Consider the following 60,948-nt stretch of genomic DNA (forward strand, 5'->3'; position numbering starts at 1 on the left):
GTTTTAATGACAACTAAATCCACCAAATCTCACTCTGTCTTCTAAGAATACTTCCTTAACAATCTTTCCTTGTTCAGTTCATTGTACTGGCTTAGATTTCCATTATTCCCTAACATTACTCTGGAAAGGTCACCCATCCTCTCCACATGCCCTGAATATTCTCCCTGGAAATAGAGATGGCCTGTGATGGTTGGGATGGTTAAGGACTGCCTGAACAATAAACCTACTTTCAAATGTACTTGAACCCACAAGTGTAGTTGCTTATTAAGTGGTAAACTGTGAAGAGAACTCAGGTCTGCAGACATCACTGAAACAAGGAAGAGGAACATCAAGCTGTCCCTTTCATTGGTTGGAGCTCCATTATCTTTAGTTTGCCCTCAGCTCTATCATCAGAAGCAGCGTCCTGCTCCTCCCTCAGCTCTCTCCACAAGAAAGGGTAGGTGGAGAAACGTGGACATTTCTATTGACTTAAGTACCTCAAGGTCAGAGATCTGTATCTGTTTTGCTCACTAATATGCCCCAAATGCCTAGAAATGTGCCTAGGACATGGTAGGCAGTTAGTATATATTTGATAATTTCATATAATGTTAATCATTAGAACCTGATGGCTACGTCATATTGGCTCAACTGGGAATAAAACACAGATCGATGACACAAGTAATGAAGGATTTTTTGCATTCAGTAATCTCTGATCAATACATAGGAAGTTCTTACTTTTGATTTGCCTTAGTCCGTTTGGGCTACTATAACAAAATACCATAGACTGGGTAACTTATAGACAACAGAAATTTATTTCTCACAGTTCTGGAGGCTCAAAGTCCAAGATCAGTGTGCCATCATGGGTGGGCAAGGGCCTTCGTCCAGGATTGCAGACTGCAACTTCTCACTGGGTTCTCCTATGGTTGAGTGTAGAGGAATCAGAGGAATCTCTGTGGGGTCTCTTTGTAAGAACACTAATCTCATTCATGAAGGCCCCACCTTCATGACCTAAGCACCTCCCAAACGCTCCACCTTGCAATACCATCATCTTGGGAGGTTAGAATTTCAATGTATGAATTTGAAGGTGTGATAAACATTCAGATGTAACAATTTTGTAACATGGTACTTACTATCCATAAACCTACAAATGTATATTTGATCTGTTTTAGCCATCTCCCTCAGACACTTGCAACAACAATAACAAAAGACCTGTCCTTTCTTCACATTAGAGTACATGTCTCCAAAGATCTGGATTTTTCTGCCTGTCAGATCCCTTGTTTTCCTCATTTGAACAGTAAAAGATGAAAATGTTAAATTTCTGTTTTTGATTCTTTTGATAGAATCCATGGATATTCTGCCTTAACATTGTTTAATAGTTTAAAAAGCAACTATTTTCCAGATGTGCCTTTAGGAAGATAATATTCCAGTCATTGTAATTGAATTCAATTATTTCTAAGTCTTTTGAGCAGTGCATTGCCACATAATTTCTTACTTTAAAGCCCTTAGTACGATTGTAGTGGCTTTGTTCTAGTATAATCATTTTTTTATGCTTGTCTCCTCTTCTGGGATGTAAGCTCCATGAGAGACGGGAGTATCTGTCTTGTTCAATGCTATTGTCCTGAGACCTTTTGTGTTGTCTAGAACCTGGGAAGCACCAAGTCAAGCTATCATTGCAAATGCTTAGACAATACTTTTATATGTCTGTGCGTGTGTTTTTGGGCATATTTGAACTTTTGGAAAAAAATTTTTTTTAATGATCTTATCACAAAATTCCAAGGGACCTTTAAAATTAGTCTTACCTAACGATGATGTAGTAAAATATGCTGGATATGAGTTCAAAATAATCGCAATAATAATAACAATTACTATTTATTGAGTGCATATTATGTGATTAGAACAGTTCTAAGCTCTTTAAATCTAATTTTCACTACAATATTTTGAGGGCAATACTATAAATAATAACATTTTGCAGACAAAAAACTAAGAGATGGGGAAATTAAATAATTTTCAAAAGTAACACAACTAGTTGATAATTGAGGTGAAATTTGAACCCAGACTGTCTGACTGTCTATTTTGTGCTTTTAACAGCTATGCTTCTCTGAGCATTCATTCAGTCTTTCTCTGCTGCATGCTAATAGTGTGAATCTCAGTTAAGACTTCAATCTATTTTTCTCAAATTGAATTTATAATAGTTATCTCAGACTTGTGGAGAGAATTTGGTGATATAATTTATGAATCTTTTGGAAAATGCAAGATGATGTCCATGTATACAGAATGGCCTATGATAATTATTCATTTGAAAATGAATTTAAAAATAAGGACTAAATCCTTAACTATACTGGAAAAGAGAAAGAATGTCATTAGAAAACTAGAAATGTTTATATATGTCTAAAAGATAGAAATCTGACAAGATTGAATTGAGGAAGGGAATTTGGTGCAAAGATAGACACCAGACAAGATGGCTGATAAGGATGAGATTAGTTCTTAAGACTCTTCTAACTCATAAGTAATAAAAATAAAGGGGAATAGAGAGCCAACGACAATCATTAGGGTGACAGTCTAGAGATTGAATGTAAAGCTGTCAGGCAAGTTGGCCCTGCTTCCACACCTCCTACACAAACACAAATATTCTCTCTCTCTCACACACACACACGCACACCTACACAGAGTCCAGCAGTAAACAGCTCAGCATCGGCTTCCAGACTGGAGCAGTTAGCATAACTAACTGGGTCACAGAGGCGATACAGTGTTCCAGGTTGCTGCTAACACCCAAAAGGAGTGCATGGACTTAACACACTGCTCATCAAGCCATGCTGAGGCAGCGTCCCATGCAGAAGAACTAGAAGGATGTACAACTAGGATATACAAGTATGTACTGGGGCTTTGGGGAGAAAAGAAAACAACAATAAAAAAATGAATACACAAATAAAAGGCACAGATACTGAAAAGAAAGCGAGGAAAGAGTCAATAACTATAGGTAATATAATTGCCTTTATTGAAAATTCAAGAGAAGTCAAGTGACAGACTATTCAAGCTAATAAACAAGTTCACCAAGTAAAAGATTACTAAAAGATTTAAAATAATGCCTAGCACATAGTAAGTACTATGTAAGTCTTAGCTAATTATACAACAGTGACCAATAGAAAAAGCAAGTTAAAAAAAGGTTTACATAAACACACTCTTACCATCTGATCTAGCAATCAACTTGTAGGTATTATCCACACAAAAACCTGCACATGAATGTTTATAACAACTTTATTCACAATTACAAGAACTGGAAGCAATCAAGATGTACCTCACTCGGTGAATGGATAAACAAACTGTGGTACAGTGATACAATGGAATATTATTCTGAGATAAAAGGAAGTGGGCTTAAAGCCACAAAAAGGGATGGAGCTTAAATACATATTGCTAAATGAAAGAAGCCAATATGAAAAGATTATACGATTCCAACAATTTGACATTCTGGAAAAGGCAAAACTATAGAGGCAGTAAAAAGGTCAGTAGTTACCAGGGGTTGGGAGGTTCATCCATTCTAACAAGTGTCCCAAACCAAGGCAAGATGTTAGTAACAGGAGAAACTGTATGTTGGAGGCGGAGGGAGGGGATGGAGGGGAGATGTATGGAAACTCTCTGGACTTTTTTGTGCAGTTTTTCTTTGACCTAAAATAGTTCTAAGAAAATAAATTCGATTAAAAAAAAAGTTTACAAAACCTCAGAGTAAGAGCTTTAAAAGAAAAACACAAACCTTACTAAAGGATATAATTAAGATGTAAATAAATGGAATGATAAACCATGTTTAAGAATGAGAAGAATAAGTATTGTAATGACATTGTCTTCCTGAGTTCTTCTGTTAATTCAGTGAAATCCCAATCCAAAATCATAACACGATCATTCTGTGAAAGTTGCAAACTGATACTGAAATGGATCTAAGAGATTAAGTAAGTGATCATTGACCACATCAAGAACAACCACCTCAATTCAAAGAACAGAATTTGGGGCTGGCCCTGCGGCCGAGTGGTTAAGTTTGCGTGCTCTTTGATGGCTCAAGGTTTCACTGGTTCAGGTCCTGGGCACGGACCTAGCACCCCTCATCAAGCCATGCTGAGGCGGGCATCCTATATAGCACAACTGGAAGGACCTACAACTGAATATACAACTATGTACTGGGGGACTTTGGGGAGAAAGGATAAAAGAGAAGAAAGAAGATTGGCAACAGATTGTTAGCTCAGGTGCCAATCTTTAAGAAAAAAAAAAAGAACTGAGAATTCTAGATATAATTGAAAAAAATCTTTTTCTGTGCATGGCTGAGCTAACAAAAATCAAAGGAAATGCTCAGAGATTTAACAAAATAAAGTAAAAGCAAAAATCCAAGGAGAGAAGTAAAGCCTGAAATTGAGACCTGAGCTAAGATCATCTGCCTAACCAGCGTAATCTAGAGCATCCATTTTATAGCCTATGAGGAAAAAGGACAATCACAAAACCTGCACTCACTCAAGCTCACTAGTGAAAAATCACTATCAAGTTGGAGACTAATTAATAGAAACTATCCCCCACCCATACATACACACACAAACACACACACCTGGAATACTGGAAGGCTATTCTCTTATTGTCATTGTCACGGTGAACTACAAACAAACAAATTTTTTAAAAACCTTTCTTCCTCAGAAAAGGGAACAACAAATTTTCTATAGGTTTCAGTCTTGGAAATGAGGGAAGAGAGAAAAAAGAATCTCCACTGAGAATTCATGACCACAAATCAGCCTTCAAACATGTTTACAGCATTTAGTCAAAACCTCAAACCAAGAATTTGATTTAAAGTGATATCGTCAGTGGCCTCAAAGAAGCAAAAAAGAAACTTTAGTGGAGGAAAACAACTTGAACACAGATCCCAAAGAATACCATAAATAAATTGCTTGGAACGGGGAGTAATGGGGGAAATCACACACTCAGTATGCGTGCATATGCCCAAATTAGGAACCTGGTTGCCACAAGCCAAAACCAGTAGAAACAAAAAGCAATTATCTGCTACCCCTTAAATAGACCATATTTTTTTTCTGTTGGCTTGGAAAGATGGAAACGTAATAGAAAAGGGAAACAAAAGCAGGAACACCCACAACAGATCAAGAAATAAGTATTAATTATGTTATGTTGAATTCAAGGGCTCTGGTAATACAATTATGACAGAGTCTTTGCTTTCAAAGAGATCATAGTCTAGCTAAAGAAATATTAATATACACATTAAATAACTTAACACTGTCAGTGATAGGAGCCCCAAGACAGGTAGCATGAGCCAATGTGGCCTGAAAGGTTCAGAAGAAGTAGGCGGAACTTGGATTGTGCTAGGATTTGCATAGCATCGGAGAAGTGGAGAAGTATTTCAGGAAGTAGGAGGAATACACAAAGGTGGAAATTCGCAAGGAATCTTCAGCCACATAGGACAGGTTCTTGAACTATGGCTCAATACTTCCACAAAAAAGAATCACAAGAAAATGCTTCTAAAGGAAGAAAATTGGCAACATCTAAGAAACAGACTAGAAAAGAGCAGCACCACATGTAAATATAGTGCCAGGAGACAAATTAATTGATTTATTAACTGCTGCCTATAAAATAAGTCAAGGATGAAAAATAACCATCAGCTAATTATACATACAAGCATCTATTATCCTATTGTGTAAGTGGGAAGTATGTCCAATTGGAAATCAGGAGACCTAAGATTCTCTTCCTAGATACACTACTGGCCAGCCTTGAAATTCAAATTATTTGGGATTCTGCTTTTATTTTTGAAAACTGGGGGAGGTCTACAGAGGAGAGTGGATTAATTAATGGTCTCACTCATGCACGAAGCACTACTTTCAACTTTACAAACCCAAATGGAATGACGAGTGTGCTCATTCCTCCAAAGCTCAGAAGAGGGCGCTCACAATGACAATGGAGAGTCACTAAAGTAGCCATAATCCCCCTTTCAGTTTCTCAGACTGAGTTTCATTACCCAAGAAATCCACAGGATGGCAATAACACTGCACTAGAAGTAAATTTAGAGTGGAATTCTAAGAACCAGGCTTCTTCATGGCTAATGTTTACAGATTTCCTTTCCCCTGCTTTTATGATGTCACTGAGGCCAGAGAAGCTGGGAGAACAAAGGCTGTACACACAGCAGGACAGCAACAATGACTCCCACCAGACAACCAATCATGATCTAGACTCTGCAATCCTCACAGTCATGCAAAGGAGACTTTACCATCCTCATCCTCCTTTTTACGGAAGAACTAGGAGGAGAGAAATCATGTAAATTATTTAAGGTAACAGAGAAAGCAAGTCATCTAGCCGGAATTCAAACCGTAGTGTCTCTGGTCAAGGTGGATGGTCCTTTCACCATAGCTCGCTGAGAGCTCTGAAGAAAATCCATGTGACTAACACAAAGTGACTTTCCTTCCTGACTATGCTTCTCATTGATATAAAAAAGGAGACCTTTTCTTTATAACTTGGGGAAGCTTAAAAGATTTGATTCATTTTAGCACATAACTTTCCCAGACACTAAATAGTGGCTTGATCATTAGTCTGTGATTTTCTTGGCATGTCTGGGCCATTGTCTCTTTCTAATAACTGGCTTTCTCTTCTTCTCTAGACCCCACAGCTCCTGAATTCACACAGCATCAGCTCCAGTGACCAGCAGAGACTGGCCCATCTTTGAACCCAGATTCCTAACATCTGAGAGAAAGAATCCAACATGGTCTGGCAATGGCTATAGAGTAACTAAGCACAAACAAGGGTGATGATTATCAACGAAGAATGTTCTGAGCCAGGCAGACACCCCAGAAAATGCATCTTACAACTGGCTAAATTGCTTTCTCGAAAATTAGAAAGCACATGAGGATGAAATTCTAAACCATTTGGCATGTCCTAATTTCTCTTAATGCCAATGGTGATACATATGAAACCATAAATTGGGACAGAGATTTTGACAATTTTTCAGAATATTTAAAATTAGAGCCAGAATTAGAAATTTCTGAGTTTATACTTATAACATCTATACCTCAGCCTGCCTATTTTAAAATGAATTGTGAAAATAAAAATGTGCCTTAATGACAGATTAGGTAGAAATACACTTAAAATCACAAAAGATTAATTTAAATTTGACATGCGGAAAGACTCCTGACTAAAGTTGGAGTCACTGAAATAGATTGGCATTTGTAGAGATCACTTCTTTCCTAGAAAATGACCCTTGAGTAATAACGTAGATCTAGCAAGAATGTTTAATATCTTGATTAGAACAAGGTCAGTGAAATTTTTTTTTTAAGTGACATCCTTAAGTTGTTTACAACCAACATTTATTCTGTTTAGCAAAAGAGAAATGTAAAAGTTACAAATATCTTACAAATGTAAGCTAATATCAAAAGCTAAATTTCAGGGGCCGGCTCCGTGGCCGAGTGGTTAAGTTCGCGCGCTCCGCTGCGGCGGCCCAGGGTTCAGATCCTGGGCGCAGACATGGCACTGCTCATCAGGCCACGTTGAGGTGGTGTCCCACATCCCACAGCTAGAAGGACGTGCAACTAAGTTATACAACTGTGTACGGGGCGGGGGGGGGGGGGTTGGGGAGATAAAGCAGGAAAAAAAAAAAAAAAGATTGCCAACAGTTGTTAGCCCAGGTGCCAATCTTTGAAAAAAAAGCTAAATTACAAGTGGCCTGTACCCTAAATCACTGACTTTCAAACTATAGTGCACTTCAGAATTGCCCCAAGGTCTTGTTAAAACACAAATTGCCACCTGCCTCACGACCACCCTCCCCCTCCAGTTTCTGATTCTTTAGGTCTGGCTAAGGTTTAATGATTTCTAATTTGCATTTCTAACAAGTTCCCAGATGGCTCTGCTGCTCCTGGTCCAGGGATTGTACTTTGAGATTCACTCTAAACTCAGGACAAAGGAACTCTTCTTTCCTTCATCCCTTCCTTCCCCTCTTCTTTCCTTCCTTCTTTCTTCCTTGCTTCCTCCTCTCTCTCTCTTTGTCTGTCTTTCTACTATTATGGTCCTTTTCCACGTTCACTTTACAAAGTTCAGTGGTGTGATGTGTCAAGTGTCAATCCTGCTCAAACAGCATGGTTTAGGGGGCTTGGTTAGTTACAAAGGGCAAAGGAGGCATTTTCCTTGCGGATGCATTTATGTTTTAGCTATCAGAGGGTCTAGAAAGCTTGTGTGGGAATCTGGAATTTAATGTAAGTCTGCATTTTAGCGTCTCAACTGGTGATCATCTTACTGCTCTCTTACAGTTTGTGGTGTGGTTCCCCTCACCACATTCACACTTTGTACAAAATGCCTGCATAATGCAAAGTGTGGTTTAAAATGTGTGAAACTTCATCCAGATCCTTGGAGCTTGCCCATTTGTCTTTTTTGTTTTTTAAACTTTATTGTGGCATAATTGACAAATAAAATTGTAAGATATTTCAAGTATGTACGTCACGATGATTTGACATTGTGAAAGATTCCTCTCATCTAGTTAATTAACATATCCATCACCTCACATATCATGTTTTTTTTTGGCGGGGGAGGGGTGAGAACATTTAAATTTTACTTTTCTACCAAATTTAAATTATACAATATAGTGTTATTACTATAGTCACCATGTTACAGATTAGATCCTGAGACCTTACTCATTTTTGGCTGAAAGTTTTCACCCTTTACCAACATTTTCCTATTTCCTCTACCCCTCAGCCCCTGGTAACCCTTTTCTACCCTCTGTTTTTTCCCATTCCAGAGGTTGCCTTTTCATTTTGTTGATGGTTTCCTTTGCTTCGCAGTAGTTTTTAGTTTGATGTAGTCTCACTTGTTTATTTTTGCCTTTGCTTTTGGTGTCAAATCCAAAGAAATCATTGCCAAGACTGATGTGAAGGAGCTCTGAGAACTTTAAGAACCCCTGCTCTAAGCTCAGGACAGAGGAATCATCTCTAACTGACATTTTTCCGGATTCAGACAGAGTGGTACCAAACACAACCAAATGCACCAAAAAACATAAGCAAACAAACAAACAGCAAAACATTTCACTGGCTTACTTCTCAGGGTCCTGGTTTATCCAAATTGGAGATGAGGATAATGGTGATTGGGAGAGTTAAATATGCATAGATATAGTCACAAATGACATCCCATATCCTCTCAAAGATTAATGAATGCTCAAAAGCTGGAGTCAAGGCTAGTACTACAAAATGAAAGGCAAAGAAATATGTGTTCAGATTGTCACTTGTTTGTGAAGGATCGTGGTATAATGGAATCGTCACAGATTTTGTGGTCAGACCATGCAGAATTTAAAGCCTAGGTCTGCCATTTCCCAGGTATGCAATTGTATATTGGTTTTCATAATACCTATTAAAAGTGATACTGAGAACACCATCAGAAAACATATATTAAAATGTCTAGCACATAGTAGGCATTCAAAATAATAACCACCATATGTTAGAGTCCTATTTATGTATAAGACACTGAACTAGGGGCATTAGCTTGTTTAATCCTCACAAGAGCTGCTTGAATTATCATCATCATAACAATCACCATTCCCATTTTGCAAACAAGAAAACAGAATCCCACTTAAGCAAAAATTCAAAGTCAAATCCCCAACAGTTTGAGGTCAAGTGCTTGCTTTTCCACAAAGATGAGTTTTTGTATCCCCCTTGCCATTCTCATCCCAAGTTCCCTGGCTAGTTATGAGCTAGAGGCTCTCATTGCAGATTGACCCCCTCAGTTGGTGGATTTCCATGCCTCGCCCTTAGCTCTCCTCGCTCTGAGTAATGTTCACTACTTTTATATCTTCATCTATCAAGATCTTGTTGACAGAACTATTTAGGCAAAAATTAGATGCGGGAAAAATTTACTTTTCATAATCTAGTGTCCATTTTCTCCTACATTGCTCCAATAATCCTTTAGTCTTTCTGCTATTAGATTCTGTTCCCAGGAGAAAAAAAATCTGACCCTGAACTTCCACAGCACAGCTGTTCTTCCTGACTATTCAAAACAAAAGTGTCTGTTTTATAGCATAAACTAGTCTGTATTGTATTGTCAGTGATATAAATGATAAAAACGCCTTTGGAGGGCATTTTCATCCTGCCTTACTCCTCCTTCATGAAGAGGTAGATACTTGTCCGATGACAGCTGCCACCTCTCCCAGCCAATTATCTGTTTGTCAAGGTGTCACTCAGCTATCATTTCCTTCATGATTCTTTGCCTTATTCTCAGATTTTTCTTGGCCTCCAAATCCCACAATACTTTGTCACTTTTTTTTTTCTTCTTTTTGGGCTCAACTTTCTATGTTAAATACTACTTGTTTTCTGTTATCCCCACTAGACTGTGATTTTTCTTGACTGTGAACATTTACTTACTCATTGTTCTTTTGCTGACTGCTTTTAGTCAGACGCTCTGCTGGGTATGCAGAGGCTGTATGGTGAGGAAGACAAAGAACCAGATTTCCCGAGGTTCACCATCTCGTGATCTCAGAAGGTGCTTGGAGAAGCCAGGGAAGGCTTCCTAGAGAAAGCAAAGTTTGACCAAAATCTTGAAGGAATAATGAAAGCTCTCAGATGTACAGAAGGAGAAAAAGGTATTCCAGATATGAAACAATCTATAAAAATGCATGGAGACGTGACTGCACATAAATAAAAGAGGGTTTCTAGAGGAGGCAATACATTTACCTAGACTGGCAGATTTGACCCACTGTCCAACCATACTAGACATCATTAGTTCATGACAGATCTTCATACTAAACTCAGATGTGTCTTTACCTCAGAGTCATTCCTAACAAGGCAGTCCAGGGAGCCGTTACCAGTCAACTGAAGTTTGCACGGAATATGAAATCTATTTGCCAAAACTTCCCTAACTGAAATGTATGAGTTTCTATTTTGTAGAATTTCAATCTAGTGGGGCAGATATCTTATAGTAGGGGAAGCTTTTGGTGCAAGTAAATTAATTTTCACTGATGACAGCCTTCGATCTGTATGTCAAATAAGAGTAAGGAGATGCTAGTGCTGCTGAAGGCGGACCAGAGAGAGGCTGAGAGAGGGGAAGAGGCATTAAAGGAGAAGGAATGGGCATGGTGAGTCAAACTCTGGGAATTCTGATACATTGTTTCGTCCTCTTACCTTTGAGGTGAGTGATGAAAGACTGCTAACTGGCGAGGTAGGTAAGCACCTGAAATAACCCTCCTGGGCTATTTGAGTGTCTACATTTTGGTAACTGTTTTAAAATTTTGTTTGATTATTTCATTTGATTCTGCTTAGGTACATTGTGCATTACTCCAGGAATTATGTCCCCAAATAGTAAGAGTAACTTACATCTTTAGTGTCACAAAGTTCACGTGCACTGTTACATAAAGCTCTTTACTCCCTCCAGCAGGCGGTAGGTTGGTTTTCACAACTCCTCCTCACTCCACCCTTCATAATCAGAGGCTACAGTGCTTACCGGGCAGAGATGCCGGTCATTTTTAACTTAGTTTTATGAGGCACTCCTAAGTTATTGAAGTCTTTTACGCTTTTTACAAGCTACTTCTCAGAGCAATACTGAGAAATGGGTCAGCATTGTTATGGCTCTTTACAGATAGGAAAAAGAGGCCTCAGTTTAGCAGGCTATTTTCTGAAGAGCTGACAATCAAGAGTAGAGTCTTTCTTATAACTAAGATCTCTTCTGCCATTTGCTCATGAGCACTGTAATTGACCAATAGGAATTAATAAAATGCTATTTTCTTAGTTATTTGGGAATTTTATTAAATCTCCACAATATGTTATATGCTGCACAGATTACAAATCTGACCTATGTTAAGATGAATAAGGGACACAATATGTCACATGTATAATGGCCCATATTTATTAGATGTAATGTGTTGTATAGTTTAATTTGAGTGCTTAGACACGGTAAGATACTCACACTATGTTCTCGTCTTCATCACTCTCATTACGCTCCCTTCCTCACCCTGCCAGGTGACCATACCAATCATAATCAATTATAAAGATGCCATACTGTCTGCTTCTAGGCCTTCTACTTCTAAGAACTACTCACTCCTCTTCAGTGCCCAGCTCTGTGGTTTTATCATAGCTAAAATAAAAAATCATGTTTTAAAAATTGTTTTTTTGTTTAAAGATGGACACCTGAGCTAACAACTGTTGCCAATCTTCTTTTTTTTCTTTTTCTGCTTTTTCTGCCCAAATCTCCCCAATACATAGTTGTGTATTTTAGTTGTGGGTCCTTCTAGTTGTGTTATGTGGGACGCTGCCTCAGAGTGGCCTGACAAGCAGTGCCATGTCCGCGCCCAGGATCTGAAACAGCGAAACCCTGGACGGCCAAAGCAGAGTACATGAACTTAATCACTGGGCCACGGGGACGGCCCTAAACATTGTTTCAACTTTTTATTAGTAAATTATTTCAAACACACAGAAAAGCTGCAACTATAAAAAATAGCACAAAAATAATCCACATTTTTTTTTAAAGATTTTTTTTTAATTTTTTCCTTTTTCTCCCCAAAGCCCCCCCAGTACATAGTTGTATATTCTTCGTTGTGGGTCCTTCTAGTTGTGGTATGTGGGACACTACCTCAGCGTGGTTTGATGAGCAGTGCCATGTCCGCGCCCAGGATTCGAACCAACCAAACACTGGGCTGCCTGCAGTGGAGAGCGTGAACTTAACCATTCGGCCACCGGGCCAGCCCCAATCCCCATATATTTTACCTAGATTCACTTATTAACATTTTACCCCATTTGCCTTTTCATTCTCTCTCTTTTTGCCTGAACCATTTTAGAGTAACTTATAAAACTCGTGGCCTTTTATCCCTAAACTTTCAGTGTGTGTTTCCTAAGAATCACCATAATCGCTTATATAACCACAGTACAGTTATTAACTTCAGTACAATTAACATTGACAGAATACTTTTATCTAAGCTACTGTCTCAGTTCCAATTTTGTGAATTAAATCAACAATGTCTTTTATAGTGGTTTTTTTTCTCCTCCAGCACACAGACCCAATCTAGTACTGCATTATCTTATCTCTTCAGTCTCCTTGAATCTGGAATATTTCCACAGCTTTTCTTTGTCTTTTATAACATTGTCATTTTTGAAGAATATAGTGCCCCCTCTTTTTAAAATAACATTTCTCATTTTGGATTTGCCTGATATCTCCTCATTGTCAGATTCAGATTATGCATCTGTAGCTGAAAGACTATGTAGGTGATGTGTCCTTCAGAGGACGCCTCAGCTAGAGACACAAGGTGTCTATCTGCCCCTCATTGGTGGTATTAATTCTGATCACCTAGTCAAGATTCTGTTCAATTTCTCCACTGTATCATTACCACTTTTTCTCTTCCAACTAATAAGCAATCTGTAGGAAGATACTTTAAACCCATGGAAATGTCCTGCTCCTCATCAACAGTTCCTCCTCATGTAGTGTCCATTGATGGATCTTACCTGATACAATCAGTACTATTATGATTGCAAAATGCTAATTTACAGCTCCAGCACACCCTCCACAATCACCAATCAGCACTTAGCATTTCATTATTAAACAAGAGCCCTCCCTTCTCGCCCTTTATTTACTTTTAAGAGTATGGCCAATGAACTCATTTTTTTTTTTTTAAAGATTTTATTTTTTCCTTTTTCTCCCCAAAGCCCCCCAGTACATAGTTGTATATTCTTCGTTGTGGGTCCTTCTAGTTGTGGCATGTGGGACGCCGCCTCAGCGTCGTCTGATGAGCAGTGCCATGTCCGCGCCCAGGATTCGAACCAACGAAACACTGGGCCGCCTGCAGCAGAGCGCGCGAACTTAACCACTCGGCCACGGGGCCAGCCCCCAAATGAACTCATTTTTTCAGTGGTCTATAATTCATCACTGTACTTAATTATGCAAAACAAATTTATAATAGTCGTCATCTCTGGTGAGTGGGATATAGAGAAAGAGGCTCTAAAAGGGAAATTTTAACTTTTTACTCTTTACTGTTTAAACTTTTTAACGTAAGAAGTATGCATCCATTCCTCTTTTTTTTGTTTGTTTGTTTGAACAAATGAAAAAATAAAAAAGTAAGTTGTGAAAGAGAAAATTTCCTTAGGGCACTCTAGAGGCAGTATGCCACCGCCTTGACAAGATGGAGATTTCTAATGCTGTTCGTTAAATAAGTATAAGAAGCTACCATAAGAAAGGAACATTTTGGGAATTATATTTCCAGTAGTAGTAATTAATTTGCACTGATGATTCATGGCCTCTAAACTAATCTTGTGGTCAACTGGTTGGGTGTACAAATTAACTAGTTAGAATTAGTTCTACAGTGTACAACTTAAGAAATGATGGAAGCTAAACTAACTGTTATAGAGATCTCTCTACCTATTAGAGAACTTGCTATGGTTTCAAGAAGGTTTTGAGGAAATAATAATATGAGGACATGAACTTTCACATACTCAGATATTAAGAATTGTCTTAAATAATCACTTCATTTTCTTTAAATACAATTAAATCAAATCCAACCAGACTGGCAAAAATACATATAATTTTATATTGTATTTTAATACATTGTTCTGCCCCATTCCTACTATTAATCCTTACATTTCTGTAAAGAAAATTTATGCTAATCTATCATCCTCTTCACCTCAAATTCATGTGCCTGATGTACAGCAAGCCAAACACTGAGACATCCATGCTTGGAGAGGGAGAAAGGCCCCATTCGACATGGCCAAGACAAAAAGGTGGGATCATGGGTTAGATCAAACCCACCTTAACCAGAGCAAAAAGGAGGAGAGTTTTACAGGGCTAAGGGGCTTGGCAGAAGGAGCTTCGAAGAAACAAACAGGTCACTCCCCATAAGTCTCTTGGCAGTCTGCAAATGCTGCTGGAGGCCAGCCATCAGGTGATCGCAACCTCCCTGAAGCATTCTCTTTCTTCTGCAAAACGAACTAACAAATTCTCAAGACCCAGCTCATAAATCCTCAAGACCTGGGTAACTCCTCAAGTTAAACAAGAAAACAGCAAATTGACAAGATTCATAACAAGGTCCAAAGGCAATCACGTTCTTATTGAATATCTACAGTAACCATCAGGTACCTGGCTTCACTCTTCACAGCATTAAAAAAAAAAAAAAAATTTCACCCCGAGTGAGAGGTGTTTCAAAGACAGAAACTGTCTGAAAAATCAATTGTATGGACAATTGTACAGAAAAAAAACTCCTCCTGTTTTCTGTCTACTCACAGAATACTTCACTTCTGACACCAGATGTTTAGGTTTTCCACACATCAAGCAATTCTTCAACACCAGCTGCGTGTTCTACAATTTAACTCAATTCTGACACTATCTACCTGGAGATAGCATCAGATCTCACAGATTATAAGAGTTCGCTCCCACAAGACTGCCCCCCCAGATACACACAACACACTTCAGATGCCAATCACCTGTCCAAGTTGTTACCTGTGCTTCTGACCTATCAGCTACAGAGCTGAGGTTCACATGATCCCCTCCTTGGGCATGATTAATTTGCTAGAGTGGCTTACAGAACTCATGAAAACAGTTTCTTACTAGTAGATTACAAATTTATTACAAAGGATGTTAAAAGATATGAGCGAACAGACAGATGAAGAGGTACATAGGGCGAAGTCCAGAAGAATCCCGAGCACAGAAGCATCTGTCTCCTTGGACGTTGGGGTGCACCACTTTCCCAGCATTCCTGTCCAGCAAACCAGGAGCTCTCCAAACCCCATCCTTTTGGTTTTTATGGAGACTTCATTACATAGGCATGACTGATTAAATCATTAGCCATTGGCAATTGAACTCAGTCCCCAGCCCCAGTCCCTTCCTGTAGGTCAGGAGATGTGGCTGAAAGTTTCAAACCTTTAATCACTTAGTTGATTCTCTTGGCAACCAGTACCCTCTTCTTAACAGCTTTCCAAAAGTCATCTCATTAACATAAGGTCAGGTGTGGTTGAAAGGGGCATGTTATGAATAACAAAAGTCATCTTTATGGGTCTTATCCTTTAGGAAGTTGCAAGGGTTTTAGGATCTCTGTGCCAGAAATGGGGAGGAAAACAAAATATGTATGTATGGTAAATCACAATATCACAGCAATATTTTCCCCAAGAGCTGAATATGTACGTTGAGCACAGGGGACACTTCCTGCCAATCCCTTTCAGGAACTGTGTCCTCTTGAAAAAAATCTCTTTCTCCCAGAACAACCCCCAATCTACCCACTGACAGAGCTGGTTTAGAGTCTGTATTAGCCTCTGACGAACTTGGAGTCTCAGATAATAGAGCAGCTGTGTGGGGTGTCAAAAGATAAACTGAGGCATATTAAATATTTTAAGAGTTTATTTGAGCAAAAATCGATTTGAATCAGGCAGAGCCAAACCAGAAGGAGTTAGGACCTCCCCGCTGACAGGAGTTAGGGGAAAGACTTTTATAGAAAAGACCTGGAAGCAAAGCCAGGAAATTGATTGACTACAGCTTAAGCAGTTGCATCATTTGGGAAAGCCTAGTTGGCTGGGTTTTTTTTGTGATGGGTTGTCCTTAGGTTTTAATTTCTTAACCTTGAAGCATTACAGACTTGGGTTTTAGTTTACTTACATAGACTAATTGGTATTAAAATCACATCAGTCTAATGGCCTCCTTGTTTAACTAACTTAACAATTCCCCCCTTTCAGTCATCCTCTCACATAAGATAGCTTGACCAGAAATTTGGTATTAGCAACACTCTCAGTCACCATAGGGTTAAGTTGTTCTTGTCTCATCATGAAACTTGTAGGATATGATGTCAGGTCCGTGGAAGAATTGTTTTTGCTATTCATCCTGTTTCTGTTTCTCCAAGTGCAGTGAGACCATCTGATGCACTGCTGATGACTGTGAACATGCATTTAAGACCCTTAAAGGAACACAGCACAACAGGGAGACTATAATGATGACTATCAGGAGTATAATTCCAAGAGACTGAAGTATGCTCTTTAGTCAGGGCCCAAACCAAACGAGTTGGTATCAAATAAATCAAAGAATATGCCTAAAGAGGCATCTACCTGTTTTAGCCAAGTGGCTTGTTTGTTAATTTCCTTTATTTGTTGCAGTAGCAGAGGAGTGGATCCAGCTACAGCAAAAGCTATTTGCTATAGCACAGATTCCTCCTTGTTCAGCCAATAAGTAATCTAAAGCAATTCTCTTGTCTAAAACCACTTTAGCAAGAAAGCCTGGGGCTTTTGTTATGCAGCTATGGCCTTAAGGGTAGATTCAGGGATGGTTGCCAGAGTTAAGGAGCATTGTCTTCCCGTGCATTAACAGAGAGAAAAAGCAAGTAGAGAAAAAGGCAAAAGGAATAAAGGATTTTATACTGGAGATGAAGATCTTGATCTGTGATCTTTGGAGAACTGTCTACCTCAAGATTGTTGGCTTCTGTGGAGGAACCTTCCTAGTCAATTTTAATTTTAGCTCTTCAGCTGGTGTGCAATTCTAAGAGTCTAGAGGAACCTTTTTTAATTGGGAGATGTGGACCCAAGTTTCAAGGCCCTGAAGTTTGGCTGCCAACTAGTCATAATGACCTGGTATGGTCCCTTCCAAAGAGGCTCAAGAGCAGTCTTTGTTCTTAATGATCCAAGATGAGAGAGAATTGGAAATCTTAGCTTGGAGAGATGTACCCAGATACTTAATGAAACTAGAAGAATTCAGGATCCTGTCCAGTTTACAGGTAAGTAACAAAACCTCAAAGACAATGAATGAGACCAAAATTTAATACCCACAAGGTTATGATACATTTTTCCACTGAAATATAATTTTTCTCTTTACAGTCATTCCCATTTCTATCGAAGATAATCCAAATTCTTGAGGGATCAGGTATGGAGAAAAAGTAAATATTTCAATTCTGTGTACAAAGCTATACTTTACCAAGTCATAGATAGCTTAAGAGAAAAGGGTTTTCTTAAACCTGGAAAGCAAAACATTGAAGAGTCAGCAATGTTTCAAACATAAAGTCATTAAAAATTATAGCTATCCACATCAGTTCACTCAATCCAATGTTATTAATTCTTCTTTTGCTTGAATTCAATTTTTCCATTAGAGTTCTGAAAATTCTTAACCAAATTCAGTGGTATGATCTTAAAATATTGGAAACCTGTATTCTAGAGTACTTGTTGGAGTATTTTCCGCGAATCTCTCTGAAGATGAAGCACTTTTGCAAAAGCATCAATGTAAAACAATAACTATCTATAAACGACAAAAAGACTTTTTAAATGGCCACAGTTAAAGATCTGATGAGAATTCATTTGATAAGGAAATTTAGTTATTTCTGTGGCATACAACAATTTAAGACAATATTTGGGCAATGAGGGTATTGACAAATTTTTAAGCACTTCGATTTCTAGAATACCTATATTAGTAACATAAATCCATACATATATAACCTAAGAAGGTTTATCATCACTTCCTATTTGACAATGCTTCCCATGTAATTTAACATGCCAAATAAACCTAATTAGCTTAACCAGCCTCCTTTACAAGGTGAAACACAAATCCTTTGAGATTTTCCAGGGACCCTCTGGAAAACCTCAAAGTTAGTTTGAGGTCAAAAAGACTCCATTTTAGATTTTATTTGGAGAAGCTGTAAAAAAAACTGTCAAAAGGTTTGAACGTTTGATTCAATAGGATCACAGGTCATTATGAAATAATAATTATTTAATGAAAGTGACAATAGAAGATTGTAAAGGCAAATACAGAAGGTTACACAGTTGTGAGCAAAACTTAGCTCTTTGAATATTGAGAGGATTCAGTTCTTCCCAGTAATCAAAGACTTGATAAAAACAACATGAAGCACAGGAAATTATTTTGGTAAGATACACATCTTTGCTTTCTAGGCAGATTACCCAAAAGGAAAAGAAAAACTTCTCAGAGAGTCTTATCAAGAGCAGACTAATATTCCAAGAAAATTACCATTTTAACTGAGAGAAAACCAAGTTCTAGTTTTGTACCAGAGTACTTTTGATATTAAGGCTCATTCTTTAAAAATGTAAGTAAACCCAGGGACAGCCCCATGGCTGTGTGGTTAAGTTTGCATGCTCCGCTTCGGCAAACTGGGGTTTCGCTGGTTCAGATTCTGGGCGCGGACATGGCACCACTCATTGGGCCACACTGAGGTGGCATCCCACATGCCACAACTAGAAGGACCCACCTAAAAATATACAACTATGTACTGGGGGGCTTTGGGGAGAAAAAAGGAAAAATTTAAAAGACAATAATAAATACTTTTTTAAAATGTAAATAAATCCATTCCAATCACAGTCAATTTGACCATGCATAAAATTTCTTTCCCAGAATTCCTTTTCACAGACCTTCAAAAATGTTTTTGTATCCATTCAGGTTTTGTCCTATATTCTTCCTTTCTTATTCTGGAACAGCCAGTCATTCTACTTTAGGACAAAATTACTCTCTTTTTCTCTTAACGAAAGTATGTCTTTCATAACTCTCCTTATCTTAAAAACACATTCCATTTTATTTATTTATTTTCTTAAAGATTTTATTTTTCTTTTTTTCCCAAAGCCCCCTGATACATAGTTGTGTATTTTTAGTTCTGAGTCGTTCTAGTTGTGCCATGTGGGATGCTGCCTCAGCATGGCCTGATGAGCAGTGCCATGTCCACACCCAGGATTCGAGCTAACGAAACCCTGGGCTGCCAAAGCAGATTGTGCGAACTTAACCACTCAGCCATGGGGCTGGCCCCACATTCTATTTTCTTTACTTACCTGCCATATACAGTTGTTTCCTTTCATCCCTATTATTTCTAGAATTTTTTATTACATTTATTGATTAGAATTCTTAACCTTTAGAAATCATAATTTCTAGTAAAACTAAGAAGTAAGCAATTATGTACTGTCTGTTACACTAGCATTCTGTGGATTGGCAAATTTATAAATGCTTTTTATAATTTCTAGAAGTACAGTCTTCATCATAGTAATTTTTTCAATGTGGCACAAGATATGTTTACAAATAGACCCCAAAATCTTTAATTCCTCTGTAATAAGAAACCAAAAGTAAATAAACCTATGTTCAGGAGTTAATGTTTCAATATTTTACCTTATTTGGAAATGATCTAGATATTCAATTAATATCCACTGTTTAACTTAATTAGTATAACTATAAGATTCCAAATTACCAAAAAGATTTCAGAACTATTTTTATTCTTATTTATTTATTTTGAGGATGATTAGCCCTGAGCTAACATCTGCTGCCAATCCTCCTCTTTTTGCTGAGGAAGACTGGCCCTGAGCTAACATCTGTGCACATCTTCCTCTCTTTATATGTGGGATGCCTGCCATAGCATGTCTTGCCAAGCAGTGCCATGTCTGCACCCGGATCTGAACCAGTGAACCACAGACCGCCAAAGCGGAATGTGTGCACTTAACTGCTGTACCACTGGGCCAGCCCACTATTTTTAAATAATTATTTTTAGATTACTCATAAAACTTTCACAAGACATTAAACAACTACCCATCTTCTTAAGTTATTTTTCTTGCAGAAAAATTCTGTTAACAGAGATAACATGAACTTGTTTGACTTTTGATAAATCTAAGTAGGATAAAAGTTGTATACCTGCATTGTATTTAACGTTGATAATCCTAAAGACGTGCCTGTTTTAGCCAAACCAACAAAAGTTAAAGTAGCTTTCATTTTTTGAAGATTATCCTACATTGTTTGAATTTGAAAATCTTTTGGGTTAGTTTCTATATCTCTGAGAGAATACTTGTTTGATATAAGCACTTATTTTTCTTCAAGCTAATTAAATAGAACTCTTTTACAAATTAATTTTGGCACTACCATCTGGAACTAGAAAAATCACATGTCTATACATGCATGTATAGACATACACAAACATACATACAGACATAGAAATTTTATAGCTTTCATGGGCTATTATTTTAGCCATGAGACAGGTTCAGTAATACAAAATTCATTCATTTATAAAAGAATAGTTGGACCCAAATTGTGTTTCTGGCAGATGGAATAAGTTAAGTTTACCTGCTCATTTCACTTAAGCTTTTTACTAATATTTATGAAGAAGACTTTTAAGATTTTTTTTCATTGGCCTAGTTTCCAAATAGCTTCTTTTTTACCCCTTCTGATAGGAGTTATCTCCCTGAAGATTGCATTTCAAAGAGATGGCTCTGGGTTCCTAGAGAATACCATGTCAAAAATTTACATCTCAAAGGCACGGAGAAAGGATGTGAGTTTTCTCCAAGAAGGAGTTTTGTTTCCAACGTCCTGGTCTTTTACAATATCTGCAAGACTTTTGAGATGAATAGGGAAGGTTTGAGGATTGTTAAAAAGGACTGATGGGCTTTGAATTGCTTCTAGTGCTTCATCTCTGTTAGTGTCAAAACAAATACAGTTGTTTTTAATTCCTCAAAGAATTGGGTTGCAACCTGAAAGTTCTCACGGGGCTGACTCATCCATCCAACTTGTTTCTTTACATCAAGGCGAAGACTTCCAACTAAAATGGAAATCAAAAGATTCCTATGTTCTAGATTAAGAGCTGTGTGTCTTTGGAATGTTTTAGCAAATCCTTCCATAGTGGCTTCAGGATGTTTTCTTTCCTCTGAGTATATTGTTCCCTTTTAGCTTAGGAGAAAACGCCTTTTTTAAAAGTTCCTATCAGGCTCTGAATATCAACTTTCAATTTGGCCAACTTTTGACCGTAGAGCTCATTTGAAAAAGTCCTTTCAAATATCTTATCAGGTTTCAGCCAGGGCAAAAAGTAAATATTCCTGGCTGTATTGAACTCCTTTTTAAAATTATTATTATTATTTCCTTTTCTTTTAAACCAAAGACACATCTATCAAGTGACTCAAAACCAAAACCAGTAAGCCTTTTATGGCATAACCATGGACACAAGAGGCATCCCCAAAGAGAGGTGCAAAATATGTAGCCCTCCCAAAATCCAGAACCACTCCCAAAGAAAACCAAAAGAAAGAAAGTCTTAGACAATTCCCATGAAAGCTGACAACAGTCAGTAGGGAGGTAGCTGTAAATGCAGTGCTACTCATGTTTCTATCTAGCCACGTTCTTGGGGCCCCAAACCTGATGGTTGAGCTGCCTGCACATACAAGAACCAACAACCTGCATGCCCCAACAGGAGGAAAGGCAAACTAAGTTCTCAGGACACAAAACAAGACAAACAAGAAAGCAATAGCAATTCCTGGGAGGAAAAGAATGGATATCCAATGGGTACTCCAAAACCAAATTCACAGGAGTCTGAATTTGGAAAGGAAGGGAAAACATGAAATTTTACCTTCCTCTCTCAGCCAGGCACTACAGATAGAGATCTGGAAAGTTAACTTTGGTAAGAATTCTTGCCCTTTGCTGGCTTCTGCCAGTTTTCCCAGGATCCCATCTGCAGGCTCTGGAGTGAGAGAGGTGTCCCAGCAGATCCCATCTGGATCACCAGAAACTGCTGGGCAAAGAAATAATCTTCCCTCTACCCTTCTGAGCTCTTAGCTGAGATTTCTTTTTCTCTAAGGCACCTCATAAATGGATACCATTTCTAGGTGAAAATTTTCCTACTGTGGCCACTGTAATTCAAGATTATCTTTCAAAAGGTTAACCTAATTGTTTTGACAAACATGAGTTCTGAGCTCATAATTTTTATACATATAGTTAGCTGGAGTCCCAGATGTAAGAGTCTCAGACTCTTTGGACTTAAAGGAACCCATTTTCTCTTTTTTTTTCCTTAAACAAAAATTTTATTTACTTGAGACCTCACACTGGACCCATTCCAGTATAAGTTGGACCCAGTCCAATTCTGGACCCAGTCTGGTTTAAGTCAGACATGAGTCTAGTAAAAGAAATGCTCAAATAAAGTCTGAGAGCTCATAATGCAAAAGCTGTGGAGTATGCATGTCTGAGAGGGCCTTACCTACAATCTCCAGATGCAGCAAGAAAGCAGGAAGCACAATGGGCTCAGCAGGTACCAATCCTGCTCATTGCTCATTGCTCTCAAGGGCCATTCAGGGTCTCCTTTAGATCCTACTACTGACACCAGAACTGTTAAAAGATAAACTGTGGCATATTAAAAATTTTAAGAGTTTATTTGAGCAAAAATAAATTTGAATCTGGCAGTGCCAAACCAGAAGAGATTGAGTGCTCCACCAACAGGAGCTAGGGTAAAGACTTTTATAGAGAAGATACGGAAGCAAAACAAGGAAATTGATTGACTACAGTTTAAGCAGTTGCATTATTTGAAAAAGACTAGTTGGCTGTTTGTGATTGGTCATTCTTAGGTTTTAATTTCTTAACCCTGAGTCATTACAGGCTTAGGTTTTGGTTTGCTTACATGTGCTACTAAGGCATTAAAGCCACTTCAGCTTAGTGGCCTCCTTATTTAATCTAACAGGGGCTTAAGTCAGAAACATAAGGTCTATTAGTGGCAAGCAATGTGAATTACTCACCAAGTCAAATCTTCAGCCAAGCTTCTTCATCATCAGAGGCATCAATATTCATCCTTAAGGGCACCACCTCCTTCCTTTTCCACTCACCTCCTGGGTCATAGGCACCTGCTCACATCCATCCTTATTTGGGGGAAGAATGAGAAGGTGGTATAGCCCTACTCGCCCTTTATCCACCCTTGACCTTCATCCATTACCTGATAAGGGTTTAGACTGTACCTTCCTCCCTTTTCAAATTCCAGTTTATTTGTTACTTCCAAAAACCTTCCCCAAATAAAGCACAGAGAATTCTTTAGTAGAGAGAAATTACCTGGTAACAACTAATGACCCATTTTCTAAGCAGGCTCTGTAGAGCTAATGCTAACTATTTGATTCATAGGCACATAAAGTAGATCATAAGAAGGTTGAGTTAAGGGGCTGTGAGTCAAGCAAAAGAAATGCCATGGAATGTGGCCTCTACTGGGTTGAGAGTGGCCCCACTGTTGCTCCCTTGGGAACTTCAAAGCACACCTTAGCTTTTTCATCACAAGCGTTCATTGCATGGTTAATCGTGGAATACTGATCTTCCTCAAAAACAAAATTAAAGAAGCGTGATTGTACACACTAATCACTAAACAACTATCTTATAAGTGTGTGCCTTCTGATGATGAGGAGGAAGACAGACAAACATTTACTGAATACTTTCCATATGACAGATATTATTCTAAGATTTTTATATAAATTATCTCATTTAGTCATCTCAACAGCCTTATAAAAGAAATACTATTATTATCCCAATTTTACAGATAAGGAAACTGAAGTAAAGAGATGTGAACTTTCCCAAGGTTGCACAGCTTATAAGATTGAAACCCCAGGAAATATGGCTTCAGACCTCCATTCTTAACTCTAGAGATACTAGTCAGTGACAGTCTCGCTATGGGGTCCAGTCTTTTTCAAGTCATAGGCTCTCTGCAGGTGCCTCTGGCCACCATACTAATGGTAGGGTAAAGCCTCTGACAATTTGGTGGGAGTACCAGGCTTCACTCATCATGGAAGCTGGTTCTCAGGGAGAACTGGAGAAGGGTATCCACCCTTATTTACCTAAAATTTTGAAAAGTCATTGGCATTCAGAGACTTTAATGGCTGTGTTAACTCCTCATCTACTCTTTCACAGGGTTTGGGCCAATAGACTGAAAAGGACCTGTCTGTCTGAACCCCACCTCTCTGCTGTGGAAGGAAACAGTTTCTTCTTTTTCTTCTTTCACCAGCTTCACTAGTTGGGAGAAGTTTGGAAAGGGGTTGAGTTCAGTCAGGTTAAGTTTTGTTCAGGGAAAGATGCTTATCTTCACTCCTGCCTGCACCTGTGCTAAGCGGGTCACCTCCACTCTTCCCCAGGCTCTGAGGACCGGTTCGACTGTAATGAAGTCTCTAACCTTACTATGAATATAGTCAGCTTTCCCTAACTTTCTGGCAACACTTAGGAGGTTTGCCTACTATATTCTCTGGACTTAAGCCACCAGAACCAGTTCTCAAGTACCTTCAACCACAGCCACCAAAACATTTTACTTGAGAGTATTAGTGGCCTCTTCAAGTTGACCTCCTCAGGCATTCCACAGGTCATGTTCTTTTTCTCAGCTCCCTGCCATCTCAATATGAGCCTTATCCAAAATAGAACTGTCTTCTCTCTTGAGACAGAAATTGCATCTCCTAAAAACACTCTCAGTTTCTGGTAATTATTTCCATCACAAGCTAGATAGCCTTTTCCTAGCTCTATCATCTTTCCAACACGCTAAGCCATGCCTCAGATGGCATGTCCGGGTTTGAAGAATAATTTGCACCTTGTACCCAGGATTCTAACAACATTACTCCTCCACCTTTAAGAAGTGATTTAATTTTTAACATTTTCTTCTGATATAAGGGTCTTACATCCATGCTCCACTAAAAAGTATTCTTCAAACCATTGTTAAGCAGGGTTGTCTTTACCCTAATTTCCTTCATCTCCTTCTGGACAATATTATGCAGAATTTTGTACTAATTTTCAAACTCTGTCTCATCATAGTCCACTAGACATACATCACTGATGACTTCTGAATGCACACCCATTTCTACACCAGAGTCATAACTAGACTAATGAACTATCTGATTTGCCTGGATTGAGGCAGTTCCCAGGATGTGGGACCCTCAGTGCTAAAATCTCAAAATGATTTGGCTTCAGTGCTAGGAGTGGTAATCTACCCATGGCTCTGATATGGACTGCACAAGGACTTTTGGTAATTCCAGAAAAAAATGGCACATATAAGGGTTATGAGTACACATACTCAGGTGTGGAAAAAAAAAACCCCACATAATGCATTAGTCAGGATCCTGGCAGGAAAAAGATGGCATGGTAAAAGGTAATTAATTGAGGAAGATTTAAAAAAGAAACTACTTTAAAAGGTATAGATAGGATTAAGGGAAATCAACTAGGAATAGTGCAGTACCCCCATCTTTTCCCCACCCCTACCCTGGGCTAGCAACAATGATGAAGCTTCTAAAGATCTTAGGTTCGAGAGGGCAAGGAGCAGGAACAGTTACCAGAACCCAGTCCAACTCAGAGAGAGTAACTATATGGGAAGGCCACCAGACAGGATCTGCTGCCTTCAGTAAAGGGACCCAGTCAACCCATAGGGAGGGATCCTTGGGAATAAATAGCCCGATTCATTTTCCTCTCTTCCTCTGATCTCCTGCCAGTGCCTCGCCATAATGACACAACTGAAATCCAGAGTGCAAAGAAGTCTGTAGAAGCCATCCACAAAGTTTAGCTCCCTGGGACACGGAGTAGGGGGGAAAAGTTGGAGAATGGATCTAAGGGAAAAATAAAAATATTCAGCCTACATTATTTTCTTTAACCTAAAAGTAACCTTATTTAGGGAACATATCCTACCAAAGTGGTAAGAAATTCAAACAGTCATTAATGGGGTTCTGCTTCCCCTTCCCATCCATGTACATCCCATCTAAGACCCTTAGTATGTAGAGCAAACTTCAGTATACACTATATTCATGCTTGCTGCTGAGGTGAGCATTGTCAGGGCTTGAAAGAATGCCCAAGTCCGCTGGCCCTGTGGCTCTGCACCACAATGTTCAGGGGAGTCTTCACCAGAGTTGAGAACCCCAAGGATCAAGGTGATACCCAAATGTGGCCACCAGGCAGATATCCCCCATACTATGAAGTCCTTTCAGGAGGCACTAAAGGGAGAAGGCCACAGTCCCAGTTACCGGTAGTAACCTATTGTCTCTTTCCCAGGCTTGCGAATCTTCTTGCCTTGGCTTCTGTTTTTTCACAGCTCATTTCAAAGGCACTAACTCTTCTCCCCTCTCACTAGAAACACTCTAGCATATTATCTTCACTGGGTTTAGATTTTCACAATATAAAGAGAAGTCTTCCTGAATCCGGTTTTGCTTTCAGTCCTTCAAACTTCTCACTGCCAAAATCTTGGTTTCTTTTTGGAGTAAGGAAAAAGAAAATCACAGAACCACACCCAATTAGTCAGAATTCTCTCTGATTCTTCTATTGCAATGTAAATAATATGCAACTTAATTTACATAAGTCAAATTAAAAATTTAAATAGCTTAGGGGTACTATTACAGAAGCGGAAACTGAGATTAATCCTAGCATGTAAGATAGAAACAAAAAATATATATATAAAAAAGAAAATCTATGTATAAAAAGACAATCTTTTTAGTGATAAGGCTTAATTAACAATTTTCAAACAAACTTGCCTCTCTGAATGAGTGCTAGATTACTTTCTAGAGCTGGTAGCATCACGTAATCTGTATGGATAAGAGCTGGAGGAAGCATCAGTGTAGAGTTGGAGAGAGAGTCTTGGCTTTGGACCTTGACAGACCTGAGTTTGAATCTCTGTTCTATGATCTACTAGCTCTATGACCTTGGGCAAGTCACATAACCACTCTGAGTTTTGTTTTCCTTATCTGTAAAATTAGGATAATGATAGCAATCTTGCAGTACTAGTGTAAGGATTAGAAATGATAAAGATGAGGCCCCTATTTAGTACCCAGACTGTGATAGATATCAGATAACGCCTTCTATTGATATTCAAGTAATTGTGCCACCCTCACTACTATAGAAAACAGCAAATGCAAGAAAGATCTGAGAATTTGATGGATTCAAATATGAGCTGGATTTGAGTTAAGGACAATTGAAATGATAAGAATGGCAAATGGAAAGGGTCAATTGAAGAGAATAAAAATTCTACACCTAGGAAATATTTTTGTCTTTTCCTTCCAGTTTTTGTTTGAGAGGGAGACGGGGGGGATCCTCTGATTACAAAACTTACTCTCAATATGAGTTTGGTCCCAGTCTGGAGGAAAAGGCATCAATAATCTCAATCTAGCATTTTCTTGACAGACCTATTTCGAACAAGATGGTGGCCTACTTTTGTAGGTATATAAAGCTTGCTTAGAGTTTCAGCCATAATACAGGGCAGAAAAGTGTCAGCTAATCTTGAAGGACCAGAAAATACTGAGATCAGAAACTAAGGCTAAGGTGTGTTCAGTTATACCTGTTGAGCAGCCGTAGTGAATCTTATTTCCTAAGCTATGAAGAAGAGTTGAATGCTGGAGTGAAGTAGGTATCACCTTCCAGAGCAGACTCCTGCTCCTGTCAAGTCTGGGTAAAATACCAATAAGCACATCCCTATGGGCTTTTCACAGTAAGTCAAGACTTTATCTAACCTCCAACCAACTTCCTGCCCATAAAATTGTCTTCAGTACCTTTCCAAATAGGGAAAAGTCATTTTGGCACATGATTGACTTTCTCACCATCTCACAGTTAGATGCTATTAAACTGATATTCTTGGTACAACTTTACTTTTGTTGTTCTGGTTTACTCTTATTAGAGATAATGAAATAGTTGGCTCGCATTATTATACATTAGTGAAATTCAAATAAAATGGCAGTCTTCTACTTTCTTGGGTCCCAATATGCCTTCTGGGTCCCTTTAAATGTCAGGTTCCATACTCTAGCTTTAGGGCAATATTTCATTTCATTATAGTTATAGATTCTGAACTTTGAATTCATAGAAACTCATGAAATTGAGATACAAGAGAATAGGAGTAGCCACAGCCAAACAATGTAAGATGTCTTTACTATAACATACTTCATTGTGTTGTCCATCATCTTGAAGACATGTTTTTAGCTTAGTGGGTTTTTGGTTTTTTTCAATGGCAAGATAATAATAATAATAATAATAATATGTACATAAATAAAAACCATCAGCCCACCACCACCACAACAAAGTAACCCCTTGGAAAACAAACAAAACCACTCCACTTGATTCTTGCAATCTTGTTTTTAAAAATTAGCCTACCTAAATTTAAGTTTTCCTTGTTGATATTTCACAACTTCTAATATTTTCATTTTTCACGTAAATACTCACTGTAGGGACTCAGTGTGGTATAGCTCTAAACTCTAAAACTTCTGCTTTCATCTTTAAAGCTCTAGAATTGCTCCATCTTTACCAATAAAATACTCTTTTATTTATTATTCCTTTTCATCATAAATGGCTTAATAAGCCAAAGAGAATAAAAAAATGGATTGAGAGTCAAGATGTGGAAAACCACAGTAAGTTGCTTAAACAAGAACACAAATAAAGGAAATATTATTTTTCTAAAATTATTTTTGAAAATATATTTCATGCATCAAAGCAAAACAGCATTAGGTGAATGTGTTTCTGGAAATTTGCAACAAGCTTACCTGTAATTATAAATTGTAAAACGCAACTTAGTAAGGACACAGGTATCTTATCATGATATTTCTTTTTGCTCAAACTCTGCTCCTCAACATCCTACACTTATTAAAAGACCAAGACCAATAGTGATGAATTCAAGGGAGTCAGGTAAAGACAGAATGAAAGGAAGAGGACTAGAAATAGTTTGCTCACAGTGCAGTAAGATTTCTAGAGATCTAAACACCTGGAAGAGTGTAGATATTAAATAGATATGACTCTCTTTACTTATATTTAGTTCATAATACCAAAATAAATACCCACTCAGGTGTCTAGTAGCAAACATTATTACTTCATGATAATCTGTGTGATCTTATCACATGGAAGTCAAAACTCTGATGGCACTTGACTAATCTTTCTCTCTTGCAAGTTTTAGGAGCTAGTTTCTTCCTTACCCTCTCAAATTTTCTTATTCTCAATTTCTACTCCACAGTTTCCGTATTGCAGGAGTATCATAATCAACAGAAATAGGTGTCTCCAAAAAATGAGTACTAAATATCATTACAGTGAGCAGTGAGGGATGCTAACAGAGATCAAATGGAAGTCTGACCAAGAGGAAGAATTCAGCTTAAAGAGGAGAGGAGAAAGATTTTAAAGAGCAAAAACTGAAAAAGATCCATTGGCTGCTTTTCCCTTTTTGCTGGTTGAGGATCTATTTCCCAGAATTGTCATATCTACCAAATAATGTAAGACGTTAGGTGTTCTAGACAAGACTTTATATTAGATATCCCATGAGATTTAATTCCTCAACAAATGAGGACATAAAGTGAAGTAATGAAGAAGATGAAAATGAATAGAGAAAGTGGATTAACACAGGAAAAAAATAATCTGTGCAGAAAGAGACAGAAGAAAGCTTTTTCAGGAAGAAGAGAAAATATTTTATTCATTGTTTCAGAGAGTTTGTTCCAAAATCCAATAACAATTGCACACAGCTGTTTGGTTTCCTCTCCAGGGGTCCTAATTGAAAAGATATGAATGTCTGCTAAAGCCTTGATCAGTTGGCTATTTCTGAGCTGAGTTTGTAGTGTTTACAGATTTTTCTGCATGTTTCTTACATTTTAACAAATTTCAATTATGATTTACTTAATCAAAGAGGAGGACTGAAACACCACTAGACTCAACGCCAGAGAATGTGCACTTTTTCAACTAGAATCATATAGGAGAAAGAGCACTGGATGGAGTACAGGGAGACTCAGGTTTGGTTCTAGTTTCTTTTTTTTTTTTTTTAAGATTTTATTTTTTTCCTTTTTTTCTCCCCAAAGCCCCCCAGTACATAGTTGTATACTCTTCGTTGTGGGTCCTTCTAGTTGTGGCATGTAGGACGCTGCCTCAGCATGGTTTGATGAGCAGTGCCATGTCCGTGCCCAGGATCCGAACCAACGAAACACTGGGCCGCCTGCAGTGGAGCGCGCGCACTTAACCACTCAGCCACGGGGGCCAGCCCTAGGTTGTAGTTTCATCACTAAATAGATGAATTAGCTTAAGAAAGTTGGTTAATCTCTCTGATTTTACTTTGCAAAATGAGTGGAGCTGAAATGAATAATTTCTAAGATTTCTTTCCAGTTCTTATTTATCTACGAGACAATCTTTTTAAGTTCTTCTACCCAAAGTATACCAGTTTGCTTGTCTTTAGAGAAACATTAAGAACTTATCTAAATAGTTTAGGAAAAAAACAGTAGAAGCAAAACAAATGGAACAAAGTCTTCTTCTTCTTCTTCTTTTTGTTATTTTGGTGAGGAAGATTGGTCCTGAGCTAACATCTGTGCCAATCTTCCTCTATTTTGTACGTGGGATGCCACCACAGCATGGCTTAATGAGCAATGTGTAGGTCCATGCCTGGGATCCAAACCCGTGAAAACCTGGGCCGCTGAAGTGGAGCGTGCAAACTTTAACCACTATGCCACCAAGCCAGCCCAGAACAATATCTTTTAGAAGCTAGAAATTTTATGTAAAACGAGCATATGCTGAAATAATCAGGTTTTTTAAAACCTGCTTTTTAAACTTCTCAGTAATTGCTTCTCCCCTTTCAATGATCTCAGATCTAGAGGTGCAACATTTTCTAAATCCTAAATCCAGATCCTATAGGAGAGGGTTAAGTCATAGAAAATCCCCCACCCTATTCTTAGTTTTCTTAACGAAAAGGAAGAAAGCCCATAATATATCTTCAGTTTGGTATAGCAATATAAAGAAGGAGAGTGTATGTCTGCAAAGGCAGTGGTGGCATGGGATGGATATTGTAAATTAACTTTATTTACATATTCTAGAACTTATCAGTGACATCATCAAATACAGCTATTCAGAATCTTGGAATTAGGATTCATATAAATTCTTTGGGTATTATATGTCATAAGGAAGCTCAAGTAAGCCTAACAGGAAGCATTATCTTGATGGGTTACCACAGACTGATGTGTGGTCCAGATTTCAGGGCCAAGAATTTTCCACAATGGGCTTCTGGAGAATTATTCGGACTAAACTTCTAGTTGTCTAGAAGATGTACAACTCAATATGGTAGCACTGGTCACACTGAGCACTTTAAATGTAGCAAGTCCAAATGGAGACTGCCATAAGTTTAAAGTACACACGAGAGTTTGAAGACAGTGAAAAAAGAAAAAAAAATGGAATGTGAAATATATCATTAATAATTTTTCTTTGATTCAATGTTGAAATGATAATATGTATTTTAGATATATTGGGTTAAGTAAAATGTAATAAAATTAATTCCATCTGTTTCTTTTTACTTGTTTATTGTGGCTGCCAGAAATTTTTAAATTACATGTGTGGCTCATATTTGGGGTTCAAATTATATTTCAATTGGACAGTGCTGGTCTAGACCATAAGCTCCTTGAATACAGGGGCCATTCTGGTCTCAATTTGCACCGTATCCTTAGCATCTAATGTGAATAATCAATACACGTGTTGAATGCATTATTAATGAATACGAAACAGAGACTTATCACAGGGTACCTTCTGCCCTGAGCATTGCTGGTGACCATGAAAAACCTTTGCTCTCTTATTCCTCTACTTTTTTACTCCAAACTGACCATTTCCCTTCTGTGTTGTTTTAGCATGGATTAGGTTTAGATTAATACTTCACTGTTTCCCAGTTTCAGATATGTTAACATATCAATGCTTCCATACCTTAAGGCTGTAGCCCTTTGAATGGTTTAAACTCTCTTTAATCTCCTTAGTCAGTTAATTACATTTTCCACCTTAGGGCCATATACTAGATAGTCTCTTATCAACTCAACATCATCCTCTTCAAAGGCAGGAACTACATTTTCCAGAATCTCCTTCCCTGTATGGTTCTTGGAATCCGTCAATGAGAGGCACAAATTCAAGATTTAGAAGGTAGAAGAAAGAATATCATTGTTTTCCAGAGTCAGTTACAGGAAGATGCATATGCAGATGCAGGTTCAATGTTGGTTCCAGATACACTTCTTGAGGAACTCCAGCATCTATGTTGCCAATTGTTGGCAACAGTTTAAGGAAGCTAAGGAAGTTTAAACTGTAGGGCTCTTTTCTTTTCTTCCCCCCCCCCCCCCCCCCCCCACCCCAAAGTCCCAGTACATAATTGTATATTCTAGTTGTAAGTCATTCTAGTTCTTCTATGTGGGATGCTGCCACAGCATGGCTTGATAAGCGGTGTGTAGATCCCCACCCAGGATCCAAACCAAGGAACCCTGGGAGGGCTAGGTGGAGCTGCAAACTTAACCACTCTGCTGCTGGGCTGGCTGTAGGAGTCCTTTCTTACATGAGCCCTTTCTAGGATTCTGGGTGTGCCTTTAGCAATTTTGTGTTCATGATTTTATTTTTTCTTTAAGAGAGCTCTCTAAATTTCATAAGCTTTAAGTCTCACCATACCTGGCTCTAGCCCTGAATGGTAGAGAGCCTCCCAGAGATCCCATGACTCCAGTGGCTTCAGGAGAGCTCCTGAGAACCAACAGCTTTGGGGCTGGAGTCCAAGATCTTCAGTGGAGCCTCTCTGACTTTCTGCCCCCAGCCCTTCCAACAGTTGTGGAAGCTCTAACTCCCTTCATCCTAGGAATAGTGTAGCTTTGGTTCCCATGACCAAATCAGTCATTGCCTAAAAATGATTGCAGTCAACAATTAGATTATGATTCTTTTTAGTTCTTCCACTTAATCTCAAATTTAAGAAATGATATTTTCTTATAATAGAAATGATAGTGGAAAAAATGATTTAACATCACATGAAAAAAACCTTAGCGCAAGCTCCATTTTGATCAACATTGTATAATCATATGTAGCACTTTGGCATATTGTGTGTGTTTAGTAAATAAGAGCTAATGAGTGAGTGCATGAATTAATGAGTGAGTGAAGGAATGGAAGACTTTATGTGCATCTATATCCAAGTTGCTCTCTACTTATGATTACTAAAACAACATAGATCATTTGTTTTAATTAATTCTCTCTAGATTCATTTAGCACAATATCAAGAACTTGCAACCGCTCACTGCTTTTTTTGGATGAAGATGATGAGTAGTTTTGGGAGCCATTCCAGCACAAAATTCTAGGAAATCCCAGGATACATCTGTAATTATTTTAGGGTCTTCCACAGGTTGGAGACCACACCCTGTTGTTAGGAACTATTTTCCAAGGGTGACTATATATATATTTTTTAAAGGGCTTGACTGCTAGATTGGAGTTTGAAGAGTTCGAGTCCTCTCATTTTTTTCTTGGAATCCAATTCTGCATGACAAATAGCAATAATAATCATTTTGTTGGATAAAAAAGTCAATAGCCAGTCTTCACCAAAATAAATCATGCTTATAATTTAATTTTAAGACTATAACCTTTAAAAATTGAGATAATTTAATTATGCTTAGAATTAGATCAGCAGTTTTTTAAATATCCACATAAAGATAACATTATTGTATGCTCAGTATTGAAGTCAAACTAAAATATGAATCTAACATTCAGATGTTTATTTTTTTATTTATTTTTTTTTTTTAAGATTTTATTTTTTCCTTTTTCTCCCCAAAACCCCCCGGTACATAGTTGTGTATTCTTCGTTGTGGGTCCTTCTAGTTGTGGCATGTGGGACGCTGCCTCAGCGTGGTCTGATGAGCAGTGCCATGTCCGCACCCAGGATTCGAACTAACGAAACACTGGGCCGCCTGCAGCGGAGCGTGCGAACTTAACCACTCGGCCACGGGGCCAGCCCCACAGATGTTTATTTTTAAAATATAGATGAATTACACGGAAAAGTCATAAATTCCATATTTAGCTATTTTTTTCTAAGAATTTCTTTTCTTTCTTTCATCTTTTTTTTTTTGTTGTTTGCTGGGAAAGATTCTCCTTGAGCTAACCTGGTGCCAATCTTCCTCTCTGTCTTCGTTTTTTCCTCCCAAAGCTCCAATACTCAGTTGTACATTGTAATTGTAAATCCTTCTAGATCTTGTATGTGAGCCTCTGCCACAGCGTGGCTACTGACAGAGAGATGGTGTGGTTCTGCTCCCAGGAATTGAACCTGGGTGCTGAAGCAGAGTGCCACGAACTTTAACCACTAGATCATCAGGGCTGACTCACAATGCATTTTCTTTAATTTGTATTTTTCATGGATGGAGTAAGAAACTAATAAGGCAGGATAGTTTCATAATTATTTATAATGAATGTGCTGATAAGTAAATGAGTTTGCAGAGGTCTTTCTGTTTGTTTTCATTTATAAACATTTACTGTGTTCTAGCTCTATGCTAGGTACTGCACTAAACCAGTTGGGTTATAATGATGAATTACACTTGATAGCTACCTTCCTGATGTAGCCACATAACAAATAATTCCAGGAAAAAAGGTAAACAGCATAGCGGAATAGGGAATGAGAAAAAGGAGCTTTTGTTAGACCAGACACTGTAGTTACATAGGATAATCTCATCTTATTTCCCTAGCACCTTTGAGAAACTCTCATTGAGGAGGAAACAGACTCTGAGACATGGAATTCCCAGCCCAAATTAACAAAGAGCAGCGCTAGAATTTATACCTAGGTCTGTCTGGACCTCAGAGGCTGGAAGACCAAAGAGTCCTGTATTCCAAGAGTTCTTGGGTACAGGTCACAGTCCTTCTGGCTATGAGGTTAGTATAAGCCAGTCCAGTCTCTGAAGGCCATGTGGGCTCTTCAAACTGAAAAACGTTCAAGTGATCTGTTTCTCTGTATTTCTCATCCCTGAGGCTAAGACGGCTCAGTTGCTTGTCTTCACCAGCTGGCAGAGGCAATTGGAGCAGAAGGTAGGATGTGGATTCATTCGGCTGTTTTTTCAAGTAAAGTATGAAATATAAAGCGCTCGTTATTTGTTGCTGTCAAGTTGGTATACACTCTTTTTACTTGAATTCTCTGAGGTTTCGACCTCAGTTTCCTCATCTGTGGATTAGAGACTAAATTATCCGTAAATTATCTTTCAGGAGTAAGTAGCCAAATAATCTTAAGATTTTACTATTTCGTTTCTTAACTCCTGTATCAGAAATAGTTTCAGATGCTTGATAAGTGCTGAATGCATAAATATAAAGGATTTAACAAAGTGTTCGGGAGCGAGAAGCGCAGCGTTATCTGGATACCCTATTTTACCTCTCCTAAAGGTCAGTTTCAGGCGCCAAGATGCCTTGAGGAAGGAGAGACCCCGTGCCCGGCTCCGACAAAGAGACAGCAGCGCTTTCTCACAAAACTCCAGATTACAATGCAAACCTCAGATTTACTCCTGCTTTCCTTGACTCCCCAGCTCGGCCCTGCGCCCCAGTCCCGGGCGCACTGGTGGGTTGGAAAGGGCATCAGGCGCCTTTAAATGCTAATGAAGCCGATGCCCAAGTCGGGAGCCAACTTTCTCCACCCTCCTCCCTCGCCGCCCTTCCCTCCGGGCCGGTGCGCCGCCTAGAAAAACTTGTGCGGGGCCATTTTTGGGGCAGTAAGATCGAGCGAGGAGCCCCGAGCGAGCGCGCAGCCCAGAGCTCGAGCCGCCTCCGCCGCGAGACCCGCCGCCGCCGCCGCGCCGCGAGAGCCGCACCGGCCTCCCCGAGAGCGAGCCGGCCGCCGCGACCCCAGCCGCGCTAACCGCCGCCCAACCGCCACCAAGGTGCCCGAGTGAGAGCAGAGGAGGCGGCATGAGCGAGGCGGGCGAGGCCACCACCACCACCACCACCCTCCCGCAGGCTCCGGCGGAGGCGGCCCCCGCGGCCCCCCAGGACCCCGCGCCCAAGAGCCCGGGGGGCAGTGGCGCGCCCCAGGCCGCCGCCCCGGCGCCCGGCGCCCTGGTCGCAGGAAACCCCGGTGGGGACGCGGCCCCCGCAGCCACGGGCACCGCGGCCCCCGCCTCTTCAGCTCCCGCCGGCAGCGAAGACGCGGAGAAGAAAGTTCTCGGTGAGTCAGGCCTGGGAGGGTCGGGGCTGCAGCCGGCCGCCGAGCACGCGTGGGCAGCCCCCGCTGCGTTTCCCTCGCGGGCGGGGCAGCCGACAGTGCGGGGTCCCCGGGGACTGGGGTCCCAGCGCCGCTGGCTGCAGCCCGCCTCTCCTGCCGGAGCTCCCAGCCGAGCGCGCGGGGTCCTGCGCTCCTCGCGGTCCGGGGCGCGTCCCTGCTGGTCCTGGGCCAGTAAGTTGGGTTCTGAACCTCGGTGACCTAGGCGGGCTCTGTCGCCCATTCCCGTCGTAGAGAGTGCCTCTGTCCCTCTGTCCGAAAGGAAAAGAGCGGCAGTCTGGGAGAGAGGAGCCTGGGGAGGGATGGTTGCGGATGGAAGAGAGGGACAGACACGTGGGATGGGGACTTTGGAGACCTTGTTTAGGATCTTGGGGGTGAGGACAGGATTTCCTTTGGGGAAGAGTGAGGCGCTAGGAGAAGGCAGGGAGGGAAAGGGGGAAAGGCTTCCTGCTGGGAGGGCTCAGGTGTCTGTCCCCGACGCCCTTCCCACATGGGCAAGGGCAAGACGCCAGGCTTCCGTCCGCCACATGCCGGTAAAGGAGGTGTTGCAATCCTCTCTGGGAAGCTTGGGTCTTGGTCCCACGTCGTCCTCCCTCTCTGTGTCCACTGCTGCACGAAGGAATCAGTGTTTACCAATCGCTCCACGTTTTCTTCTCTCTGAACTGTGGGAACGCACTTTGTGCGGCAGCTGAAAAAACTTGGAGCGTGGGTGTGACGTTTGTTCAAAACATCGTTATCTTGGGACTTGTAACTTAGGAAACAGGAAGATGAGAAATTCAGGTTTGGGGGCAGAGCGTTAGAAAGGGGTTTTGTGGTCGAGGTAGGGTTTGTCACGTTTTTCAGCGGTCTCTCCTTAAGTAACTCTCTGTGTGAGGCCTTCAACAGGCTGACAAAGCCGGTGGGTGGTGAGTAAGCTCTCTGAAGAATGTATATCACTCTTTCTCTTTTAAACAGGAAAGTTAAGAGATGGTGCAGGATGCTTCAGAGAAATGTTCAGTATTCTGGGTGGGGCATATTTGATCTTTCTGAGCCTTGCCTGCCCGTTTCTAAAAAGAAAATTGAGGGAATAATGTGAAGGAAGTGTAATACCATTCCCTGTTCCCCACCTGGAGAGGCCTGTTTTCTTGTTTTTCCAGGGCATTTACTCATTACTGCCAAACAGCATGTTAAATGTAACCTGTGTAGGTTAAGAAACAAAATAGCCCTCATTTTCTTGGATTGAGAGTCACTTAAATCTACTCAGTATTTGTATTGTGATACTGTTTCCAACAAGTGTTTCTTGGAACACTTCCCTGCAAAATGTCTGATACAGACAACCTTGAGTTATCCAAAGTAGTGTTAAGATCTATTCTTAACAATAATTTATTTTTGTATAAAGGAAATTTTGCGGTTTTTCACTTCATCCTTGTGCCCTTCTGCATCTAAAGTAAACTTCTGGATTTTAAATTAAAGTAGATATCTTTAAAGAGGAAGGAAACAGATAAAGTTAATTTCCCCACCCAGCAGCTGCTCTTCAGCCTTGACCACATCCCTGGTGAAGTCTGGAGGTCCTTCATCTTTCCACTATAACTCCTTTACATGACATTTCAACACTGTCAGTTGGTGTCCAGTGTGTTCTGCCGTCTCCTTTCCTTTGCCAAGCAAACACATGGGTGCCTAAAATGTGTCAGGCACAGGGCTGACTGAAATGGAATTCTGGTTTTGGATTCTCCCAGTACAGACGGTCTTTAACTTCAGTGTCTAGCCAGGGCCGGGGAAAGAAGTTTACCTGAGGGGAAACAGAATTTCCCTTCTAATGAACATTGTGGAAGCCTGTGGTCTTCCTCTGTACCCCCTTCCTGCTTTGTGTATGTGAAGTGAGTGTATGGTTTTAAAGCAAGAAGTGTGCATAAATATATGTTTGGCCATATGAAATCAATGGAAATATTTGTGGAATTAGAAAATTTTTTAAAACTGCATTGGGGACTAAAAATAACCTTCAGCCTGGATTGAAGTTAGACTTGAGAATCATTTTTCATCTTTTTCCCTATTGGGTTAATGTTGGCTTTCTAACCAAGATTCTCCTTTGACAGTGCTAGACATTAACTATATGAAAATGAATCAACAATGGCTTTTATCCTTCTATTTTCCTAGGTCATTAATTTTGGGAGAAACGAAAGGAGGCGCAAAAAGCATATCATTTGAAATAATGTGTGCCTTAAAAGCATATGACTTATCAAAAACAGGCCTCTTCTATTGACATTTTGATCTAAAACATGAAATATTTTTTCTTCTTTGCCCAGCTGCTCTAATTAGAATGGCCTAAAAGTGAAGATGCCAATGGTTTAATCTCTTCATTGAAGAGATCTTCCTTACTTGGAATTAGAGCTGGAGATTGCTCAGTCAGTGGCGGACTGAATGACTTTGGAGGCATAAAGAGTTGTTTGTTTTTTTTTTCTTTTTACAAAGAGAGTTAAAATACTTTCTCAAGCGTATCAATCTGGCAAAACTCAGAACTAACCCTGCCCACAACAAAGCAAGTCCTAATTACTATTTTAGTTTTGAATTTGAAAGCTGAATCCTTAATGTTTATCCTTGGAAATTATAAACTTTGTGTCTCATAGAGAGGCAACATGGATTAACGTTACTTTCATTCTCTGCTAAGCCTTTTTTTTTTTTTAAGGCACTCTATTGTAAGATTTCCTGTTTCACTGAGTTTTGATGATTGCTTTATGCATTTCCTGAATTTAGACATAGGCGTTTCCTAGATGTCCTGAGTTCGACGTTCAAAACTGGTTCAAAGAAGACATCTCACATCATACTTGATGACTGAAATAAATATGCATCTACAAAGTACAAGTTGTATGACCATACTGTTTGTTTAGATTCCTTCTCTTGAATACTGTTAAAATCTGGTGTTATACAGAAATGGTCCTACTCATGACAGAAAGTCGAGGCAATAATGAACTTAAGAGAGGAGGATTTTATAGAAAATGCTGAGCTTGATTCCCACCAACTGCAGAGAGTAGGGTAAACAATGAAACAGAAGCCCAAATTCATCACTGTGGTTTGAAAAGGCCTGTTGCATCATGTCTCAGGGTGGTAAGTACAGAACTGGGTTGAGACAGCATCAGTTCTATTATTACTCTTGACTTCTCTTGTAGGGCGCCATCTGGCAACCAGACAAGTTACTTTGTGTCTTTGTATATTAGATATTAACAAGGAGCTACTATTTCGCTTATTAAAGTTTGCCTAATATTTCAAAGCATGAAAGTCATGTGTTAAGGTTATTGGTACTTACCTTGTTCATCTGTCTACATTCTCTTTCCTTGTGACCCTTCTTTTGCACTTTAAAAATGTTCCTTTGTTAAAACTTTAATCTTAAAGAGCATTTTTAAAATTTTTCCTCCAACGGTGTTTCCCAATTTTAATTATTGCAGATTTGTATAGACTATGACCACTCCTTATGACTTTACTGAAAAGTTTTACAAGGAAGAAAGGTTTAGTCTTCTGAAAAGTATCCCTTATGATATCCTCACTTGCTCCGTTTTCTTTTCCTAATATATTTTGGAATTAAGCTTTTAGTGGTTTCCCCAGGTATGTTGAGGATTTATATAATGCTATCATGACCTTAGTGATATGAGCTTTATCTCTTTGTAGGTCAGATACTAATTTATCTGCTTAATCCTATTTTAGCCACCAAAGTCCTTGGCACTGTCAAATGGTTCAACGTCAGAAATGGATATGGATTTATAAATCGGTATGTGTGTGTTATCTCTACATGTTTTAAATACACACTTATGTTGTGGCACCAGTAGTTACAAATCCTTACTGTACTTTATTAATGGCTTGTGGAAATTTCAAGATTTCTAGGCACTGTAAATATGCTGATTTCTAAGCTCTTGGTCATTAAATATTAATTAAAATACATTTCCAGAATCTGATAAATAACTTATTTTATACCATCTAGTCATTAAAAGAAAAAGAGGAGGAGGGAGATAAATCAGAAATGGGAAGGGCCTTAGGATAATTGAGCCCATAACCATAATTTCACAGATGGAGAAATGGAGTCTTAGACTGGTTAAGCAACTTTCCTAAGGTCGTACAAGTGGTGAGTAATTGAGCTGGATCTGTAACCCAGGTCTGGTCCAAGTCCTGTGTAGAGACTGTAGTGTTTTCTTTAAACCATGGTAACTTCTGACCATATAGGAATGAGAATGCCCTGCAAGCCTTTGGGATTATTATGATGTTTTTACATGATATCGTCATTTTCTTTGCTCTCTCTCTTCCCCCACTCCCTCCCCACTTAGAGAAATTCCTCCAATTTCTTCCTGGTCTGTTTTGTTGGGGGTGGGGAGAAGTTAGGGCCGGGGGGGGGGGGGGCTGTTTTAGGTTTCAGTGTAAGGGGAGCCTAGTTCACAGCTGTGCCCTGTCCTTTTAACTGTCTTGCTTTGCTTTTGCTGGGAGGGAAGTCTAGGGCTCTGATTACATACCACGTGATTTAGAAAGAGATGAGAGGAAAGGGGTATTTCGCACGTTGAATCTGTGTGCTTGGATCTAAGCCCTGTGGTTACGTGGAGGAGTAAGGTGAATATCTTTGTGGGTTTAGAAGTTTTTAACGAGGATTGATTCTAGGCATCTGAATTAAGTTTAGGGGATAAACGAAAATTTATGTTGTATTTGGGGTCTTGGGTCTAAACCCAGAAAACATCTGTTTTTGTAAGTTTTTCTGCATACTTAGTAGCTTTAATTGTGAACTTTTCGTCTTCCAACAGAAATGACACCAAAGAAGATGTATTTGTACATCAGGTAAGTGGGATAATAAATGTTACATCTGCCATGTGAGGAAGGAGGCGTCTGTAATCTGCTGCTTTCTCTTTCCCAAAACGAGCTCCTGTAAATTATTCTACTCTGAATTCTCTCTGTGATTTTATTTTGGCAAGAGAGCTCAATTCCACATTTTAAGATCGGCAGACAAACTCTTCTGCCCCCTCATATTAACTGTTTTTGAATGGTTTTTTTTTTAATGAAGTGCTATTTACTTAGGCCACTTCCTAATTTTTAAAGACTTTGAGTCCTTAGCGAAAAACCTTCTGTGTCCATGTCAGCATCCTGTTCTCCTGACCTCATGGTTCCTCCTTAGCATTTGGCTGGAAGCGATCTGGCTTTTGCCTGGGTGGGTATCGGTTAAAGCTCCTCTATCAGAGCAGCTCTGACTTGAAGTAAACAGCATAGCGAAGCAGATGGTTAGGGTGTGCGTATCCAAGACATGAGGAACCGTTCCCAGGATAATCCTCACTCCTGTTCCAGTGAGGCCCAGTTAGCACGTGTCCGGGTCAGAAGGCCCACATTCCCTAGATTGCAAGGAAACATAGAAAATGGGTAAGCTGTGGGAAACGTGGGCTTCTCTGCTACAGGTATCTCAGTCTTTCTTTACGTTATTATCCCAGGATGTTATTTATTCTATTATTGTGTATCCTGACTTGCTTTACAAAATAGATTAAAAGAGGGAATACACTTGCTGTTCTTTTTGTATGTTTGGTTTTCAATGAATTGTCTCGAATGTGTGTGTTCTTAGTGTATAACCACAGGCAAGTAGAGTGACAGGTACTAATACCAGCACGTTTACCTGCTGGGCTCCATCAAGCATCTGGTTTTCTGTGCTTTTGTTTCTTCCCGTTTAGGTTTGTGTGCACATTTAAGGTGGGTGTGGTCATGGAGAGAGTGATGTCTAAGAATAAGCTCTCTAGGAGTGGTTTCTGTTGTTTATATTTCTACTTGACTTGATATATTTCAGTTGTGCCTAGATAATTTGAGTAGACTTTTTTGTTCAGATACAGTGACTTTTAAAGTTATAGCAGACTGAAAGGAAGTGTTGTTTATAATAACTGGAGGTAGACAGACCTTTTGGGGTAAGAACTCTCCGTTTGGTGACTGCTGAGGTGAAGGACCCAGCAAGTGTCTGTTCCAGTGGCCAGCTTCATTAGCTGTGAGTATGTGTGACCTGATTCCAGCCCCATGAGGTTGTGTGGTGAGTCACCTCGATGAGTCGAGGCCTGCCCAGTTTAACAGGAAAAAAAGGAACAAGCTGGCAGGGAGGGGCTGTTTTTGGAATGGCTGAATGTTCGAACTGCGTGTGCATGTATCCTGTCCCGAACTGCCTTTTTTCCTCTGTGGGTGAGGTCTCTGCCCTATTGGATCATTCTTTTTTTTCCCCTCCCTCCTACTCAGAGTAAGGGAAGGGCTGGATAACACATGCCTAATCGCTTTATAAAGTACAGTTGACCTAGTTCCATAGAAACTCAGAGCCCCTTTAACTGTTTAGAGATACCAGCTGAAGAAATGGAAATTCATTGCAGGAATTATTCTCTCCCTTCCACTGGTTGAAAAGAGAGGCCTGTTCATATGCAGATATTTAGGTACAGATGTTTAATGCAGGATAACATCTTCATTAACCTTTTCATGTATTATCAGGGAATGTATAGGGATGAGTTGACATATGAATGGTGTGATGGGAAAAATATTGAATAAATACAGCACTGTACAGGTATATGAATGCCCTCCCACTCCCAGCTTCCCCCCGGCCATATCTTTATGCCTTCAGATAAATCACTCATTAGCCTCATGTTTCCTCATCCATAAAGTGGGCAGGGATTGTGGGGGAAGAGGCCGGATTATCAGTACTATTTTGATTCTTGAGGTAATTTTGTATATCCTATCAGAAATACCGATCCCCTTGGCATTTTGTCATTCCTTTATTTCTATTCTTCATCATCCCTCCTCCCCTTCACACATTTTTAAATTCCTCTTGGGGTTAGCAGTTTCTCTTGTCTACAGAAACCTTTAAACCTAAAGTGTGTGTGTAAGATTTCATGAAGGCATTTTTCCCACCTACTGATGGAGCTACAGTCTGAATCTCGGACACTTAATAGTTTGAGGGAAGTCATACAGTCACGTGTCAAGTAATGATGGGAATGCGTTCTGAGATGTGTGTCGTTAGATGATTTTGTCATCGTGCAAACATAGAGTGTACTGAAGGAGAACAAAATCTGCCACCTTAAAATGTGTCACTTTAACATGATTATTTTAGGCTGATTATTTTTAAGAAACAAAAGATGTAGAAAGTATTTGTTATCTCCCCTTTAACTGCCTAAAAGAATTCAGATTAAAAACTTGTCTCAGGAAATGAGCTCTCACCTTAGCATAACATGAACTAGGTGGTAGACAGGGAGGAGGAGCCTAGAAAAGCCCCTTTGTTGGGCTCCCCTCTGTGTTCTTCTGTTTCTGTGTGACAAAACACTTGTTTTTCAAATATTTGTTCCTTTTCACCTCCCGGTGAACTGGCTTCTTTCCTTTCAAGTCCCTGAGTCTCCCTACCCCCAACAACTTCTTTTGTCTTTAGCTGAGGATGGTATTTAAGGTGAGGGCTTTAGCTATTTTAGTGAGTTATTCTGTTTTCCTGGGTTTCTCCCATGTATATGTGTTATTAAACTTTTGTTTTGTTTTTCTCTTGTTAATCTGTCTCATGTCAATTGAATTCTTAGACCAGCCAGAAGAACCTAGAAGGGTAGAGGAAAATTTCTCCATACCCTACAGTACTTACACAAACCTGGACGGGATAGTCTACTATACACCTAGGCCATGTGGTACTGATCTTATGGGACCACCATTGTACATAGTGTCTGTCATCGACTGAAACATTACGCAGCGTATAACTGTATATCTGATATCATGACTAGGGGATCATCTGTAGCAGAAGTGTGTAGTAACTACACGTTCTGTTTGATCCACCTACCAAGATGAAGTTTGAAGGATAACATGAATCAAGAAAGTAATATGGAACATGGTTTTATAGTGTGTGTTTGTTTTGATTTATTTTGTTGATTTGGAGATCTAGGTTAGTAGGAGAATAATTCAGAAAAGTAATAATAAGTCAACAGTTTCTTCAAATACCCAGTAAACTTGAAAGTGATGAAATCTGCGGCCAATATTGACATATACTTCATTTAGAGTTTTCTGTTCTTTTGACAGACTGCCATCAAGAAGAATAACCCACGGAAATATCTGCGCAGTGTAGGAGATGGAGAAACTGTAGAGTTTGATGTGGTTGAAGGAGAGAAGGTGAGAGAAAATTGTGGCTGGGTATCAAAGTGTGCTGGCACAGAGTTTTCTTGCATAGTAAATGGTAAGAATTCACAGTACTTTGGATTTTTTCTGTGACAGGAAGAAGTGACTTTTAAGTAGAAATACTTTTGATTATTGAATGTCATTATAAACGTTGCTTGATGTATTATAAAAGTACATTTTAACTTCTCATTTAATAAAGGATGAACCCTATTTAATTATGAAAGGAGAAGCTAATTTATCAATATTAAAACTGACATATTTTGTTTTGGTACCAAATGTATGTTTAAGTATAGATAAAAATTTAACCATTTTATAGTGTTAAAAATAGATAAAAGCTGCTCTGGGGAAAAATATTTCTTTTCATAAGAATAAAATTTTCAGGCTGTGATTTATAAGCACTTATAGTAAAGAATGTTTTAATCTCAGTAAAAGAAGATTCAAATTGAGTATAATGCTTGTGTTTTCTCTTTGGCTTGGATTTGGGAAAGCTGAAGGCATCTTGACAGATTGGTTAACAGCTTTGTTCAGATGAAGAACAGCCCAAGAAGCTAAGAGATCATTTTGAAGTGTATCTACAGAATTTTTTTCTGCTGTTAGATGTTTAATTCCAACAGTCCATTATAGGTATCAGTAAAATAATATAGAATAAGAATAAAAACATTTTAAAAACTTATTTGGTATCACTGCCATGGCAGCTAATAGTGGCAGCTGATTATACACTAACTGAGTGAATGACTAGTTAACTCCCATGCATGTGCTCTTTCCACGTACATAGACACCATTCCATAGGCCATATTCTTAGTGGCTCCCAAACTGTTTTGTTTTAAAAGAAAAACACTTTATATCATTTAATATAGAAATTTAAATGATATCCCCAGGGTATCTCGCAAATCTCTTGGCATTTCAGATCGCCTTCCAGCAAATGCTGGCCTGTAATGATTGATCTCTAATATCCCATCCAACTCTTAAAATACTGTTTTGCCAGGTTAATTTTACCTCTGTATGTTTTCAGAACTTGAGGTTTTACAAATTGATTTAGAGTGTGAAATATACTCTTGAATCTGTGTTGTCTGAATTTTTTATATTTTGGAAGCGTTATTTTATCCATTTGTCTGTATGATAATAAGAATGCTAGGTCTGTTTCAAGGATAGTAGCGAGGTCTAAAGAGGGACTCCACTTGTGGAAACTAGGTGTTACTAAATCAAAGACCCTTCTTCCTTGTTGCTGCCCCGACGGGAGAAGTTTCACTCTCAGTAACTCAGTGCCGTACAGGGCCATGTGAGCCCCTGAATAGGGATTCTATTAGAACCTCTGAGAGTAACGTAAATTTCAACATTTTGGAGGAAGATAACATTGTCTAAGTTATTTTCCATTGAGGAATTTTCTTCCTAGTCTAGCATTACTCTTTTTACAGTTGCATCATATTGACCAGTTTATGTTCATTAAAGAGGCACATTCTGCTCCTGAACTTAGTATAAACAAACAGAAGGCAAAGTTTACGTTCTATATCTTTAAATCAGGACATCAAGCACCTTGCTCACCTTATTAAGACTTAGGTGTGTTTTCAAGGTCGCAGTAGGAATTGTTGGTATGTTTTGCCATTCTCTGACACTCTGACTGTCTAAGGCTGTTTTTTGGGGTTAGTTTAGCTTCTTCTTAATTTTGAGGGTGTATTTGTTTATTTTCTTTCTCAGGGTGCAGAAGCAGCCAATGTGACTGGCCCGGATGGAGTTCCTGTAGAAGGGAGCCGTTATGCTGCTGATCGGCGCCGTTACAGACGTGGCTACTATGGCAGACGCCGTGGACCTCCCCGTAATGTATGTTGTCTCTCTTCCTAATCAGCGATTGAAAAAATTTTCACATCTAAAGTTAAGTGTACATACTTGGAGCAGATAAATGATGTATCTTCTCCTGGGGACACAAAGTGATTTTTTTGTTTTTTTGGATGGGAAATTTTTGGTGCCCAGAATTTATCCATATAGCCACTGGTCTCACTGGAAACTTGGCATTCAGAATTTGTATCAGTTTGTGTGTATTTGGCTGCAAGTAACAGACATTTCATTGTCTTGTAACAAGCAGGCTTAATTAAAGTAGGCTATGCCAAGGTTGTCAAAATGGCTTTCTCTTCATTTGGCTTTTGTCTGGCCAGAACCTAGTCATGTGGCATTCACTGGCAAAAGGGAATGAGATTTCTGTTTCTGGTTTAAACGTTTTGTTCATCTCTTGGTGCTGGCACTGTTGACCTCTTAAGAAAATTAGCGTTTGGTTGGCAAGGAGGAATGGGGAATAGCTCCAGAATAGGCAATAAACAGTGCTGGCCACAGGAGTATTAAATAATTTACCTCAATTAAGTAGCTGTTTCATTTAGCATAGCCTTTTCCCATTATTTCAAATCAAAGTAAAGAAACATCAATTCTCTAGATTTTTAATTCTTTAGATTGGTACCAATCCAGGTGAAAAGATTTAAAACCAAGTCTGGCCAGAGCTTTCTTAGGAGGCTCAATTTAAAGTATTCTCAAGGCACCCAAAAAAGAATCTCATTCGTTTGTGGTCATGAGGATCCTATTAGATTTGAGTCATTTTAATGGTTCTAGAATTAATACCTTGGATTGGCACCATAGAATAAAACTCAAGATGCTTTGTGAGCACAGGATTATGGCTACATCTGTCATCCAGGGAAAACTTTTGAAAAATCTCACCAGAATAAAATATCTGCAGGTTCAGAATGACTTATCTCTATGCTTTGATAGATTTATATCTTTCTGCTTACCTAAATGCTTTTCCTCTTCATTTTATCATCTTCACACCCTGCCCAAATAGATTTTTATCAGATTCCTTATGACATCTTGTTTTTCTGTTTCTATAGTTCTCTTACCTATGTTTTGCTTATCCTACTTGATTTTTAATGATAAGGTGTGCAGGGGGTGGGAGTAGGGAACGAGGTACCATAGCTTTTACCACATCACATCAACTCTTTCAAGTTCATCAGATTCACAGAGCTCTAGTTGTGATTATTTTGACTCCTAGGTTAATTCAGAAGTGAAAGTGGTAGAAAACCTTTGGTGAAAAATTTTCTTTTAAAGACTTTTCTCCTCAAAGGGGTGGAAATTCTGAAGTTATGCATGTAAATGATATTTAGAAATAAAATTGTTGAACTCTGAAAGTATACTTAAATGAAGATGTTCTGTTGTCCCGACAGCTTATTGAGTATCTCTCAAGAGTATGTTTGGCAATGGTGCCATTATTCTTTTTTTTTTTTTAAAGATTTTATTTTTTCCTTTTTCTCCCCAAAGCCCCCTGGTACATAGTTGTGTATTCTTCGTTGTGGGTTCCTCTAGTTGTGGCATGTGGGACGCTGCCTCAGCGTGGTCTGACGAGCAGTGCCATGTCCGCGCCCAGGATTCGAACCGACGAAACACTGGGCCGCCTGCAGCGGAGCGCGCGAACTTAACCACTCGGCCACGGGGCCAGCCCCGGTGCCATTATTCTTATTTTGGAAAACTCTTAGTGAAAGATTTGGCTGTATAAAACTCAAAAAGATGTGAAAAGCCTAAAAAGAAAAAATAATTTGTGCAGTTTCACATAATATTTTGGTGAACATTTTTTATGCTAGTAGTCTTTACATAATTGGGGATCATAGCTGATACAGGTTTATGAAGTTTAGAATGGCTTAATTTTTCTGAAATTAGGCTTAGTTGAGGCAGTAGTTGAAGTTTTCCCTTTAAGTAAAATTTGAAATAAAAAAATTCTTTAAACGATGCTTGGTTTTTTGTTTATATTTCTTAATATAAAATATTAGTTTGTGATATGGTAGTTTAAAAATGGGAAAAAATATAAAATGAGTCTGTAATTCCCTTTGTTAATAAGGCCTATATTTAGAAACTGCCTGTATCTATTACTTACCACTATCTGTTAAAGGGCAATTAAAACTTTATTCCTAAACATATGAAGAGAATCATACCCTAAGTCAGTGGTTCTCAAACTTTATGATTTTTGGACCCATTTATATGCTTAAATATTGTTGAGGATACCAAAGAAGAGTCCACTTTTATCCTCCACAAAGCATATCTACTTTGTGTGTTTATATCTACTAATATTTATTGTGATAGAAATTTGTTACTTAATTTACTTAAACTCATTACATGTAAATACAAATAACATTTCTTATGAAAACTAGATGTTTTTAAATTGAGAAGCATTGTTTTCTTTAGAGTTTTGCAAATCTCTGATGTCTGATTTAATAGGCAGCTGGATTCTCCTAGCTCTTTCAGCATTCAGTCTGCTGGGAGACCCCACCATACACTTGGGAGAGGATGAGATTCGAAAAGGCAAATAGTATCTTAGTAGCATTATGAGAATAGCTTGACTTCGCTAACCCTCGGGAAGGGTTTCAGAGACCCCATCCACACTTTGAGAGCTGCCACATGAAGTATACCACTTAGAATAAACCTGTTGATAACACTACAAAATGTGTTTTTTTTCTGGACTTTGCCCCAGTGGTTGGTAAATATCAGGAGACACATTTGGCAGAGCTAAGTATTATAAACCTTGTAGATGTTCTTTGGGTGGTTGGTCAACTGCTATTCATCAGTTCTGATTAGGTGACTATTAAATTTGTTATAGATTGATTGCTCTTGCTTTTCTGCTTCTTGGTATTTTATCTGCACAGATCTACCTTAATCTTAATGTAGTTTATCCCAGGGAATCACATGATAATCTGGGTTAAATGCATTTTGTCTGTATCATAGAAGGGGCTATTCCTTGTGGGGGGAGATTTTTCTTTTGGTGATATTCATTCTAAATGGTAGTCTTTGGTTCTTTCCTTGCTGAAACTTCTTCTGAATCTCTGTTTCTTTGCTTCGCTAGTACGCTGGGGAGGAGGAGGAGGAAGGGAGCGGCAGCAGTGAAGGATTTGAGCCCCCTGCCACTGACGGGCAGTTCTCTGGGGCCCGGAGTCAGCTGCGCCGCCCCCAGTATCGCCCTCAGTACCGGCGGCGGTTCCCGCCTTACCACGTGGGACAGACCTTTGACCGTCGCTCACGGGTCTTTCCCCATCCCAACAGAATGCAGGTAAAATTGCACCTGGGACTCCTCTACAGCAGTCCTCACCCCTCCGTCCTTCCTCTGCCTCCTCTTCCTCCTCCTCCTCCTCCAACACCAGCTGCCGGAAATAAAACCCTGCTTGTGGCTTCCCGATGCTCCAAAAGTGGAGGCAAGGCCTGTAGTCTGCTTTTTCAGAGCAGTCATTCTAGTAACTTTTCGAAAAGCAACCACAGGAGCCATGCCTGTAATCGGGGACCCTGGTGGATAGTTTATGGATAGTTATAGTTTATGGAAGAATAAAAGAAATAAAGTAGAGAGACAGATGGTATATGTACGAGCTTGAACTCTCATGTCAGGCAGGCCTGGGTTTGAATCTTGTCTCTGCTACATACTATCTGTAAGCTTTTGAGAAAACCAAACTTTAGAGAGATTAACTTGTCCATCCATTAAATGGGGATTGTAATGTGCCTTCACTACGGGGTTATGATGATTAAATCAAAGGTAAAGACTTGAGCACTATGCCTCAGGATAGATAACATCTGTACGGTCCTTAATTCAGATGAGAGAATGTTGATTATTAAGAAAACCTAACTAGAGTGGAGATTGTTGATTATTGATTTATTCCCCTTTTTTACTACAAAATATTGATATAGCTACTGTGAACTTGACATGTAATTAATAAGCCTTCTACCTAGCCAGCCCTGGTGGTCTAGTGGTTAAGACTCGGCGCTCTGACCACTGTGGCCCAGGTTCGTTTCCTGGTTGTGAAACCACACCACCGGTCTGTCAGTTGTCATACAGTGGCAGTGGCTGACATAGAGAACTCAAACTAACAACTAGGATACACAACTGTGCACTGAAGCTTTAAAAAAATAACAAAAATAAGTAAGCCTTATACCAACTTTGCTGTTCCCAGGAAACTTGGAAAACTTGGGATAGGACATCATTTTTGCTGTCACTGCTACAACTTTTTCCTCTTCATGTCCTTGGTTTTTGTTGTTTGTTTTTCTACTAAGTGTTTGACTGAACATTATGTTCAGTGTGTTCTTTGCTACCCTGCTCCTATCCCATCGTGCATGATGTGTTCTTTCTACATTGCTTCTTGTTTTTTCCCTTCCACTCTGTAACAGCTGTCCCTGACAAATGTGCTAAAAATAACAAGTAGACTTACATATATGGGGAGATTGGGTACATGAGGCATAGGTTTCTGTAGGGCAGCACTCTGGGCTTCTAGGAAATGAAGACAGGAAGAGTCAGTGAGATTATAATACACATTTATTTTTAGTGTATTAGTAGTACCTTCCTGACATAATCATTCTTAATATTTAGCATATACATTTGTATCATAGTTTTTGAGAACATGATTTTTTTCCATATTGTTTGAAATAAAGTATATTTTACTTTAGGAATTGAAGGTTCAGAGCAAAGTGATTCTCTAGTGCCATGTAGAACATTATTTGTGGAAGTTGGTTGAAAGTTAATTTTGGAAAAGTGTGCTATTCTGATAACTGCATTTAGTTGTTTTAACTTGGCCAGAATTTCTTACCCATTCCATATCTGAAATAAAAGCTGTCTTAGATTCCTTCAACAGTTTTCCCTTAGAATTTTTCTAATACATACTATGTTTGGATGTTCAGTGACTAAGAAGTCTGCTTCAGCCAACTGATAGCTTCAAATGAAAATTCCTAAAACTTTCTTCCATATAGTTACGCTACTGCCAGATTGTCAATATAATGACTTAAAAGTATAGAGAGATCTCTAAGATGGTAAAATTATTGAGGTCAAAGAGAAATGTCTTTTCCAACACTTTCTATTATATACAAAACTATGAAATTCATTGAATAAAACAGAAAATAAATGATAATAATCATGTCAATAGTGTTTCATAATAGTGCTACATAATGTAGCATGATACGTCAGTAACCAAATGACTTCTATTTTTTAAAGATAATTCTACGTATTTGAAAATTAAATAGAATTGGTTACTGAGCAAATGTCAACTATTTGTAGTCTTTGAGAAAAGAATTATATGGTAGAGGAAAGGGAGCAGCATTGTTTGGCATCTACCAAGTGGCAGACATTTGAAATCAATTCTTATTCAGACTTCCTTACAGCTTTATGTATGAAGTTGGCAATGGTTTCTCTATTTTTGTTGTTACAAATGAAGAGATTTGAATATTTAAACAAATGGACAACTTTTACCTAATGTTAAATGGGTAAGAAGTGGTGGAGCTTGATTTAAACTCAGTCTGTCTGCCCCTGCACTTCCCATTCAATCATTCTAGTAGACTCTCAGCCTTTAAGCATGTTAATTGCTGTTTCTGACTTTTTTTGTGAATCAGAGTTCCTGAGGAAGAAGCAGCTTTGCTTGTTCAGAGAACTAAAGGAAAGCTCATGTGGTTGGGATGGTGTGAGTGAAGAGGAGAGGGGTAGGAGGTGAGATCAGGGTGATATCTTAGGGCTGATCAAGTGTGCCTGGGAGACCGTGATAAGGAATGTTGGCCTACTCTAAATGTAGTAAGAAGCCAGTAAGGCATCTAAATAGGGAAGAAGCATACTGAAGAGATCATCAGACTGCTTATGGAAGCTAGATCATAGGAGGCAACAGCAAGAAGTAGGGAGACCAGCTACTATACTCTCCCTGTGGAGAGATGATCATGGCTTGGATTAGAGTGCTAGTAGTGAAAGTGTGATAAGTGGTCAAATTTAGAAACAGTGTTAAACATAGAAATGTCAGCATTTGATGTGAGGAGTAAAGAATAACCTCTGACTTTTATTTAAACAACTGTAGGGAGACTGAAGAAATGTCAGATTTAGGGGGAGAAGTGGAAATCATTTGGAGATCTTTTTCCCACCTTAAATTTTACCTTCAAGTGGAGATGGCAGGTCGGCAGAAAAATAAAACAGAGTCAAGAGGTAGAAAGTGGCTTGAGGGAGGAAGGTGTAGTTTTAGATAGATAGTTGACAGAGTCTTTGGAGCTTTATTTGAGAAAAGACCTAAATGAAACATGGGAGCAAGTCATTGAGGTACTGGGAAAGGGCAGGAATGGCAGAGGGAATGGCAAGTACAAAGGCCAAAGGAGCCTGAAGGGAGAAATGGGACTGAGGATATACTTCAGAGTCATAAAAACATGGAAAGGCATGGGGGCAGGATGAGATTCACTAGAAAATGAATGTGGGTAGAAAATTGATTCTAGGACTGAGTTCTGGGGCATACCAACAGTTAAAGATTAGGAAAGTGAGGAGAGTCTAGCAAAGAACAATGAGAAGGATCAGATAGGGAGAATGTATTTCATGAAGGAAATGCTGTGTTAAATGCTGTTGATAAGTAGAGGAAATTAGGTTGAAAATTGATTATTGAAACTTGGAGGCTAGTGGTGTGGTGAGACAAAGTTCTGATTCGCATGAATGTGAAAGGAGAGGGTGAGGACCAAGAGATATCATATTCCCCTTGGAGGAGGTTTCTGTGGTGGTGGCAGTGGTGTTTTCCTTTAGTGTGATGTCTGTAAAGGAACTTAAAGAAATGGGGCAGTAGCTGGAGGAGGATATGGCGTTAGGGCAAGGTTTTTATCTGATTTGATTTTGTTTTTACATGGAGTGAGTTCTCTCCTGGTCTCCCGTACCCTGTCCCTCACCAACAATTTACTCCTAAAGCTATTGGATGAACGGATCAAATATGCCATACATACACACACATTTATATATATGTAACTCACAGTGTGTGTGTGTGCACATATATTTGTGTGTATGTGTTCCTTGGTTCTGTCTACTGAAATAGCCTGAAATCAGTGACACCTTAATAGCATTGAGCATACTTGGCCCCCAGCTTTTCATTTCTAAATATCATTCTCCAATAAAAAGAAGCTCCTTTGGAGAAATGACTGATTTCAGAGCTGGGCCAGAGAAAGTACAATATGAGCCTGGAACATCTTGTTGTTCCAGAAAGCAAGGAAGTACTCAAAGAATGTTGGAGCTGTGTCAACAGGACATGAGCCAGCTTGAAGGAGTTCTCATTGGCCTGTAATGATAGTAACAGATTATAACTCATTGAATAAAATAGAAAACTGTGAGTCTATGCAGATATAAATACATAAATTAATATATTGAGAATTTGATGAGGAATAGAATATTTACAGACTTTGAAAGTACTTCTTCACAAAATCCTCATTAATTACAACAGGAGAAAAAGTAAATTGATAGTGAAGGAGCCTGGCAAGTACCACCTTAACTACTTTTCAAAGTGAACATTGTAAGTAACGGTACAAATTGAAACCGTATGTCAGCTGACAGGATGCGATGAGAAGAATGCAGTGTCGCTTTTGTGGCTTCCCTGCCCAAGATGTGTAAACTAATCATCAGGAGACACCAAACAACCCAAATTAAGGGATATTTTACGAAACAGCCAGCCTATAATCTGTAAAAGTGTCAAGGTCATGAAAGCCAAGTAAACATTAAAGAACTGTTTCAGACAGAGACACAACTAAATTCAGTGCGTGATTGTATGGGTGTTTTTGCTGTCAAGGACATTTTTGGGACAACTGGCAAAACTTGAATGAGAGCTAAGTACATTCTATACTTCCAGCTTTTCTGTAAATTTGATTATTTCAAAATTTTAAAAAAGTTGAAAAAGATGGGTACTATTTCAGCATGTTTCTATGTCTAGATGGAAATGATGGTGCAGAGCAGGGAAAAAATAGTGAAGGAGAGAAGGAGGGATAGAGTGTTAAAGTGCTCTCGTAGGTGAGAGAGGGGTTGGCTTTGGATGTGAGCATGGACCTCTTACCCTGTGTCATAAGAGAGAAGAAAATTAATACAAATGCAGGCAGGTTGGTATTTGATAGTGGAAAAAATGTAGAAATGCTTTTCTGATTGCTTCTCTTTTCTTAGTGAAATATGGAGGAGAAAGGAATATTAATTTTGGCAAAAGAAGGTTGAGATGTGGCTGTGTTGTAAAGAATTTCAGAGACTGCTGCTGGGGTTTATTTGTTAGTTTTTAGTTGTTCTCTGTTCCCCTGGAAGTTCTACAATAAGTTAATTTTATTCCCCTAGCTTAAAATAATTTTATCATCAAGGAAGTATATTTTATTTTTTTAAGTAACATTTAGTTTAATTAATTTAATAACATTTTATACATTAAATTGTGTAACATTTTATAATAATAATGCAGACAGATTAAAGGAAAAAATTATAAAAGGAAGAAATCACGAGTGAGAGCGTGGTTGAGATTGTGATGCCAGGAGTCATTGTGAGGTGTGAGAACTTTTGAAGGTAGAAACCATCATGGTATGGAGGGGACATCTGATTGTAGAATTAGTGGGTCTGGGTTTGAAAAGATGGAAAAGATTCTCGTTGCTCACATGTAGTGTATCATTCCATTTCCTTTTATAATATAGGTTTTCTTTCATGAGATGAATGGAACATTTCAAAATGCTAAATTAATATTGTAAAATAAAATTAAGTGCCTTGGGCGAAGGCAAAAGACTGTTCTAGTGAGAGTGAGTTTTTCTTTCCATCTTATCATTCACAAAGATCTAATCAATAAATAGTTCACTGTTATAGTTGAGAGTTCCCAGCTTTGTAATGAAGCATTTTTTTACTTTTAAAAAAATTGAGTGGAGCTGTGTGCTCTGAGTCTCATATCCTGTAGCATGATGCTCATTTTCAGCTCTCGTTGCCCTCTTATAGGCTGGTGAGATAGGAGAAATGAAGGATGGAGTCCCTGAGGGAGCACAACTTCAGGGACCGGTTCATCGAAATCCAACTTACCGCCCAAGGTACCGTAGGTATGTGACACTACCCACTAACTAATGACCAGCTGAAGGACTTGTGAGTGACAGTAGAATTTATGAGGATATGGTGGGTTTGTTTTGTGGGTTTATTATATAACTAGAAGGTGTAGCTACTTTGACTGGGTGCCTGTGATTTTTGGAGGACTCTGCAGTACACATTTTCACATGGTGGCGTGACGTTGCCCACCTACTTAAGAATTAGAGTTTTCAGGGACCGGCCTGGTGGCAAGGTGGTTATGTTTGTAAGTTCTGCTTTGGTGGCCCAGGGTTCACTGGTTTGGATCCTGGGTGCTGACCTGTGCACTGCTTATCAAGCCATGCTGTGGCAGGCATCCCACACATAAAGTAGAGGAAGATGGGCACACATGTTAGCTCTGGGCCAGTCTTCCTCAGCAAAAAGAGGAGGACTGGCGGCAGATGTTAGCTCAGGGCTAATCTTCTTCTTCAAAAAAGAATTTTCAGTTATCCCTGTACCAAAACATTATTTGTGTTCCATAACTTTTACATGATATAAATTAGTACTTAATTTTTATTATATTTAATGAAATAAATTAATCGATGGGTAATTCAGTGGTAGTGCTACAAATAGAGGAAGAATTGAGTGCCAGGGAGTATTTGGGATCCTGCAGATTCTGAAAGTTCATGCAGTCTAGCCTAGGGGTTAAGTCAGGGCACGTTGTCTGTTTTTAAATTCCCACCCTGCAGTTAGTAGCTGTATCTCCTTTGGCAAGTTTCTGGAGTCTCTAAGACTTAGTCACCAGGTCAGTAAAATGGACACGAAGGAATATTCTACAGTTGTCGATAGGGTTAAATGTACTAATGCATCTAAGATAATTAGTATGGTGCCTGGTATAGTAAACCCTCAATAAATATTAGATATTATTACCACCAATGATATTAATATGAGTGAAGGCGAGGGTTATTTTATTTGTGCTTTATCCCTTGTGAAGACTATGAATTGGGGGCTAGACTCCCTAAGATCCCTTTTAAGCTTTTTATATTGTAAGCCTTCCTGTTCCTTTACTGTATCCTTGAGGTAAGTGAAGAAAGTAGAACTTCATTCCTGAGTAACATTCATACCACCTTGAAGTTTGGCAGCATGGTTTATAGAAAGGAGATCAGATATATTATTTTGGGAAAGGATATGTACCACTCTACATCCTTTTCCTCACAAGATTCATTCTAGTTTTAGGCATGTTAGACATAATCATTCTAATGATTAATTAGTAAGGACTTGAAATAAGAGACTTCATAGAAAAGTCTTAATGAAAACAGTAGACTGTAGTATATGTGAATGCCAGCTCTGTCAGTCCCTAGCTGTATTATCTTGGGAAAGCTGTATTTGACCTTTTTGACCTATAAAAACAGCAATCTCATATGATTTAACCAAATACTTCTCTCTAAACCTCTTGGTTTTCTCTATAAATCCAACTCACAGAATTAGCATCGAGATTAAGTATTTAACATAAAAACATACCTGCACAGGCCCTGGCACATAGTAAGTAGTATTAGTTTTCTTCTCATGTTTAATCCCCTTAGTCTCCACTAACTCTGTTCATGGAGGGCAGATACCAGGCCACTTTTCTTTTTTATTTTCCTGTCCTCAGTGCCTATCCAAGTGCCTGGTAGGACCATAGTATGTGTTCAGTATGTGTTTGTCCACTACAAATAGGTGTCCAGCTGAAGGGGGAAAAATAGGATTTTTTCACCAAACCTTTGTTCCATTTGCTGCATTAGCCTGTGCATAATTCTAGCAATAAGTACGGATCAGTTGACTTTTTAATCTTTAAAAATAAATAAAACTTTATGTTCTTGAGGACCCTGGTCCCATGGCACTTGTTCTCTTTTCTCTTGTGGTCTCTGTTCCAGGGGCCCTCCTCGCCCACGACCTGTGCCGGCTGTCGGAGAGGCTGAAGATAAAGAGAATCAACAAGCGGCCAATGGTCCAAACCAGCCATCTGCTCGCCGTGGGTACCGGCGCCCATACAACTATCGGCGTCGCCCCCGTCCTCCTAATGCTCCTTCACAAGATGGCAAAGAGGTAAATCAAGCCAGCCAGAGCATGTCACCAGATCATCCTTAATCATGTCAAACTAGTATTGCATTCTAAGAGTGGTTTTATAGTCTAATAATGGCACTTAAATAAATATATATTATTTATATATAACATTTTATATGAAGTGTAATTTATAACATTTACAGATACAGTTTACATATAATGCTTTATATTATATATAACATATATAATATGTATAATATGTAATAACATTTAGCCAAAGAGCCATATATATATATAGAGAGAGAGAGAGAGAGAGAGTATGCCCTTCACATAACACAAACCAAATATTTGAATTCAACTAATTCAGCATTCTCTGAGAGAATTATCCACACTAGTGGAGATTCAGAGCTAAAGCATTTAGGGCTCTCCAAACAAAGGACAGCATCTCTAGAGAGGAACCTGCCTGTAAGCATGTGTTGAAAGCAATCGTACGTATATCATAGACCTTCCATTACGGAGAGTGGTGATGTGTCGTTGCTGTTTGCAGGCCATTCTTCTGTGGAACTAATTTTTGACTTGTACTTAAAAGTAGTTAAAATTTTGCACAGTGATTTATCTTCATAGGAAGATTCCAGCTTTTGAGACCTTTTCGTCTTGAACTTTCCGCTGGCGTCTGCATGGATTCATTTCTGGTATGTGGTTTTGTTTTGTGTTTTAGACCAAGGCAGGTGAAGCACCATCTGAGAACCCTGCTCCAGCCACCGGGCAGAGCAGTGCTGAGTAACACCGGGCTCCCCAGGCACCTTCACCATCAACAGGTAAGAGCTTGGGAGCCCGGGCGTGGGGTGATAGTTCTCAACAGTAGCCCAGAGCAGTCTAACCTAGTTTGTGAGTCATCTGGGCCAATCTCTTATCTCCATTGGGATTCTGGAGAAGGAGTGGCTTCGGTGGTTAAATATCCCTGGGATTGACCTTATTTTTGCTATGCGTTGGGGGCATAAACCTTCAGACAGAGTTGATGATCATATTCTTTTTTCTAGACAGATAACTTTTATTAAAACCGCTTAAGAAAACTTTTGAAAGTTTTACTTGTCTGACACCTGGTGGCCAATTTGATAATTTTAGAGTGCCTGACAGAGGCCTCATTTTACGAACAGCAGACTGATCTGTAGTATAAACTAGTCATTTTTTTCTTCCTTTTCCCCTTTGATAACCAAGATTATTGATTTTGAGGCAGTTCAGTATAATGTGTGAGAGCCTGCAGATTTATGTATCCAGTCCAGGCTCTACCACTCATTTGCTGAGTGGTCTTGAGAGTTTATTTACCCTTGGTCTCAGTAATGTCTGCTGCTGCTGCGGTGGGGAGACTAGCTAGACGCACCCTCGAGGGCTGTTGCACAGCTTTCGTGAGGTAACGCATGTGAGATGCTTACACAGGGCACGGGGAAGAACCTCCACTAAGGTTAGCTCATTATCTTCGTTGTGGTTTCCTACTTTTTTCTATCTTCTTGTTAAAGATCTTGGAAATTTTATTTACGTAGGTAGAAATGTAACAGGATAGACTGACCCAGTTATAGAGCCAGTCTTAAAAGAATTTATAAGCCTTAGTTGATTTCATTCTGGGTTTTTCATCTAATAATTTCTGAGGCTTTAGTTTTTTAATATTTCTTGGTTGTTGCTCTTTTCATTAAATAAATAAGAATTAGCTTTTATTTAAAAGAGAGGTTGTAAAACTCATAAAAAAATGTTAAGATTTCATGAAATTTTGAGATGATTATAAGTTCCTACTTTTTAAATGCCATCTGCTTTTCTATGCAGTGGTTGGGATTTAAATTAACCTTCCATTAGGGAGACAGTTTTAGGCTGGGAATATTCTATTTTATCTCGAGTGGTGTGGACGGTTTATCATAGAGATAAATTCCCTGTTCAAACTTGTTTGTATTAACTGACTTAGAATTATGTATCAGTCATTTTAGCCATAACCTTTTCCTAAGTAACATTATTTCTGGGTATTGTTCCTAAGAAAATAACCCAAAAGATGGGGGAAAAAACATTTCTCCTATTTACAATGTGTCTACCATTGGGGAAGTAGGTACGTGCTGTGCGTGGTGTATTCATATGAGGAGGTGTTGTGCAGTCGCTAAAATGACTATGCAAAGTTAGACCATGGTTGTTCATTTGAAAGGCTTCATGATAGTAATTTTCTTTTATATAATTTTACAAAATTTTTACCATTATGCACTGATTTTCTGGGTTGTAAAAATACTTTATTAAAACGTAAGTTTCGATTAATCTATAGTTGACAAATCTATAGAAGAATAACGTGTAGATTTTGTTGAGAGCTTCTGAAATAAATATTGTTTTTTAAATTACATGAAACATAACTTTTTGCCTTTTTATTCTTTAACTCTTGGTCATTATGCCATTCTTTATAAGTTTGATTTTAATTTTTTCCAGGTGACCTAAAGAATTAATGACCATTCAAAAAATAAAACACAGCAAAAAGCAGACCACGACTTTACCAACACCAAAGAAACATCCAAGCAATAAAGTGGAACACTAACCAAGATGTGGACATTAGAATGTTTACTATTATTCTTTATGAAACAAACAACTTTACAAAAGGAAAATGTCAGCACATTTTTCCAGCAAGCTGAGATCCCGGGAATGCCTGCACACAAGACAAGAGAGCGACCTCCCCAGTTTCAGCAACCACTAGGTTTATATTTTTTTCCTGGTTTTTACTGTTTTGGTAATATGAATTGAAAGAAGAAATATTCATACCACAGGGGGAGAACCCCAACCAAAGAAATCTGAAATATATAGTAAATGCTTTTTTTCCTCCTTTTTTGTTCATTTTGGATGCTGGTGCTAAACTTGCAAGTGTCATGATTTAAAAAGAAATTTTGTGCCCTTCTTATTTATTTCTAGGATGAGGGGAGGATAACATTTTTGCTTTCTTATGCGACTCTCTTTGGAAATGTGCAGTATAAAGTTCCTCAAAAATAAAATTTTTATCTTTGAAAGGAAAAGGTGTATAACTGGAGTATGTTTTCCTATCTTAGCATATGTTTTGTCTTTTTTTCCCACACTTGATCCAGTTGACTTAATAGCAGACTCAGAGCTTCAGGTAAAGGGAGGTTTGTGCTATTTAATGAATGTAGGCATATGAGTTTGAGAGCACAGGAAGTGGGATTCCGTTTGGAATGTGAAACTGGAGATGAACAAATTCATGTCGGAGTTCAGCAGTGGGCGTGCTTTGTTTGGTACTCTGAATCTCTTGAGTAATCTTCATTCAGGTGATGGGTGGCTTTCGGTTAACAGCATCCTTTAGATCAGTGAAGAAGTTAGTAGTTCTAACTTCAGTTCTTGGACTTCCATCCCGAGGTTTTCAATACCAGCTGCTGTGTTGGATGTGTATATGTGTGTCTTTCAGAAA

General features: G+C 39.0%; 1 protein-coding gene across 2 annotated transcripts; it reads left to right on the plus strand.

Moving 5' to 3' along the window:
* Positions 1 to 36,032: 36,032 nt before the first annotated feature.
* YBX3 (Y-box binding protein 3) lies at positions 36,033 to 60,541 on the plus strand. 2 transcript variants are annotated; one of them, XM_046661772.1, is made up of 10 exons: positions 36,033 to 36,517; positions 40,247 to 40,310; positions 41,326 to 41,359; positions 44,582 to 44,671; positions 46,373 to 46,495; positions 49,545 to 49,748; positions 55,407 to 55,504; positions 57,380 to 57,551; positions 58,228 to 58,327; positions 59,967 to 60,541. In XM_046661772.1, exons 1-9 carry the CDS (start codon positions 36,262 to 36,264, stop codon positions 58,291 to 58,293), a joined length of 1,107 nt encoding a protein of 368 aa, XP_046517728.1. In that variant the 5' UTR covers positions 36,033 to 36,261; the 3' UTR covers positions 58,294 to 58,327; positions 59,967 to 60,541. The 2 variants fall into 2 exon arrangements, with proteins under 2 accessions (XP_046517728.1, XP_046517736.1); XM_046661780.1 differs by lacking the exon at positions 49,545 to 49,748 and having other exon boundaries at positions 36,035 to 36,517.
* The last annotated feature ends 407 nt before the right edge of the window (positions 60,542 to 60,948 follow it).

The sequence above is a fragment of the Equus quagga genome, chromosome 1 (assembly GCF_021613505.1).
Source record: "Equus quagga isolate Etosha38 chromosome 1, UCLA_HA_Equagga_1.0, whole genome shotgun sequence".
Lineage (NCBI taxonomy): Eukaryota > Metazoa > Chordata > Mammalia > Perissodactyla > Equidae > Equus > Equus quagga.

What these genes read in the sequence shown, in the direction of transcription:
- YBX3 (XM_046661772.1), top strand. Translation starts at nt 36,262, where the DNA reads ATGAGCGAGGCGGGCGAGGCCACCACCACCACCACCACCCTCCCGCAG. An exon ending in GGATATGGATTTATAAATCG is followed by an intron (nt 40,311 to 41,325) that starts GTATGTGTGTGT and finishes GTCTTCCAACAG; the next exon opens with AAATGACACCAAAGAAGATG. An exon ending in AAGATGTATTTGTACATCAG is followed by an intron (nt 41,360 to 44,581) that starts GTAAGTGGGATA and finishes TTCTTTTGACAG; the next exon opens with ACTGCCATCAAGAAGAATAA.